This window comes from Aotus nancymaae, unplaced genomic scaffold (genome assembly GCF_030222135.1).
Source record: "Aotus nancymaae isolate 86718 unplaced genomic scaffold, 86718_ANA_hifiasm-v0.15.2.pri h1tg000028l, whole genome shotgun sequence".
NCBI classification, from domain to species: domain Eukaryota; kingdom Metazoa; phylum Chordata; class Mammalia; order Primates; family Aotidae; genus Aotus; species Aotus nancymaae.
Window position 1 is genome coordinate 17,755,348 of NW_026988441.1, and position 59,378 is coordinate 17,814,725.

At 53.5% G+C, this 59,378-nt stretch overlaps 3 protein-coding genes across 10 annotated transcripts; all 3 read right to left on the reverse strand.

The window, feature by feature from the left end:
* Nucleotides 1–925: 925 nt before the first annotated feature.
* Nucleotides 926–1,828, reverse strand: FFAR1 (free fatty acid receptor 1). The gene has a single exon (XM_012438959.2). It carries the CDS (start codon nt 1,826–1,828, stop codon nt 926–928), a length of 903 nt encoding a protein of 300 aa, XP_012294382.2.
* A 3,806-nt stretch (nt 1,829–5,634) lies between these two features.
* CD22 (CD22 molecule) lies at nt 5,635–25,729 on the reverse strand. Of its 7 annotated transcripts, none has more exons than XM_064381482.1 (14): nt 25,683–25,726; nt 21,514–21,569; nt 20,107–20,490; nt 16,432–16,737; nt 14,773–15,039; nt 14,361–14,624; nt 12,043–12,300; nt 11,575–11,838; nt 11,218–11,481; nt 8,315–8,411; nt 8,114–8,189; nt 7,522–7,640; nt 6,741–6,825; nt 5,635–6,429 (listed from the first exon to the last, which is right to left on the reverse strand). In XM_064381482.1, exons 2-14 carry the CDS (start codon nt 21,545–21,547, stop codon nt 6,298–6,300), a joined length of 2,550 nt encoding a protein of 849 aa, XP_064237552.1. In that variant the 5' UTR covers nt 21,548–21,569; nt 25,683–25,726; the 3' UTR covers nt 5,635–6,297. The 7 variants fall into 7 exon arrangements, with proteins under 7 accessions (XP_064237552.1, XP_064237551.1, XP_064237548.1 ...); XM_064381481.1 differs by lacking the exon at nt 25,683–25,726 and adding an exon at nt 25,232–25,675 and having other exon boundaries at nt 5,986–6,429; XM_064381478.1 differs by lacking the exons at nt 5,635–6,429; nt 6,741–6,825; nt 7,522–7,640; nt 8,114–8,189; nt 8,315–8,411 and having other exon boundaries at nt 8,418–11,481; nt 20,107–20,484; nt 25,683–25,729.
* A 9,127-nt stretch (nt 25,730–34,856) lies between these two features.
* On the reverse strand, nt 34,857–54,259 carry MAG (myelin associated glycoprotein). 2 transcript variants are annotated; one of them, XM_012438136.2, is made up of 12 exons: nt 54,196–54,238; nt 52,120–52,175; nt 50,963–51,031; nt 50,437–50,805; nt 48,255–48,551; nt 47,740–47,997; nt 45,568–45,828; nt 40,853–41,140; nt 40,422–40,518; nt 39,268–39,367; nt 38,949–38,993; nt 34,857–37,968 (listed from the first exon to the last, which is right to left on the reverse strand). In XM_012438136.2, the coding sequence occupies exons 3-11, from the start codon at nt 51,006–51,008 to the stop codon at nt 38,961–38,963; spliced, it is 1,749 nt and encodes a 582-aa protein (XP_012293559.1). In that variant the 5' UTR covers nt 51,009–51,031; nt 52,120–52,175; nt 54,196–54,238; the 3' UTR covers nt 34,857–37,968; nt 38,949–38,960. The 2 variants fall into 2 exon arrangements, with proteins under 2 accessions (XP_012293559.1, XP_012293552.1); XM_012438129.2 differs by lacking the exon at nt 38,949–38,993 and having other exon boundaries at nt 54,196–54,259.
* Between the last annotated feature and the right edge of the window lie 5,119 nt (nt 54,260–59,378).

The following is a 59,378-nucleotide window of genomic DNA, read 5'->3' on the forward strand; positions in this document are numbered from 1 at the left end:
CCTGAGTAGCTGGGACTACAGGCAGATACCACCACACCCAGCTAGATTATTTTTATTTTTATTATTTGTAGAGGTGGGGTTTCACTATGTCACCCAGGCTGGTCTTGAACTCCTGGATGCAAGCAGTCTTCCCCACCTCAGCCTCCCAAAGTACTGGGATTACAGGCGTAAGTCACTGTGCCTGGCCTCAAATATGTCTTACTCAATTGTTTATATACTGAGTAAAGCTTTCAGTCAACAGTAAACTATTAGTAGTTGAGTTTTGGGGGAGTCAAAGTCATGCACAGATTTTCCACTGCATGGGGTTTTGGCACCTCATCCCCACGTGGTTCAAGGGTCAACTGCATGGCCTTTGCCAATCACTGCGGGGCCTTGCCTTTTCCCTCCCCGACTGAAGCATCTTTTCCTGCCAGCCTCCGTTCCCAGCTCCAAGGCTGCCCCCTTGCGAGTTTCACGTGGCATAACAGTGTCATTATCCTGCCTCCTGCCCCCTCTCCTACTGGGACATCAAATGTTCTATCCTGGCAACTGATTTCAGAGTAGCAGCTCCTAAAGTGCATCACCAGAGTGACAGTTCTCGTGGGTCAGAAACAGACCTCCTCCTCCTCCTTCCAACAAATACAAGGCCTTTGCCCGCGGCTCACTGAAGACAGGCAGGTGAGGATGTGCAAAGGGGAGAGACGGGTGAGGAAGGGAGCCCACGTGTGCAGGGGCAAGCTTACCTCCCCCTGCCACCTTGTTCTGGCTCCATGCTCCTCTCCTGACCCAGGTGCAGCCCTCGGCAGGTGCAGCTCTCGGCTTGAGTGGCTCCAGGGAGGCCTCCGGGCCAGGCTGCCCTGCAGTTCCTCCGCAGTAGCCCCCCGCAGGGGCCAGGAGAAGCAGCCAGGCCCTCCTGCCCCATGTTCCTTCCCCCTAGTGGTGGCCACTACTTCTGGGACGTGACCCCTTGCGTTCTTGGCGCACACCCTGTCTTCAGGCCAGGAACCCTTCCCAAGTAACCGGTCACCAGCGGGTTGAGCACCACACTCCAGGCGCCCGTGATGAGCCCCAGCTTCCTCCAGGGGCCTCCCATGTCGGGGTTCAGGAAGCTGGCCACGTTGGAGGCGTTGTAGGGTCCCACGCAGAGCAGCAGCGTGAGCAGCACCCCTCCGGCCACCCATGCGGCCCTCAGCTTCCGCCTGTGCGTCAGGCCGGAGCGGGCCAGAGCCCGGAGGCAGCCCACGTAGCAGAAGGCTGTGATGGCCAAGGGCAGGAAAAAGAACAGGAGAGACAGGCTGAGGCGGGCTGGGGCGGCGGAGGCCGGGTCCCAGGCCTCCAGGCACACGGGAGAGCCATTGACCGGTCTGTAGATGCCCAGCGAGGTGTTGCTGCTGTACAGCCGGCCTCCCGGAGCCTCCAACCCAAGGACCAGGCCCAGGTGGCACAGGACGAGGGCCCAGATGGCCGCGCACACCCCCCAGGAGTAGCATGGCCTCCGGAAAGCTTGGTAGCCCAGGGGGAAGGCAGCTCCCAGGTAGCGGCCGGCGCTCAGGGCGGCCAGGAAGCCCGCGCCGGCGTAGAGCGGAGCGAAGTGGGCCACCGCGAAGACGGGGCACAGCGCGGCCGGCAGAGGCCAGGCCCCTGAGGCTAGCGCCTCCACCGCCTTCAGGGGCAGGGAGACCGTCAGCAGCAAGTCGGAGCAGCCCAGGTGCAGGGCGTAGACCAGGCTGGGGGTGAGCCGGAGCCGGGCGTGGGCCGTGGCTCCTCGGATGGCCAGTAAGTTGAGCGGGAAGCCCAGCGCGAAGGCGGCCACGTAGAGGGCGAAGGAGAGCTGCGGGGGCAGGTCCATGGGGCCGCCGTCCTGCCTGCACGGCTCCTGTGCGCAACAGGCTCCCTGTCCTCAGATCTTGAGGCCCCGGAAAGGAGGGGCTCCTGGGATCACTCGCGGGTCCGGCCCTGCCTGGAGGATTAGAATTCGCCTGGTGGGATCACCGAGGAAACAGAGGCCCACAGTGGGAGGCGGCAGCCAGGGAGCAGCGGAGCCTAGATGAGAAGCTGGGACCTGTGGCCCCCAGTCCTGAGCTTCCTCTCCACCATATCACCTCTTAAAACCAGAGGAGCACCCACAAGATCACAGGAGATAGGACATCGCGAGGGTTCCAGAGGAAGGGAGGCCTCTTGATTTCTGAGACTCTGTGGGGAGGAGGGTTGGAGAGAATTCAGAACAGGGCTGGGCCCACAGCCTGAGTCTTCCCTGGGAATGGGAGTTTGACTCCTGAGCCCCCTGCCCTCCCGGCTTCCCTGGCAAGGCAGGAGCTGCTCCCCCACAGTGGAAAGCTGGCAGGACAGCGGGAAGGAGAAGGGTGTGGATGAGGTGGGGGTTGTGGCCAGGGGCAGGAAAAGGGGTTCCCCCAGGGAAAGCCCAAGGGTCAGCTGGGTTCCAACCTGTCATGGTTGAGCTTGGCAATCCTCAGGGCCACCTGGACAGGGGGATCTGGGGGTTTGGGGAATAGTCAGGTGAAGAAAGGAGTCACAGAAGGAGAAACCCACCTCCTGGCGCTGCCAGATGTCTCTGAGGCTCAGCAGTCCCCTCAGCAGGCTGAGGGAGGATGCCTGGGATGGGCAGTGAGCCGGAAGGGGAGGAGGGCAGGTGGCAGGGCCATTAGCCTGAGCTTCTAGCAGCTTGGGTGAGCAGCTAATGGGGCATCCCGGCTGGAGCTGAGGCCGCACCGGAGGAGGTGAGGGGCTAGGAAGATGCAGGAACACAGAAGGGCCAGGGAGGAATCGGGGTCCTGTCTGAGTAGGAGCCGGGCGTGTAGCCAGTGCCTTGCAGGAGCAGGGCTGGGGCTCAGCCACAACCCAGCGCTATTCCCTCCCCAGCCCTCCTGCCTGTTTATGCCTGCACTGGGGCCAGGTCTCCCCACCCTCGATGCACCCCTGGGCAGGCCCCCGGCCTCATTGGCTCACCCCAACAACACAGGGTGCCCCGTGACCGCATCCACCAAACCATCTCCATGTGGCAGTGGGTGTGTGGGATAAGGCGTGATCACATTCCGGTGTGGCTCTACATAGGCTGTGGGCTTGTTTTAGTTTTTGTGAGGAGGGGTCCCCTGTGTTCTCCCTCCCCTTCCCCTCTAGCTCCGTGGTGGTGGCTTCCGACCTTTCTGGGGCTGGTGGAAGGAGAGGGAGGAGGAAGGCAGGGGACGGGTGCAGCCTCCGTTGGCCAGCACTGGAGGACCCAGGCTGTGGTCTGGGGGTGGCACAATATCCAAGCCGACTCCATCTGGGGTGTGTGGATGGGGACATTGGGGGGCACTCCCTGAGGCGCCGGAGATGTGACCCTGGCTGGCTGCATAGCTTTCTTCTCTCAGCCCTGGGAATCCTCCCAGCCCTTCATGTTTCCCACTGGGGTCACGTGAGCCTCCCAGGAGGCCTAAGGAAGATTTCTAAGGGCTCCAGACGCTCCCTCAGGTGTGCCCACGCCTGCCAGTGAGAAGCCAGCTTTGCTCTGTGAATCTGTCTCTGTCTCTCACTGTGCCTGTGTCTCTGTAGGTCTGTCTGTTTCCTGCCTCAGAATGACAACACAGACTCTCCACATCTGTTTTCTCAGGTGTGGGGGTCACCTGACCACTCTGCCCCGTCTGAGTTCCAGGTGCGCCATCGTAAGCCTCTCTCTGTGTGGCCTCCTGGCAGCTCCGGTCACCAGTCTTCAGGGGGGCAGTACGGGGGGCTCAGCCTATCACTAACTCCCTCAAAGACGCCATCTCACTTCTTTTCCTAACTTGGAGCCACTAAATTGGTCCACGCTCACCTTTTTCTTGAGACCCGCACGTGGGGTGCAGCACCCGCTGTGAGCACAGAACTTGCCTCCTACTGTTCAGTGTGGTGTTGGGAACCGAGAAACTGACAGAACGGAGGAAGAATCTGAAGCAGTGCCATTTCCCCTCCTACAGCAAGAGCAAAGCCCCAGGGAGCGGTTGGGTTTTTCCACCCACTGGCATCTGGCTCTTCGCCCAAGGTCACCCTCCTGCGAGGGCCTTCCCGGGTGCCTCAGCCACCCTGATCCCTCCTGTGAATCTCATTTTGCTGTGTTTCTTCAGAGCACCCATGACTGTGACATTGTCTTGGCTGGCTCCTGGGCTAGAATGCCGGCCTCCTGAGGGCAGAGGGTTTTGTCCGCTTTGTCTATTGCGTGTTGCACAGCAAGTGTGTGGGGAGCTAAATGCACGATCCACTGTCTGGGCCCTGGGAGGACGGTGAGAGCTGGGGTTGTGGAGGGTGGCCTGGGCCTGCGTCTGGAGTCCTGGCCCCCCCAGCTTCCTGGCCACCTGCTCTTCACGCCTCAGCAATGTCTATTGATGGCCACGTCTCACGGTCAATCAGCCATGTAGTAGGTTTATGTCAGCAACTGTGCTGAGGGACAGGGTGGGAAGGGGAAGACACTTGGTGGTTGCCAGGGAGCCTGAGCCAGGCCCTTCAGGCTTAGGACTGCCTTGGATCCCTCCAGGGGATCCCGCGCTAAAAACCTTTGGGACCCCTAGATTTAGAGATCCCTAAGGTTGGTCCTCTGCCTTATATTTTTGGTGTCCTAACAACTGGATCTGCACTGGTTGCATTTCCAGGTGCTCAATCACTGTGTGCTGAATGAATGAAGGAAGGGATGAATGACACCGAACCTCATTTTGGCCACAGACATCCCAACGCCCTCTCCGTCTCATTTAAACAGTTCTTAAAGTCTCATCTTCCTCCAGAAAAGTTAACGATGCTCACCAGAAATCAAACCAGGGACAAAGTGGATTGATGGGGAGATCAAGGCCTCCCTGCACCGTAATTCCTAGAGTCAGCATCCAGGTATTGAGCAGAGATGGGAAAGGAGGCTGGGAAAGGAAGTCAGCAGTTTGGGGACACCTGCCGTGTGTCAGGAGCTAGTCCCCTTGATGATCGGATAATCACACTCCTGCTGTCTAAGGAAAATTGGCTTTGGCCCCTTCGCAGAAGCAGGTGGATGGGTGGAGAGAGATCAAGTCTGAGAAGCAGAGAGGGAAGCAGGGGCACCTAACTGGAAAATCTGAATCAGTGAACAGAATTAGGGAACTGGTGCGGAGGACCGTGAACGGCAGAAAAGCTGTGAGCTTTCTCAGCGTGGCTGGTCTTCAAGACTTTCTCTGGCAGTTATGGGTTGTGCAAGAGCTGGGTAGCGTCACTTTTGAGAAGAGCTGTATTGAATTGGCTTCCCCTTTTCACATTCTTCGAGAAATGCAAATAAAGGATGGGCTTTGTTTCCTGGGGGACTTTTGGCTTCTGTGCTGGCTCCAGCCTGTATGACGATGCCTCACTTCCTATGGGGGGCCACCCGCATGGTGGGCAGTGGCCTCTCCCTCTCTACTTTACAGATGGAGAAACCAAGGCTCAGGCAAGCTGGCAAGCCCTGCCAAGATCACCTGGCTAGTTAAGTCAAAAAATCAAGATTCAAGCTCTCACGCTTGTCTGCCTGCAAAGCCAGTATGCTTTTCCTAACAAGACGCTGGACTCTCCAATCTGCTGATTTGATCACTAAGCTACTATGACTCCATTCCCTTCCCCACCAGGCCCCATGAAGCCTTTCCCCTCTCCTCTTCCCCACTCTGACTCCACAGACTGAAAAGAGTTCACCGGTTCTTTGAAGTAGCATCTGAGCCATTTTTATTGTGAGCTCTGTCTCCATTGCGTGTTTATCCACACCGGTGTGTCCATGTCAAACCCGGAGTTCCCGGAGGCGAGGGGCCGCTGTGGCATATGCTCCCCATGCAATGCCTCGCTTCCAGAGGAGAAGCCAGACCAGGACTGGGCCCCTTCCTACCTTATTTCTGTCCTTTTCTGGGCTTTCCCCCCAAGAGGCAGAAACTGGGAGTAAGATTCGTGAGTGGGGATGTCAGATCAGGGGTAGGAGTCCAAAGAGATGGAGGAGGGAAGGAAAAATGATGACGGGCAGATCCCAGAGGGACACAAGCAGCTGGGGTGGGGGTGGGGGTGGGGGTCAGGGGGGCAGGTGGCAGCCTGTGGGCGGGGGGCGGGGCATGGGAATGTGTGCATCTTGGGGCAGGTGTTTAGATGGGTTTCTGGGTAGCAAGGAGGGTGGAGGGTTGGGGTTACCCTCACCAGAAAGACTGGCTCTGAGCCAGGCACAAGGTTCTCTGCAGTGAGCATGTGTGAGTGTGTGCGGGTGTGAATGTGTGTGTGTATGCATGAAGGAGGAAGCCGTGTGGTGGTGTCTGGGGAAGCTCTGGGACTTCCCTGGCCCCTGCTGCTCCCAGCGCCTCTGCCGCAGCCCATCCGGCGTCAGTGCTTGAGGATCACATAGTCCACGTTTTCCGGTGCCTGAGGCCGCTCCCCGACCCCAAACCGAATCAGCTCCGAGTAATGAATCCCCTCATCCTCTGGAAAATCTGGAACCACGTTCTCATAGTCATCCTGAGAAAGCCGCGTGGTGGTCAGCCTGGCCCCGCTGCCGCCAGCCTCCCACCGCTGCTTTCCTCCGAATCCTCTCCTTCATTCCACCCAGAGGTCCAACAGCCCAGGCGGGCGTCCTGGTGTTTGGAAACTGGCTGTGGCCGGCATCCAGGACCTGGAGGTGCCTGCCTGGCTCTCACCAGCTCTTCCAGAGCAACTGTCTCCAACACTCAACCTCTGCCATCACGGGTGTCTACCTAAGTCCTTCCATGCGGGACCCGCTGCCGAGGCCAGGCCCCGTCCCCAGCCTTCCACAGCCCCACCCTCCTTACCACTTGCTGCTTCTGCAACACTGAATAAATGACTGAGTCACCGCGGTCTGGGGGAGGTCTCTGGATCTCTGAGGTCTCTGCATCTCTGAGAGAGAGGGCAGATAGACGACCACACATGAAGCATTTCTCATGAACTCTCCTTTCCCTCTCTCTCTCTTTTTTTTTGAGACGGAGTCTTGCTCTGTCACCCAGGCTGGAGTGCAATGGCGTGGTCACCGCAACCTCCGCCTCCTGGGTTCAAGTGATTCTCCTGCCTCAGCCTCCCGGGTAGCTGGGGTTACAGGCACCTGCCACCATGCCCAACTAATTTTTGTAGTTTTAGTAGAGACAGGGTTTCACCACTTTGGTCAGGCTGGTCTCGAACTCCTGACCTCCTGATCCGCCCACTTCAGCTTCCCAAAGTGTGGGATTACAGACGTGAGCCACTGCTCCCCCAACAGCACCCCAATGTCAGCCTCTTCTGTAAAACCTGCTGCCTCCCCAGTGCCCAAAGCTCACAGTAGGAGCTTTTGCAAATGTATGTGGAGGGAGTAGGCGTGAGTGTGTATCACGAGGTCTTGACCTCCGTGATAAGGATGGACTGGGCATGCGCGCTGCTGACTTGAAGGAGCAGGTCCACTTCCGGAGACTGGCTGTTACCCAGAGGCTTGTTATGGAGCGGGAATGAGGTGTGTATCGTGGTACCTGGCATGAGCTTGGCACAAAGAAGGCAGGCAGGACAAGAGCTTTCCTCTCACCTCCCCCCCAGGGTGCCGGGCCACCCTCCCGGTACCCTCAGTACCCAGTTCGTGGTGTATCCGTCTCAGGAAATTGCAGGGTGGCATAGCTAATGACATCTTCCATCATCGGGTTGTAGCATCCCAAGGAGTGGGGGCCTTCCGAGAGGGGGGCCCTTCTAACCTGGAAGGGAGGCATGGGTGAAGTGCCAACCACCTGTTCCCCCACCCTCATCCCCTTCCCTGTCCTCTGACAGCCCAGGTCTCCCCAGAGGACATTTTATTCCCTCTTTCACCTCATTTCCCCACTTTGCTTCACAGTCTGCCCTGCATCCACGTTTCTCCCATCCTACTTTTTTTTTTGAGGCAGAGTCTGGCTCTGTCGCCCAGGCTGGAGTGCAGTGGTGCAATCTCGGCTTACTGCAACCTCTGCCTCCCGGGTTCAAGCGATTCTCCTGCCTCATCCTCCCGAGTAGCTGGAATTACAAGCATGCACCACCACACCTGGCTAATTTTAAAAATATTTTTAGTAGAGACAGGGTTTCACCATGTTGACCATGCTGGTCTCGAACTCCCAACCTCAGGTGATTTGCCTGCCACAGCCTCCCAAAGTGCTGGGATTACAGGCGTGAGCCACTGCACCCAGCCCCATCCTACCTTTTTATTCCTCACAAAGAAGCTCTGGCCACTGGAATTCTCCTGAAGCCCCTGCTGGCTCTGTGTCCTCTCCCAGCTGAGAAATAAAGGCACATGTGTGAGGGTCAGGGACTCCACAGGCTGGAGGCTTTGAGATGGAGCAACTGGACACAGGCCTCTGCCAGGGGAGAGAGGAGGAGGTGGGCGGTGGCAGGAGCTCACCGTTGCTGGAGCTTGAACCCACAGATCACCAGGATGAGGATGGCCAGGCAGGACCCTAGAATCAGAGCCACCTGCCTGCCGATGGTCTCTGGGCTATCTGGGTGGAGAAAGAAAGGAGAGATCTTAATCAGCTGAGGAGCCAGTTCTGCCTGGCAGCCTTTGCCTGGAAGGCATCCTGGACTTCCCTCTGCAGCCGGCCCCGTCCTTCTCCCCTGCATGCATGCATGCAAGAGGGGTGCAGAGGAAGAGGGCGACACCGACCCCTGTCTGCTCTGGGCCTCCTGTTAAGAAGAAGGCACTAATTCTGAGGAGCTGCTTTTCCCACAGACGCGGCACGCCCAGAGCCTGTGACCCGCACCCCCACGAATGGGTGCAGCTCTTCACAGCAGTGTGGCTGTGTGATCAGCTCCAAAAATGCCCCTGTCTTCCACCCAGCATTTCCACGTGGGAATGCATCTTGCAGCTGTCCTTGCAGGCATGCCCAAAATAAGAAGCTGCAGACCTCGGCCCTTAAGAGAGCACTGGGAGGAAAACTTATGCAGCCTTCATACGAGAGGGCTCCATGGCCCTGGGAAAAAGAGGTGGGTCTCAGGCTGTCTGCAAAGGGGAGACCCAGGGAACAGTTTTTTATATGATGGGATGTGTCTGTGACATTTCCAGATAATATGTTCCAGATGTTTTCCTTTGGTCTTCGGCTGTGCTGGTGACGGTTCCCTACGTTGATTGATTGAGACAGACTCTCGCTCTGTTGCCCAGGCTGGAGTCCAGTGGCGTGATCTCGGCTCACTGCAAGCTCCACCTCGCGGGTTCAAGCGATTCTCCTGCCTCAGCCTCCCAAGTAGCTGGGATTACAGGTGCATGTCACCACACCCGGCTAACTTTTGTATCTTTAGTAGAGATGGGGTTTCGCCATGTTGGCCAGGCTGTTCTTGAGCTTCTGGCCTCAAGGGATCCACCCGCCTCGGCCTCCCATAGTGTTGGAATTACAGGCATTGAGCCACTGTGCCCAGCCAGGTTCCCTAAATTTAAGGCCATGTTTCCAATCATTAATCTGCAAAAGTACAATAAGTTAATCAAATATGTTCTCTATGCTTCCAGACTCTTCTTTTTGTTATTGTTTTATTTTTAATGTATATATATTTTGGTATATTTTGTAGAGACCAGGTCTTGCTATGAGGTATGGGCTATGTTGTCCAGGCTGGTCTCGAACTCCTGGGCTCAAGTGATCCTCCCACCTCCGCCCCTCAAAGTGTTGAGATTATAGGTGTGAGCCACCTTGTGCCGCCTGCAGACTTTAGGCACCCTGTGTATGCACAGATACAGAACAATGTCCAAGTGGTATTATTCCATGGAAAAACGCAAAGAAAAGTCCTGGGCAAAGTGTGAGCTCTGCCTGGTCTTTGTCACAAGGAATGATGTGTAGATACAGACCCCTGAATGTGAATTGTGCATGTGAAAAACACACCCGGGGAAGGTGGGGCGACTGTGTGCAGTGGGGACTTGTGGTGGGGATGAGTCCTCGGGGATCAAGAGTGAGCAGCATCTGTCTTTCCACTATTGACTCTTCCATGCTTACATTTTATATTTTTACCATGTGCTTATATGACCTGCTTAAAAATCTCCCAAGTCTACTACTCTGGAGGCCGAGGCAGGGGAAGCACTTGAGCCCAGGGGGTCAAGGCAGGAGCTGAGATTGTGTCACTGCACTACAGCCTGTGCAACAGAGTGAGGCCCTGCTTGGAAAAAAAAATCACTGACATCTTAAAGGATAAAAACAAGGAGCTGGGTGCAGTGGCTCACGCCTGTAATCCCAACACTTTGGGAAGCCAAGGCAGGCGGATCACAAGGTCAGGAGTTCGAGATCAGTGTGGTCAATATGGTGAAACCCCATCTCTACTAAAAGTACAAAAATTAGCTGGGTGTGGTGGCACATGCCTGCAATCCAGCTGCTCAGGAGGCTGAGGCAGGAGAATAGCTTGAACCCGGGAGGTGGAGGTTGCAGTGAGCCCAGATTGAGCCACTGTACTCCAGCCCGGGTGACAAGAGTGAGACTGTCTCGAAAAAAAAAAAAAAGAAGAAAGAAGGAGGAGGAGAAGAAGAAGAAAAAAGAAGAAGAGGAGGAGGAGAAGGAAGAAGAAGAAGAGGAAGAAGAAGAAAAAGAAGAGAAGAGGAAAGAAGACAGAAGAAAGAAGGAGGAGAAGTAGGAGGAGGAGGAAGAGAAGGAGGAGGAAGAGAAGGAGGAGGAGGAAGAGAAGGAGGAGGAGGAAGAGAAGGAGGAGGAGGAGGAGGAGAAGGAGAAGGAGAAGGAGGAGGAGGAGAAGGAGGAGGAGGAGGAGGAGGAGGAGGAGAAGGAGAAGGAGGAGGAGGAGGAGGTGGAGGAGGAGGAGGAGGTGGAGGAGGAGGAGGAGGAGAAGGAGGAGGAGGAGGAGAAGGAGGAGGAGGAGGAGGAGGAGGAGGAGGTGGAGGAGGAGGAGGAGGTGGAGGAGGAGGAGGAGGAGAAGGAGGAGGAGGAGGAGAAGGAGGAGGAGGAGGAGGAGGTGGAGGAGGAGGAGGAGGAGAAGGAGGAGGAGGAGGAGGTGGAGGAGGAGGAGGAGGAGGTGGAGGAGGAGAAGGAGGAGGAGGAGGAGGAGGAGGTGGAGGAGGAGAAGGAGGAGGAGAAGGAGGAGGAGGAGGAGAAGGAGAAGGAGAAGGAGGAGGAGGAGGAGGAGAAGGAGGAGGAGAAGGAGGAGGAGGAGGAGGAGGAGAAGGAGGAGGAGAAGGAGAAGGAGAAGGAGGAGGAGGAGGAGAAGGAGAAGGAGGAGGAGAAGGAGGAGAAGGAGGAGGAGGAGGAGGAGAAGGAGGGGCAGGGAGAAGAAGAAACAAGAACCACCACCACCAAGAACAAGAGCAGGAAGAGGCCTTACAGTAGACAGTGAGGGTGCTGAGGGGCGAGTGGCCCTCGCCCACACTGTTGGTCCCCTGGCACCAGTAAGCGCCCGAGTGCTCGACCTCCACTGGCTCCAATCTCAGCGTCTGGCCAGGGTAGTGGAAGGTTCGGTTATTCCGGTCAAACCAGGTGTAGTGGGAGACGGGAGGGTTGGCATCGCTCTCACAGGTCAGGGCTGCCCTCCTCCCCTCCATCACTCGGTTCCCTGGGCTCATGGACACACGCAGCCTCCGGGGTGCATCTGCACAGTGAATGGGGGGAAAGGGGGAGGTCACCACCAGGCAGGTCGCCGGCCCCCGCTCTGCTCCACTCCCAACCTCCGGCCCCCACTCACACAGCACTCGGAGCGTCCAGGGCTCTGACACTGTCTGTCCTATGGAGTTCTTCACCCAGCAGCTATAACTCCCGGCGTCTTCTGGGGAGATGGAGTCAAAGTTCAGCTCACTTTCTTCCCCCAGAAGGTTGTTATTTTTCTTCCAGAAGAACTGAACTTCTTTGGGGTGGCTGCTTGTGAAGCCACATTGGAGGCTGACTGAGTTCCCAGAGTAAATCTCGGAAAGGGGCTTGATTTTCCGGACCCACACGCCTCGGGGGGCATCTGGAGGGCAAGGGTCCCAAGCTGACCTCACCGTTCCCTGTCTCTCTTGCTGTCCCCAGCCTCCCCTCCCCTTGGCCCCGAGACCAGGCTCCTACCCCTTAATCTTGTCGAAGACACTGGCCCAGGCTCCAGCCTCGTCACCTTCCATCCCCATGTCCCAGCCAGGCTACCTCCCAGATCCCCCTGCCCAGCCCGGGGACTCACGCTGGACATTCAGGGTGACCTGGGAGGCCCACGAGCACCAGTGGTTACAAGCTGCGCAGCTGACGACGTTGTTGTTCCAGGCAATGTTGTGGATCTTCAGCACCCCAGACGATGACTCCTCCTGGGCGCTACCGGTTCTCCATTTGTACCAGGTAACGCCAGGGTTACTGGAATTGTAGTTACAGGAAAGGGTCACCGTGTCTCCTTCTCGAATCGCCGTGGGGTTTTGAATCACTGTGGTCACCTCCTTGGGAGGATCTGGAAGGAAACCGGAGAGGTCCAGAGCACAGCACCTGAGCCAGATGGCTGCTGAGAGGCGCACCGGCATGAGCTGCAGGTCTCAGTTTACACATCTGTCAAATGGGGTCCTGAGGCCGGGCGTGGTGGATCACGCCTGGAATCCCAGCACTTTGGGAGGCCGAGGCGGGTGGATCACCCGAGGTCAGGAGTTCGAGACCAGCCTGACCAACACAGCAAAACCTGTCTCTACTAAAAACTTTAAATATCAGCTATGCATAGTGGTGCATGTCCGTAGTCCTCAGTACTCAGGAGGCTGAGGCAGGAGAATGCTTGAACCTGGGAGGCAGAGGTTGCAGTGAGCCAAGATTGCGCCACTGCACTCCAGCCTGAGCAACAGAGCTAGACTCTATCTCAAAAACAAAAGGCAGCAGGGGTTGGGTGGCGGGAGTGGGGTGTCCTGAGAGTTCGGGGGGGGTTCCTGAGAGTTCGGGGGGGGGTCCAGAGAGTTCCTAACCTCCTGGAATTGTTCCAAGGAGGAAATGAGATGGTGCCCTTAGAGGAGAGTGTGGTGTGGTGCGGCAAACGTTGCACAAATACCACTGCGGCTGCTGTGGTCATGCATCCAGCTGTCTGAGATGCTCAGGATTTGGGCACCCCTGTCCCGTCAGCACATATGACATCTCAGGGTCAAGGATCAAATCTATGCATTCTCTTTGTCCTGTGCTCTACTCAGTGATGAGATTCACTGTGTTAACCAGGGTCTCACAATGGAGGCGTAATGAGGCACGTTGCCCCAGTTCTCATCAAAAATTTCAAGGCCTCTTTTGAGACACAGCCGCTGCCTAGGGACACTAAGTCTCTGTGTCCCTCATGGAGTCCTGGTATCTTGCAGTTAATCATTCTTTTTTTTTTTTTTTAGAGACAGAGTCTTACTCTTCTGTCCCCCAGGCTGGAGTGCAGTGGCACCATCTCGGCTCACTGCAAATTCTGCCTCCCGGGTTCAGGTGATTTTCCTGCCTTAGCCTCCCAAGTACCTGGGATTACAGGTGCCCACAACCACATCCAGCTAATGTTTTGATTTTTAGTAGAGACAAGGTTTTGCCACATTGGCCAGGCTGGTCTCAAACTCCTGACCTCAGGTGATCCACCCACCTCAGCCTCCCAAAGTGCTGTGATTACAGGCATGAGCCACTATAACTAGCCAATTCATTCTTTTTTTTGAGACAGTCTCACTCAGTCACCAGGCTGGAGTGCAGCGATGTGATCACTGGCTCACTGCAGCCTTGACTGCCCCACCTCAGATGATCCTCCCACCTTACCCTCCTGGGTAGCTGAGACTACAGGCATGCATAACCATGAGAGGCTAATTTTTTTGTAGAGATGAGGTTTTACCATGTTACCCAGGCTGGACTCAAACTCCTGGCCTCAAGTGATCCGCCTGCCTCAGCCTCCCAAAGTGCTGGGATTGCAGGTGCAAGCCACCATGCCTGGCCCACACCTGTAATCCCAGCCTCAGCGATTTCTTTTCTTTTCTTTTCTTTTTTTTTTTTTTTTTGAGACCCGGGTCTTGCTCTGTCACCCAGACTGGAGTGCAGTAGCAGGAACATAGCTTACTGCAGCCTCACCCTCCTGGGCTCAAGCGATTCTCCCACCTTGGCGCCCCCGGTAGCTGGGACCACAGGCATGCACCACCACGCCCAGCTAATTTTTGCATTTTTTGTAGAGATGGTATCTCACTGTGTGTGACTCAGGCTGGTCTCAAACTCCTGGGCTCAAGCAACCCTCCTGCCTTCGCCTCCCAAAGAGCTGGGATTGCAGGTGTGAGCCACCGTGCCTGGCCTCATTCATTCAATAAGCATCTACTAAGCACCTTCCGTGAGCCGGGCCCTATGCTAGGAACTGGGAACGCAGCTGTGAGCAGCAACAAAGCCCCTACCCTAAGAAGCTGACATGTCAGGAGACCCTGGCTGCTCCTTGCTCTTGACTCTAGGACCCGGGAATGCCCTGCACCCCATCTGCCTTCCCCCTCCCTACGTCCATCGTCTCTCCCTGGAACCAGAGGCTGCATGGCTACTCACACTGGACGTCCAGCTCAGCTCCCGGGCCCCTCTGTCCAGTACCAAGAATGTTTTCTGCCACGCAGGAATAAGTCCCAGTATGCCAGGGGAGGGCCGTGGGAATGTGGAATGTCCCCTCTGTCCTTCCCTGAATTTCTTTCCCATTGTGGTACCACGTGTAATTTGTTGGAGGAGGATTGGCCTGTGATGTGCAAAGAAACTTGACTTCATTTCCCTCCACAGCCGGTGACGAGAAGATCTGAACGCCGGAAGGTTCTGGGGCATCTGGAAGAGGGGGCAGAGGCGAGTGGGGAGGTGAGGAGAGCACCCCCTCAACCTGAGCACATGGCCCCGAGAGCCCCTAAGGCTCCCCTCTCCGGGTCCTCCCCTGCCAACTCCCTGCCTGGCCCGCCCCCCGCTCCAAGGGGCTCACACTGCACTTGCAGGACCACTGGGCCTGACGTTCCTTTGCCCACGTCATTGGAGGCCTGACAGCAGTATGTCCCACTCTGGTGCTTGGTCACTTCCGGAAGCAGTAGCGTGAGTGTGTTCTGTCGCTCCAGCGGGGCCCCATCCTTGACCCAGGATACGGTGCTGTAGTCCGGGTTGCTGCTGCTGACCTCGCAGGTCATGGTCACAGAGTCCCCCTCCCTCACCGTGGGTTCACTGGGAGTGACCTTGATCTTCAATTGTGGGGTGTCTGGAGGAGCAGAGGGGCAGTCGGGGAGGGGGTGGGGAATTCTCAGAGGGTGGAAGGTGGGGAAAGGGCTTTTATTCTGACAGAGCAGTGACCCAGGTGACCGGTCACGGCCTGGTCATGGCCTCCTAACGTGGCTTTCAGCTTCCCCCTCCCACTTCCTCTGCCTGCTGGTCTCACCAGCAGCATGCGGGGTTCCTCACACCATCCACCAGACCTCGACAACCCTGTGGGAAACCACAAGTGGGTTCCACGCGTTGCATAGAATCCCAAACCCTCCCCGCAACCCTTGGGATCCGGAGTCCCGCTCCATCTCCTGCCTCCCGTCCTGCCATGTGGCCCTCAGCCTCTGAGATCCCCCCACTCCAGCTCCTGCCTCAAGCCTTTGAACATGCTCTTCTCTTCCCCTGAAATCCTCCTCTCGCAAATATTCGCTGGCCTCAGCCCCTCCCTCTGTTCCAATCAGCTTAAGTGCTCACCTTCTTAAAGAGATCTCTCTCCATCACCCCCTCTCCTGGCCTTATTTTTTTCCTAATACACACATCTACCTACAATGTGTTGTATATTTCTTTGTTAACATTGCCTTGTTCCATATTCTAATGTCTTGGCTCATGCTCTGTATTTCTTTGTTAATCCATTTGTTGTCCGTCTCTTTCACTGCAGTGCTGGCTCCGTGTGGGGCAAGAGCTTTGCTCACTGCTGCAGCCTGCTCCCTGCCCCGTGCCCACCCTCCCAGCTGGCAGCCTGGAACCTAGTAGGTTTGTGATACATATTTATTGAATGAATGAGGCACAAAATAAAAAATCCCCCCCAAGAGGGAAACAGAGCTAATCAGATAATCCCCAAATCATGTTGCTGCTTGAGGATGGACCGTTGTTTTTTTTTTTTTTGAGATGGAGTCTGGCTCTGTCGCCCAGGCTGGAGTGCAGTGAGTGCAAGATCTCGGGTCACTGCAACCTCTGCCTCCTGGGTTCAAGTGATTCTCCTGCCTCAGCCTCCCAAGTAGCTGAGACTACAGGCACACGCCAGCACGCCTTGCTAATTTTTTGCATTTTTAGTAGAGATGGGGTTTCACTCTGTTAGCCAGGATGGTCTTGATCTCCTGACCTCATGATCCACCTGCCTCTGCCTCCCAAAGTGCTGGGATTACAGGTGTGAGCCACCACTCCTGGCCAAGGATGGACCATTTTATCCTGTTAGGCTAAATTGAATCGATTTCCCAAAACCCCAGGGCTGACAAGGTGGGTGGTGCCAGAGGGAACTCAGTGTGACTGGGGCTCGAGGACACCACTTTCTGTGCAGGCTTCCTGGTGCCCTGGGTGCATGCCCCCTGCAGGGCTGGGGAGAAGGTGACAAAGACCTTGCCCTTCCCATAGGAGCATCAGGGAGACTCACGCTTCACATTCAGCTGCACTGTGTCTTTGGAGAGGACCTTCCCTTCCGCATCTTGAAGCTGGCAGGTCACGTTCTTCCCGTGGTGACTCCACTGCGTCCTGAACTTGAGCTCACTCCGGGTGAAGACAGACTCAGGGACCAAGGTGGTCAGGGTGACAACAGCCTGTGTCATTGATTCCCCTCCCAGGAACCACTGCAATTGGGTCTGATATTCATGGCAGGAGAAATTCAGCAAGCAGGTCAGAGTGATTTCCTGGGATTCTTGAATTTCTGGAGGGAGCTGGATATGAGGTGGAAAAGGCCTTTCTGCAAAAGAACAGAGCCCATGCTGGAGCCTGGGGAACTAAGGACGTGAGTGTACACCTGGCTTTAGATGTCCTGTCCCAGATCACCCCTCAGGAACCCCTTGCCACTTCATTCCACCTCTCTCCAGTCCTGCTTTGTTTTGTTTTTTTGGGGGGGTAGAGGATGGAATCTCCCTCTGTCACCCAGGCTGGAGTGCAGTGGTGGGATCTCAGCTTGCTGCAACCTCCGCGTCCCCAATTCAAGTGATCCCCCTGCCTCAGCCTCCCAAGTAGCTGGGATTACAGGTGCCTACCACCATGCCCAGCTAATTTTTTGTATTTTTAGTAGAGACAGGATTTCACCATGTTGGCCAGGCTCATCTTGAACTCCTGACCTCAAGTGATCCTTCTGCCTTGGCCTCCCAAAGCCCTGGGATTACAGGTGTAAGCCACCACGCTGGGCCTCTTTTTTTCTTTAGAGACAGGGTCTTGCTCTGTCACCCAGGCTGGAGTGCAGTGGCACAATCCTAGCTCACTGCAGCCTCGACCTCCTGGGCTCAAGCAATCCTCTCACCTCAGTCCCCTGAGTAACTGGGACTACAGGCATGTGCCACCACACCTAGCTAGTTTTTAAAATTTTTTGTAGAGACAGGGTCTTGCCACGTTACCCAGGCTGGTCTCAAACTCCTGGGCTCAAGTGATCCTCCGACCTCAGCCTCCCAAAGTGCTGGGGTTACAGGCAGGAACTACTGCACCCAGCCCAGTCCTGCTTTTCTCCACTTTGAATCACTTTTGCTCACCTGAAATCCTCTCGGAAAGGCCTTGACCACACTAAACATCCTTGGGAATTGTAATCTATACTTTTCATTCTCATTGCCGGATGTGTGCTTTCTGAATGACGCAAGGTTGTACTCCACCGCCTCTGAGTGTATTTTACCCGTTTAGATCATGTGCTTTTCGGCTTTGACGAGTTCGTGTTGGTTTCCTGGCTTCATTCAGTATTGGAGCCATCCAAGCATGGTATTCCTTTAGTGGGGTGGGTCTGTGTGCAGCCGGCCTCAGCTTTCCCACAGGCTGGACCACCCACTTCAGACGGCGGGGTCTGAAGCTGCATCACTCACCCCAAATTTAAGGCTGCTCAGAACTACCCATCCAGGAAACAGGATGTGGAACGGAGTAAGCACACTCCTAGGGCAGAGACCCCACACCTGTGTTTGATGGGTCAAATCCGCCCCTACGTGTGCAGTGCTATAACTGAGCCTGTGTTATAAAAAATTGAAGATGTTCATTTTACTTATTTTCTTTTCTCTTTGTCCTTTCCTTCCTCCATGCATGGTTAGTTGCATTTAGTCATTTCAGTAGCAGGTAACCACTAATTCACTAATAATTGATTAACTTATATCCTCACCTCCTGGGGGCGGTCTGCAAGATAAATGAACTTGTCTTTCTTTCAAAGAACAATGATCCTTAGGTCTCACAGACCTCCTTGATGACATGCAGAAATTTAATAAGCCGAGGCCAGGTGCGGTGGCTCACGCCTGTAATCTCAGCACTGTGGGAGGCCAAGGCAGACAGATCATGAGGTTAGGACTTTGAGACCAACCTGGCCAATATGGTGAAACCCCTTCTCTACTAAAAATACAAAAATTAGCTGGGCATGGTGGCGGGTGCCTGTAATCCCAGCTACTCGGGAGGCTGAGGCAGAAGAATCGCTTGAACCTGGGAGGCGAAGGTTTCGGTGAGCTGAGATCACGCCACTGCACTCCAGCCTGGGCGACAAGAGCAGGACTCAGAAAAGAGTCTCAAAAAAAAAAAAAAACAGAAAAAATAAACCTGATGAGCTGAGGGGCACAACGCGTTTGATGATCAGGATATCACACCTGCACACCTACTTTACTCATAAAAGCCCCCAGTAATGCTCAAAGTCAGGTCAGATTTGAGAGTTTCCCTCTTCCCTCCCCTCGCTTTGGCTAAATTAAAGAATCCTTTCTCAGCTTCTAAGCACTGATGTGTCGGTGTTTGGCTGACTACGCATCGGGAGCTGGAAACTGGCCTTTGGGGTTTGACGGCAGTGTCATCTAGCCTTGAAGAGCTCATGGGAACTTGCCGTGAACATTAACACGTGGAGAGATCTCATTGGAAAATCTAGATTTCCATCATCTCTTGAAAAATCAGAAGATCTGGCCGGGTGCAGTGGCTCACACCTGTAATCCCAATGCTTTAGGAGGCTGAAGCAGGAGGATTGCTTGAGGCCTGGAGTTCGAGACCAGCCTGGGCAACATAGCAAGACCCATTTCTACAACAAATTAAAAAGTTAGCCAGGCATGGCGGCATGCACCTGTGATCTCAGCTGCTCTGGAGGCTGAGGTGGGAGGATCGCTTGAGCCCAGGAGATCAAGGCTACAATGAGCTGAGATCGCACCACTGCACTCCAGCCTGGGCGACGACAGAGCAAGACCCTCATAAAAAGGGAAGGGAGACCAGGCACGGTGGCTCATGCCTGTAATCCCAGCACTTTGGGAGGCCGAGGAGGGTGGATTGCCTGAGGTTGGGACTTTGAGACCAGACTGACCAACATGGAGAAACCCTGTCTCTACTAAAAATACAAAGTTAGCTGGGCGTGGTAGGGTATGCCTGTAATCCCAGCTACTTGGGAGGCTAAGGCAGGAGAATCGCTTAAACCAGGTAGGTGGAGGTTGCAGTGAGTTGAGATCACGCCATTGAACTCCAGCCTGGGCAACAAGAGTGAAACTCGATCTCAAAAAAAAAAAAAAAAAAGGAAGGGAAGGTGGAGGGGAAAAGAAGAGAAAAAAAGTAAAATGAGCATCTTGTGATTTTTCTAAGGTAGGCTCAGTTATGGGATTGCACGCGTAGGGGTGGATTTGACCCATCACACAGGTCTGGAGCTGAGGGAGCGTGGTCACTCATTTTCACACTAGGTTTCCTTGGTGGGCATCTCTGAGCAGCCCTATGTCTGGGGTGAGCGACGCAGCTTCAGACCCCGCTGTCTGAAGAGGGTGGTCCAGCCTGGGGAAGAACCGAGCTGGCTGCACACAGACCCCACCCCACTAAAGGAATGCGGTGCTTGGATGACTCCAACACTAAGGCCAAACACAAGTTTGTCACAAAAGCTGAAAACTACATGGTGAGAAAGAAAGAGAGAAAGATCGGAAGATCCAACAACCTTAGAGTCCAGGTCCCAGAAGCGCAGGAGCTGTGGGCGAGGTGGGACGCCTGAGGTCCCTGCCACCTCACCATCGCCACCCGCCAGCGTCCCCTGCCTGAGCCCTGCAGGCAGCTCCGTTTGTGAGCTCTGGGCCAAGAGTCAGGTATTTCCTGCCTCCAGCTCACCCCTACCCAGAGCAGAGGACCCACTCCCCGAAGGCCTTACCAGAGACTCTGAGGTATGTTTTTCCCATCCATTTACTGTTTTTTTTGGATTCCATCCTCAGCCCCAGCAGACCACTGTCATTGACGTATACTGGGTTGATTTTCACTGTGCAGTTGTTCCTTTCGGGCCCCAGGAATTGCACCCTTTGCTCAGAAGGAAACGTTCCGTCCACTTTGTTTTCATAGAGTCTGGTCCCCTCGAAGCTCTTGGTTTTATCATTATACTTAGGATCGTGGAACAGGATGAATCTTTTCAGAGCATCATCGGAATCTGGGATCCTGTAGATGCAGGGGACCCAGACGCAGGCCCCCTCCCAGGCGTAGAGGGCTTTAGGGTGCTTAAGGTTCCAATCACTTGAGGCAGAGAAAGCCAAGTATTCTGCAACTCACCACAGTGATCAGAAAGCATTATTGAGGGGGCATGAAAGCCTTCTTTTAAAAACTATTCTTTATTTTTAAATTTGTTTAATTTTTTATTCTTTTTAGAGACGGGAGGGTCTTGCTATGTTGCCCAGGCTGGTCTTGAACTCCTGACCTCAAGTGATCCTCCCACCTCAGCCTCACAAAGTGCTGGGGTCACAGGCATGAGCCACTGTACCCAGCCGAGACCTTTCAAAAGACTAAGGAATTCCCTCTGAAGATAGTGGGAGAGATACAGAGAGTCACAAAGACAGCAGGATGCAAAGAGAGAAGCGTATGTATATATGGGAAACATACATATTTGTATGTATTTTTGTCTGTGTATTTGTGTGTATATTTGTATGTATATTTGTGTGTATATTTGTATGTATATTTGTGTGTATATTCATGTGTATATTCGTATGTATATTCGTATGTATATTTGTGTGTATATTTGTATGTATATTTGTGTGTATATTTGTGTGTATATTCGTGTGTATATTCATGTGTATATTCGTATGTATATTTGTATGTATATTTGTGTGTATATTTGTATGTATATTTGTGTGTATATTCGTGTGTATATTCATGTGTATATTCGTATGTATATTTGTATGTATATTTGTGTGTATATTTGTGTGTATATTTGTATATTTGTGTGTATATTTGTATGTATATTTGTGTGTATATTCGTGTGTATATTCATGTGTATATTCGTATGTATATTTGTATGTATATTTGTGTGTATATTTGTATGTATATTTGTGTGTATATTCGTGTGTATATTCGTATGTATATTTGTATGCATATTTGTGTGTATATTTGTGTGTATATTTGTATGTATATTTGTGTGTATATTTGTATGTATATTTGTATGGACATTTACCTATACACATTGGCCACCCCTACCCTACCCTATGTTGACACCTCTCAGCCCAGGTCTTTCCTCCTCCTCCAGTGCCCACTGACATCCCAGAACCCCAGTACCAGCCCAGGCCACAGTCCTTACCCAGGAGCAGGAGCCAGGGGCCGAGGAGATGCATGGTGTCGTGTCTGGGCGGAAGCCTGAGCAGGGGAGAGTTTGTCTTAGAGCCATCTGGTGGCTTACTTCTTCCACATGGCTTTTCTTGCTCACCCACTGAGCTCTGACCCTTCCCCTGGATCCAAGAGGACTGGGTCTGTATGGCATTTGGGATCCTCACGGAGTTCTTTCATTTTTGGTTTTTTTTTTTTTTTTTTTGAGACAGAGTCTCGCTCTGTTACCCAGGCTGGAGTGCAGTGGTGCGATCTCAGCTCACTGCAACCTCTGCTTCCCAGGCTCAAGTGTTTCTCTGGCCTCAGCCCCCGAAGTAGCTGGGTAAAGGCAGGTGCCACCACACCCAACTTTTGTATTTTTAGTAGAGATGGGGTTTCACCATGTTGGCCAGGCTGGTCTTGAACTCCTGACCTCGTGAACCACCCGCCTCGGCCTCCCAAAGTGCTGGGATTACAGGCGTGAGCCACTGCTCCCAGCCCAGAGTTTTTTCTCCTTCAACCTGAGAGCTCCATGGGGGCAGTCTCTCTCTCTTTTCAGAACTCCTTCCTTTCTTCCTTCATTCCTCCCTTGCTTCCTTTTTTCCATCCATTCATTTACCCATCTCTAATTTTATAAGCTTCCTACCCAGTCTCAGGCTTTGAGTGGCACCAGGTCACTGAGTGCCTCAAATGTCAGGCCCTGGATAACATGGAGCTCTCCCTGGTGCTACTCATCAAGGATTATACTCAGGGACAGACATGGTCAAAATTTGGTTTGAAAGATCAGGTAAAAGAGAATTCTAAAACCAGTAACAATGTATAGGTTAGCCGGGCACAGTGGCTCATGCCTGTAATCCCAATACTTTGGGAGGCCGAGGCAGGCATATCACTTGGGGTTGGGACTTCAGGAGCAGCCTGGCCAACATGGTGAATCACCATCTTTTTTTTTTTTGTTTGAGACCGAGTTTCACTCTTGTTGCCCGGGCTGGAGTGCAATGGTGCGATCTCAGCTCACCCCAACCTCCGCCTTCAGGGTTCAAATGACTCTCCTGCCTCAGCCTCCTGAGTAGCTGGGATTACAGGCATGCACCACCACGCCTGGCTAATTTTGTGTTTTTAGTAGAAATAGGGTTTCTCCATGTTTGTCAGGCTGGTCTTGAACTCCCAACCTCAGGTGGTCCACCCGCTTCGGCCTCCCAGAGTGCTGGGATTACAGGTGTGAACTACCGCACCCAGCCCCAAACCCCATCTTTACTAAAAATACAAAAAAAAAAAAAAAAATCAGCTGGGCGTGGTGGCACACACCTGTAATCTCAGCTACCCAGGAGGCTGAGGCAGGAGAATCGCTTGAACCCAGGAGGTGGAGGTTGCGGCGAGCCGAGATCGCGCCACTGCACTCCAGCCTGGGTGACAGGGCAAGACCCTGTCTCAAAAACAGCAACAACAACAACAAACCCCAAAACAGAAAAAAACAAAGTATGATGCCAGAAGAGCATTTTGAGGGGTCTGGAAGGTCTCAGGAGAATGTGGTCCAAAGGTCCCCCTCAGATGCCCCACAGGCCAGGTAGGAAACATAGATCAACCAGGTGGTGACAAAAGTTGTGCCTCCTCTAAAGGTGGTGGCTGTCTCAGTTCCAGCCAGTCATTGCCAGACAGAACCTGACTGAGCTCACACTGTCTGATCTTCCACTGTTTTAAGAGAAGAAGCCAAGCTTCTACGTGGAATGTCCTACTTCAGAAGGAAAAATAGACCAGGAGAGGTGGCCAAGGTGGGAGGATTACTTGAGGTCAGGAGTTTGAGACCAGCCTGGGCAACACAGCAAGACCTCGTGTCTACAAAAAAATTAAAAAACTAGCCAGGCATGGTGGCACACACCTGCAGTCACAGCTAATCAAGAGGCTGAGGTGGGAGGGTCATTTGAGCCCAGGAAGTCAAGCCTGTGGTGATCTCCCCACTGCACTCCAGCCTGGGCAACAGAGCAAGACCACATCTCAAAAAAAAATAAAAATAAATAAACTAAAAATATACAGAGCTGGTCCAACAAAACCTGTCTGTGGACTAGGTTTTGCAACTGCTGCCCATCTCTCTCTTCCTCTATGCAATAAACTTGTCCTCTACCATCCCTGACCTCTGCACACAGTTATATTTACACAGAGTTAAATTTAAGTCCCAATTTACATGATCGTGGCCCTCTGTGCTGGCCCCTGGGGACCCCGAAGGATGTGACAGCAGAGTGTGTCTCCGGTCTCAGCACCAACCCAAGCCCCTCCCACTCACCCGCCAACGTTTCCCAGGCATCAGTGTTCCCCTTTCTGTCTATCTCCTCTGGCCACATGGCTCATGCCGAGGGCTGCTGGGTGTCCGGTCATGGGTGTGGGGAATGCTAAGCTGCTTGCTGACAGCAGGAAGGGGGTCTGGCCTGACCTGAGCATGAATTTGGGATGCAGGGTCTGAAGCTGAGGCAGATTCCCCAGGCAGAGCTGACATCAGCCCTGAAGGTGCTCATAATGTCACACACAAAAAGCGTCTTCAAAGTCACATCCACTTGAGAAAAGCAGGGTTAAAGAGTTAAGTAAGATTTTTTTTTTTTGAGAGTCTCATTCTGTTACCCAGGCTGGAGTGCAGTGGCATGATCTCAGCTCACTGCAACCTCTGCCGGGTTCAAGTGATTCTCCTGCCTCAGCCTCCTGAGTAGCTGGGACTACAGGCATGTGCCACCACTCCCATCTGATTTTTTGTCTGTTTGTTTGTTTTACTAGAGATGGGGTTTCACCATGTTGGCCAGGCTGGTTTCAAACTCCTGACCTCAGGTGATTCGCCCAACTTGGCCTCCCAAAGTGTTGGGATTACAGGCGTGAGCTGCTGCGCCTGGCTTAAGTTAGATTCCTTACTGCAGGACTTTAAAAACCTTTTAGTAAACTCTATCTACACCATTAATCTCTAGACATGGGGATTAGAGTATAATAGATTGTCCACACTTCTTTAGCCATGGGATCTATTTTATATGTTGCATAAAAAAATTGGCAGGGTTGCGGGGCTAGTGCTCTTTGAAATCCCCTTAAGGTTCCCTAAGGGGTAACAAGGGCTGTGGCAAGGACTAGACTCCATTCCATGCAGCTGAGACTTGCCTCCAGGAGCCGGGCCATTGTGCCTGCTCTGCCAGCACCCTCTAACCACACCCTCCTCTGGGCTGGGCTGGAGTATCCCAGCACGAGTGGGAGATGGGTGCTTCCAGAGCAGGACTGTGTGCTGCCTCAAGGCGCTCCAGGAGTCTCTGGAGCACAGGAGTAGGGCCCCAGGCCCAGGAATTGGAAGGCTGAGTATTGAGAGCAAATTCTGACGCGTGTGATATATCATATTGTTTGCTGAGGGCAGTGGCAAGGAAAACCTAGTCAGCTCCCTAAAGCAGAAAACTGCTTAAGACGTTCTAAAACAGTGACCGATATGAATATGTCCCACACCAGATGAATTAGTTCTTTGAACACAGGATATGTGACTCTTTCCTTTGTTCCCTCGTAAAGAGTGCTTTCTAGTTTATCTTTAACCTATAGTGAACATACACTAGCTGCCTGGTTAGTTTATCTTTAACCTATGAAAGAGCAAAGAGCATCCGCTTGTCAAACTTGTCACTGGAATGTAAAGAATAAATACGTGGGTCAGAGTCTGCTCTGGGCTCTCAGCTGGGAATGCTGTAAGTCCCCTGATGTCTCACCTTTGCTTTCTATCTCTGTGTGTCTGTTTCTTAATTCCTGCAGCACCACCTGGGTTGGGGTCTCCACAGCCAAGCTGGTCTCGGCAGCTGAGGGTGGGGTGGAGGTTAGGGAGAGCAGTCATTATGCACAGAGGCTCAGGACAGGGCCATGCTGTCCAGACCTTCTTAGCCCGGTCTTGTTGAGGGCCTTGCAGAATCTTGGGGCCGGCCTCCCTGGCTCCATTCTTCCCTCCTGGGCATCCAATAACTTACCCTACTCTTGGAAAACTCACCAGGCCTGGCAAGGTGGATACTCAGGACGGGGGTCTGTCTACAACCTGTTGTAACACAGGTAAGAGAGAGCCAGGGACGTCCCCACTGTGTTCCCAGCTCTGGGAGGTATGCCTGGCCCATCTGCTGTTCCATAATAACTTGCTTGTCAAATGCAAAATAAAAGCAAAATGGTTTTTACCTGTTTCCGCGTGTCTTCGCTCTTCAGGGACCCTGGCAGCATCTGAGAGTGAAAGAAGAAGTACAGTAAAGTCTCTGGTCGGAGAGGTTTACCTTCCATGGCCACACCCCCTGCTTCTCTGCGGCTCTGCGGGGGACCGAGCAGCATCGTGACCTGGGGAGTGGGGAAGAGACGATGGAGGGGATGCGGGCTTGGAGTCAGATTGGAAGACTAGAATATCTACAGCAGTTATTCCTTTCCGTGCATGGGTTTGCAATATCAGATCAGAACGGGCTCCTCTGCAACTCCCCCTTTACCCGCTCTCAGGAAATGTGAATGACTCAAGCCAAGCAGGAGGACCGCCAGCTCGCTGAAAAAGGCACAGGCCCACCTGAAAGTATTTGTAGTTTAGTGACACCGTCCAGTTCCTACCACTTCCACCACTTTCCATCACAGGCATGAATGATGGGGAATCTGACCACCTGCACTGAAGCTTCAGCAGCCCCCAAGGGCTGAGGGAGGAGCACACAGATATCGAGAAGGAAAAAGATATCTTGGTCAGGTGCAGTGGCTCACGCCTGTAATCCCAGCACTTTGGGAGGCCGAGGTGGGTGGATCACATGAGGTCAGGAGTTTGAGACCCTCCTGGCCAATATGGCAAAACCCCGTCTCTACTAAAAATATAAAACATGAGCTGGGTGTAGTGATGTACACCTGTAATCCCAGCTACTCTGGAGGCTGAAGCAGGAGAATCGCTTGAACCTGGGAGTCAGAGGTTGCAGTAAGCCGAGATCACGCCACTGCACTCCAGCCTGGCGACAGAAGGAGGCTCTGTCTTAAAAAAAAAAAAAAAAAAAAAAAAATTATTTGATGATAAAAAGGAATGAGGTACTGATAGGTGCTATAACATGGATGAAGTTTTTCTTTATTTTTTGAGATAGAGTTTCACTCTTGTTGCCCAGGCTGGAGTGCAGTAGCATGATCTTGGCTCACTGCAACCTCTGCCCCCGGGTTCAAGCGATTCTCCTGCCTCAACCTCCTGAGTAACTGGGATTACAGCTGCACACCACCACATTCAGCTAATTTTTCTTATTGTTAGTAGAGACAGGGTTTTACCATGTTGGCCAGGCTGGTCCTGAACTCCTGACCTCAGGGGATCCACCCACCTTGGCCTCCCAAAGTGCTGGGATTACAGGTATGAGCCACCGCACCCAGCAACGGATAAACTTTGAAAACATTAAGTGAAAGAAGCCAGTCACAGAATGTTACGTATTGTGTGATTCCATTCATATGAAATATTCAGAAAAGGCAAATCTGTAGAGACAGAAGTAGATTTAGTGGTTGCATAGGGCTGGGGTGGGTGGGGAATGCGAGAGGAAATGAGGAGTGACTGCTCATGGGCACGAGATTATTCTGGGGGTGATGAAATGTTCTAAAACTGGTTGTGGTGATGGTTGTAAAACTCAGTGAATAGACTCAAGACCATTCAACTGGACATTCCACATGGGTGTGTTTTGTGGCATGTGAATTATATCTCAGCAAAGCTGTTATATATGTAGTATATATGTAATATATGACAGCTTTACATTACATAGTGTGTGTGTGTATATGTGTGTGGTGTATGTATATCATGTGTATATAGTAAAAACCAGGCTGGGCGCGATGGCTCACACCTGTAATCCAGCATTTTGGGAGACTGAGGCAGGCGGATCACCGAGGTCGGGAGTTCGAGACCAGCCTGGCCAACATGGCGAAACCCTATCTCTACTCAAAATACAAAAATTAGCAGGGCGTGGTGGTGTGTGCCTATAATCCCAGCTTTTCAGGAAGCTGAGACAGGAGAGTCACCTGAGCCTAGGGGGCGGAGGTTTCAGTGAGCCTCGATCCAGCTACACTCCAGCCTGGGTGACAGATGGAGATTCTGTCTCTAAATAAATAAAAACCAGTTCAATTAGAAAATAGGCAAAAGACATGAAGACACATATTCCTGAAGAAGGTACACAGAAGGCAAATAAGCACATGAAAAGATGTCCCACATCACCAGCCACTAGTGAAATGCAAATTGAAACCCATGACAAGATATCACTTTAGAACAGCTAAAATTAAAAAACCAATGATGACAACGCCTAAGGCTGGTGAGGATGCCGTGAACTTGAATCATTCACACGGGGTCGGTGGGAATGCAAAATGATCCGGCTACTCTGGAAAAGAGTTTGTCAGTTTCCTGAAAAACTAAACAAAATATACCTACCAGATGACAGCAATTGCACTCCTGGGCATTTTATCCTCAAGAAATGAAAACGTATGGCCACACAAAAACCTGCTCACAATTATTCATAGCAGCTTTATTTGTAATAGCCGAAAACTAGAAACAGCCGGGCGCGGTGGCTCACGCCTGTAATCCCAGCACTTTGGGAGGCCAAGGCAGGCGATCACCTGAGGTCAAGAGTTCAAGACCAGCCTGGCCAAGATGGTAAAACCCCATCTCTACTAAAAATACAAAATTATCTGGGTGTGGTGGCGCATGCCTGTAATCCCAGCTACTCGGGAGGCTGAGGCAGGAGAACTGCTTGAACTTGGGAGGCAGAGGTTGCAGTGAGCTGAGATTGCACCACTGCATTCTAGCCTGGGCAACAAGAGTGAGACCCCGTCTCAAAAAGAAACAAAACAAAACTGGAAACATCCAATGCCTCCTTCCACAGGTGAGTTGCTTAACAGATTATGATACGTCCATGCCATGGAGTACTACGCAGCAGTAGAAAGGAGTGAGCTGTGAATAGGATACGGGCGACAACTTGGATAATTCTGAAGAGCGGTACAGAAAGTGAAGAAAAACCAGTCTCCAAGGATCACATGTGTCGTAACATTCTTTTTGTTTGTTTTTTGAGACGGAGTTTCACCCTGTTGCTCAGGCTGGAGTGCAGTTGCAGGATCTCAACTCGCTGCAACCTCTGCCTCCCAGGTTCAAATGATTCTCCTGCTTCAGCTTCTTAATAGCTGGGATTACAGGCACCTGCCACCACCAGGCCTGGCTAATTTTTGTATTTTAGTAGAGACAGGGTTTCACCATGTTGGCCAGGCTGGTCTCGAACTCCTGACCTCAAGTGATCCACCTGCTCTCTGGGATTACAGGTGTAAGCCACCGTGCCTGGTCGTAACATTTTTGAAATAACAAAATGATAGAGGTGGAGAAGATGAAAAGTTGCCAGGGATGGTGGGAAAAGTGTATGACTCTGAAGGGCGTAGCATGAGGGAGGTCTTTGTAGTAACAGAATAATTCTGTATCTGGATTGCAGTGGTGGTTATATTCATCTAGATGTGATAAAATGTCATAGAGCTGTACACACACATTATATCAATGTCAAATTCCTGGTTTTGATATTGACCTGAATGATTTAAAAAGTAACCATCAGGGCACGCTGGGTGAAGAGCGCACCAGACTTCTCTGTTCTATCTTTGCAACTTTCTGTGAATCTATACTTATTTCAAAATAAAATAAAAACAAATTTTTTTTTTTGCAGCCTTGAACTGGAGGTGGGCTCAAGCGATCCTCAGACACTCGAGTAACTAGAACTACAGGTGCCACCCAGCTAATTTATTTTTTATTTTTTGTTGAGTTGGGGATTCTCTACATTGCCCATTCTGGTCTCGAACTCCTGGCTTCAAGCGATCCGCTGCCTCAGGCTTCCAAGATGCTAGAATTACAGGCACAAGTCACTGCACCTGGCCATAATTTTTTTTTTTTAATCCCAGCAATCTCAATGCGGGACTCCAGGCCAGGTGACCAGGCCCCAGAGGTATCAGGCAGGGGACCCTTTGGGACTTGAATCCCTGCTCCTCACCTAGGAGGAGAAGTTGCGGTTTCTGCAGGCCACAGCGCCAGGCGTGGCTCATAGTCTTGTAACAGGAGGAGATGGGACCACGGGCTTGTGGATGTGTCTTGATTTCAGAGGCCAAGGGCTGCATGGAGAAGGCAAGGGAGGAGGAGCGGGACCCCTGAGAACGCAGTCTCTGCGCTTTCCCTTCTCCTTCCCCCTTTTCTCCAAACAGGTCACTGGTCTTTTTTGGTGACTTGACTGTCAGCCCCTTGCCAGGGAAGCAGTGAAACCAGGCAACTAACAGAGTCCCTGTGAGCCCTGGGTGGCCGCACCCAGCCTGGCTGTGTCCCCCTCGCCCCTGACCCCTGCCCAGGACAGTAATAAGACGAGAACAATGATAGTGGCTTCCTCACAGGGCTAGCGACAGACAGCACACATGCGACACACTCAGCAGCCCGCACATCCCAGGACAAGCATGCAGTAAAGCGACCTGGGTTCCAGTCCCAGTTCTGCCATGAATCCGCTGTGACATTGCCTCAGTTTCCCCTCCCAGAGTGGTAATCAGATTGCTGCTACGACTTCAGGGCTATGCTGTGACAGGTCCCCAGCCCCTACAGCACTTTGCACGGTGGCTACTGTGGAGCGGGCTCTCCGTAAAAGTGAGCTGTCATTATTCCAGACATTGTCACGTGCCCTGCTGACCCAGCACTCCCTGGAGACATTCATTCACGCACCTCTGGCTACTCAGCCCCAGCCTGAGCTTCACAGCGAGGCCCTTTGGGACTAAACTGTCATTTCCTCCCCGCTCCCCAGGCAGGCGGAGCTCTAGGGTGGGAAGGGGTGTTCAGCTCAGCTGCTGCCAGACTTCTCTGTTCTATCTTTGCAACTTCCTGTGATAATTATTTCAAAATTAAGACATTTTTTTTAAATTTGTGAGGTGTGGTTGTCACCTCCTGTTTAAGGAGCAGCCTGGAGTTGAGAGCAAGAGTGGAGAAAGAAAGAGGCTTGGCTATTTCCCTCTCCTTTTTTTCTTTTTCTTCTCTTATTTGTTTATTTATTTATTTGAAATGGAGTCTGGCTCTGTTGCCCAGGCTGGAGTGTAATGGTGCCATCTCAGCTCACTGCAACCTCCGCCTCCTGAGTTCAAGTGATTCTCCTGCCTCAGCCTTCCAAGTAGCTGGGACTACAGGTGTGCATCACCACACCTGGCTAATTTTTGTATTTTTAGTAGAGATGAGGTTTTGCCATGTTGGTCAAGCTGGTCTCGAGCTCCTGACCTCAGGTGATCTGCCCGCCTAGGCCTCCCAAAGTGCTGGGATTACAGACATGAGACACTGCACTCAGCCTTTTTTTTTCTTTTTTAGCAACTGAGTCTTACTCTGTTTCCCAGGCTGGAGTACAATCACAGCTCACTGCAGACTCAAACTCCTGGGCTCAAGCCATCATCCTGCCTCAGCCTCCCAGGCAGGTGGGACTACAGCATGCACCACTGTGGGAAGTAGGAAAGATCCTCTTTAAAGTTTTCTTTCTTGTTAAAGAATAAACCATAAGTGTGCTAATAACTCTTTGTTAAGCCCTATCCTACGTAGCTGACAGATATGCCATGCTTACAGCCACGTAGTACATTCTATGTCCTTGTACTTTAACCAAGGTATCTGTGCTGAACGTGCTCACAGGCATGTCCCAGCTTGCCATTGCTTTTACCTGGTTAGAAAAGCTGTAAGTTATTAGCCAACTGGGTTTTAGTTTAAATTGTGAGGTCTGACTCCAGCAAACCGAGATCAGACACAGCAGTAAGGACGGCCCCAAAGGCGTTAGGGATAAATATGTCTGCTTTTCCTTTGTTCGTTATACTCTCATGGCAAGATGGCTAGCGAGGGTACCCTTCCTGCCAGACAGGAAGTAAAAAAGTAAAAATTGCTTAGCTGAGAGATCCTTTGTCTCAGTGCTGATTTTTCTTTGCGGCACCCAGCATCTGTTTCCAACAGCCACTGTGCTCGGCTTATTTTTAAACATTTTTTTCCTGCATACAACGTCTTGCTCTGTTGCCTGGTTTTGAACTCCTAGAAAGCACTTCTCAGCAGTGCAGTGTGTCTCCACCCCTGGCCTGTCGCAAGAGCCGGGCCGTGCATCATGAGCCACCCGGGGAGGAGGCTCTGGAGTGGCCAGTGCTGGGTGGAAGCTCTTTCATCAAGTAGGATAATGGAGCCGCCTGCCCCAGGCACCGTCCCAGGGACAGGGTGGGAGGCGGGCCAGGGACAGATGGGTCATCTCCATCAGGAGTGACTCAGGAGGTTGGCAGACGGGGAGGGACAAAGAGGCCCATGTCATGACCATGGCCTGGTGCCTGGGTGTCCTCCCTCCCGCACATGGTGGCCCAGCCCTCCTGGCACGTGAGGCCGTGAGACCTTCTTACCTCCCTTCCTGCCTTGGCAGACATCATCTCAGCATCTGCCCCCATCTCTCTGAGTCAGCAGCGAGTGGTTCACACCTGTAATCCTAGAACTTTGGGAGGCCGAGGCTGGCAGATCACTTGAGGTCAGGAGTTTGAGACCAGCCTGGCCAACATGGTGAAACCCTGGCTCTACTAAAATACAAAAGTTAGCTGGGCGTGGTGGTGCACATCTGTAATCCCAGCTACTTGGGAGGCTGAGGCATGAGAATCGCTTGAACCCAGGAGGCAGAGGTTGCAGTGAGCTGAGATCTCGCCACTAGATGCTAGCCTGGGCGACAGAGTGAGACTCCTTCTCAAAAAAGAAAAAAAAAAAATACTAGGATTAAACTGTGTTATGGGCTTTGACTTTTCCTTGGCTTGGCCTCCCCAGGCCTGAACTTGGCCAGAGTAGATCACTCTTGCTTTCTCCACCGAACCGGCCCCTCCCACTTTCTTTGACCTCTTAACAAAGTGGCTGGAGTCACATTTGACTCCTCAGATGAGTCCTGTCAGTTCCTCCTCCAAAATGGGTCCTGAGCCCACCCCTCTCCCCATCTCCACTTCCTCTCTTGGACAATGGCCAGGGCCTCCCAAGCCCAGTCCGTGTCTCCACTGACGGCCTGTGCTCACCGTCCACACAGCTGCCAGCTGGCCTCTGAAGCCTGAAGCCCCCCATCACACCCCTCCGAGCTCACTCTGTCAGCGGTTTCTCAATGCGCTCTTTGAAAGTCCAAATCCCAGCTGGGCAAGGTGGTTCACGCCTGTAATCCCAGCACTTTGGCAGGTGAGGCTGGCAGATCACTTGAGCTCAGGAGTTCGAGACCAGCCTGGCCAACATGGTGAATTCCTGTCTCTACTAAAATACAAAAATTAGCTGGGCGTGGTGGTGGCAGGCGCCTATAATCCCAGCTACTTGAGAGGCGGAGGCAGGAGAATCGCTTGAACCCAGGAGGCGGAGGTTGTGGTGAGCTGAGATAGTGCCACTGGACTCTAGCCTGAGTGACAGACAGAGCAAGTCTCCGTCTCAAAAAATAATAAAAAATAAAATACTAGGATTAAATTCCATTGCTGGGCAGGGTGGCTCACACCTGTAATCCCAGCACTTTGGGAGGCTGAGGCAGGTGGATCACCTCAGGTCAGGAGTTCAAGACCAGCCTGGCCAACATGGAGAAACCCCATCTCTACTAAAATTACAAAAATTAGCCAGGGTGGTGATGCGTGCTTGAACCGCTTGAACCCGGGAGGCAGAGGCTGAACCCGGGAGGCGGAGGCTGCAGTGAGCTGAGACTGTGCAACTGCACTCCAGCCTGGGCCACAGAGCGAGACTCTGTCTCAAAACAAACAAACAAACAAAAAGGTCCAGTCCTGCCTGTGGCCTACAAGGCCGTCCACACTCGAGCTTCCCTGGGCAACTACTCCGGCTCCATCACTCACTCAAACATGCTTCTTTCCTTCTTGTTCCATGAACGTAACAAGTACATTCTCTCTAGAGGCCTTTACGCTTGATTTTGGTCTCCCTGGACCCACATTCCCCAGGAACCCACAGAGCTCCCTCCCTTACTTCCTTCCATTCTTAGCTCAAGGGACTTCTCTTTCTGAAATGGCAGCCTGATCCAGCACTGCCTGACCTCGCATTCGCTGCGGTTCCTTCACTATCTGATCTGCGGTCACGTGTTTGCTCGCCTTTCTGATCGCTGTCTATCTCTTCCGCAGAATGCCAGCTCTGGGAGGTCAGAGGGTGATTTTTTTTGGGCACTGCTGTGTCTCTGGGGCCCAGCAAAGGCCTGGCACACAGAGGTGCTCTGTGAGCCTGCGTTGAATTCTGGTGGGTCCAGGAGCTGGGTGGGGAAAGTCTGAGTGAACCTGAGTTCAGGTCCTTGTTGTTGTTGTCTTGAGACGGGGTCTCACTTTGTCGCCCAGGATGGAGTGCAATGGTGCAATCTCAGCTCACTGCAAACTCCACCTCCTGGGCTCAAACTATCCTGCCACCTCAGCCTCCGGAGCAGATGGGACTACAGGCGCATGCCATCATGTCTGCCTAATTTTTGTATTTTTTGTAGAGACTGGGTCTCGCTGTGTTGCTGAGGCTGATCTCGAACTCGTGGGCTGAAGCCATCCGCCAGCCTCAGCCTCCCAAAGTGCTGAGATTACAGGCAGGAGGCACCGCCCCCGCCCCTCGGTCCCACACATTCTCCATGGTTGAGCGCCAGTCTCTCCTAAGGACGGTCTTTGTGTCAAATTCCCTCATCACTTCCCAAACTTTAGAGGTTTGCCAACCACCTTCAGGACTTTTGTCCTATCAGTCACAGGCAACATGTTTATTTAATACATTTTAAAAATCAATTCAGTTGATTGATTTTATTTGTTTATTCATTTTGATTTAGCCTCATCCGAAGCCGGTTTGGCATTCTGGTTTCCTGATGCTCTGGCGCGTACTAAATGAAGCATGTATAGTAGCGTCAGAGTAGCTCCACACGCCCGGGGTGTCCAGGCTGCACTTTGGGCAGCGCGGGGTTACTCCCCCATCCCTGGTTATTGACAATGTTCTGTGCCTCTGGGCGAAGTCCTGCCAGGCCAGACCTGCTGGAGCCAGGGTCTGTCGTCAGGGGACAGGTGTGTTGGGGCAGGGCGGGTGACCTGGAAGAGGCTTCCCTCCTGGCTGCTGAGAGGCCCCTGTATATCCCCAGCCCCATCTCCTGCCTCTCTGGCTTTGCTTCAGCTCCTGGAATTTTGCTAAACATCGTCTCCCTTGGGGCCTTCACACAGGTGTGAGTTTCCTTCATAGGTAATCCCCCCTGTGCCCCCGAGACCCTAAATCACACTTAGATTCTATGCTGTCAAACAGGGGTCCCCAACCTTTTTGGCACCAGGGAGCGGTTTCATGGAAGACAATTTTTCCATGGACCTGGGAGCAGGGAGGGAGTTGGGGATAATTCAATCACATTACGTGTATTGCGCACTTTATTTCTATTATTATTACATTGTGATATATAATGAAATCAGTATACAACTCACCATCATGTAGAATCAGTGGGAGCCCTGAGCTTGTTTCCCTGCAACTAGATGGTCCCATCCGGGGGTGATGGGAGACAGTGGCCGATCATCAGGTGTGATCAGTGAGCGCACAGCCTAGATCCCTCGCGTGCACAGTTCGCGATAGGCATCGTGCTGCTATGAGGACGAATGCCGCTGCTGAGCTGACAGGAGGCGGAGCTCAGGCAGTCGTGTGCTCGCTGGCGCTCACCTGCTGCGCAGCCCACTCCCTAACAGGCTACAGACCAGGATCAGTCCAGGGGCCTGTGCTGCGGACCCCTGCTGTAAAGACCCTGAGCTTCTCCTTGGGAGCAGGTGTCACAGTTGCAATTTGATATTGTGCCTGAGATTCTTTCATGTCCTTCTTCCTGTAAGACTGTGAGCCCCATGAGGAAAGGGCATGCACCCCCTGGCTTGGACAGGCCCCACGGAGGCCCCCGCACGCCTCCTTTCCTCCTGCATGTGGACCTCCTGTTCAGCCAAGCAGCCCCACGTCACCTCCCCTCCTGACCTGGTTTGTTTATTCCTGCCTCTAGGCCTTTATTTTGGTCTCTGTGCTGTGTCCTCTGCCTTCTTCAAAACCCAGGGAGAGGCCAGGTGTGGTGGCTCACACCTTAATCACAGCACTTTCAGCCAAGGCGGGTGGATCACTTGAGGTCAGGAGTTCCAGACTGGCCTGGCCAACATAGTGAAACCCCATCTACTAAAAATACAAAAATTAGCTAGGCGTGGTGGCATGTGCCTGTAGTCCCAGCTACTCGGGAGGCTGAGGCAGGAGAATCTCTTGAACCTGGGAGGTGGAGGTTGCAGTGAGCCGGGATTGTGCCACTGCACTCCAGACTGGGTGACAGAGTGAGACTCCATCTCAAAAAACAAACAAACAAACACACAAGGAGAGCTGTCACCTAGGAAACCCTGCCCTCACTGCCCACAGCCCACAGCTTAATTTTACTGCTCCTCCAGCACCCGGGCTCTGGGAGCTCCTGCTGGTTCTCACCAAGATGGCCGTGTAGCACAGCATCAGAGCGTGGCCTCTGGAGGCAGAGGTTGGGGCTCAAATCTGGGCTCCACTGCTAATAGCTGGGGACTGTGGGAGAAATGTAACTTCTCTGTGCTACAGCCGCTTGTTCACAAACGTCCACATGCATCAGAATCCACCAAGGACTTCTCAAAACAAATTCCTGGGCCCCACCCCAGGGTTTTTGATTTCTGAAGTCTGGGGCAGAATCTGAAAATTTGCCTTTCTAGCAAGTTCCCGGGTGCTGCTGATGCTGCTGCCTAGGGACCACACTTTGAGAACCATGGTCATCATCGTTAGGGAAGGTAAATGAGGTTAATGGAGATGAATTAATATAAACTAGGTAGAATCATACAAAGCATTCAACAACTGTTAGTTACTAATCTCTTTACAGCAGACACTCTGGCCCTTTCTAACTTCCTGACAGATACTATACAAAAAGTACATTTCATACAAAAATTAGCCAGGCATGGTGGCAGGTGCCTGTGATCCAGCTACTCAGGAGTCTGAGGCAGGAGAATGGCTTGAACCTGGGAGGTGGAGGTTACAGTGAGCCGAGATTGCACCACTGCACTCCAGCCTGGGTGACAGAGTGAGACTCCATCAAAAAGAAGAAAGGAAAGGAAAGGAAGGAAAGGGAAGGGGAGGGGAGGGGAAGGGAGGGAAGGGGAGGGAAGGGGAGAGAAATGGAAAGGTAAAGGGAAAGGGAAACGGAAAGGGAAAGGGAAGGGGAAAGGGAGGGGGAGGGGAAGGGGAAAGGGAAGGAAGGAAGGAAAGGGTGCATTTGAATCAGAAGAATCTAGCCCAGGGCCTGGCTACGCCATTTCCGAGCTCTGGGACCCGGGGAAAATCACCTAACTTCTCTAAGTCTCAGCGTTCTCATCGTCACAGATTTGTCCTAGGAGTCCCTTCTCAGGATAGCCTGAGCCTCTGGAAAGTGCTCAGTACACAGCTGGCGCTTAATGTTTCTTGAACTGAATGTAGTGATGTGTAAAGGCTGATGCTGCAAATTGCAGCATGAATGTGAGAGATGGCAGTGAAACCGACACGGGCTGGAGAGACCTAGATCTGTGGCTCGCACTCCAAGCTGCAGGGACCAGGAGGTAATGTCAGTGAGGGAAGCTGGCCAGGTGTGGAACAATAGGGAGTGGTGGGGACTGCGGCCAATGCATAGGACCCTCCCTTTCAGCAAGTCATGGCCACAAGCGAGTGCAAGCCCAGTGGTGGCAGCTGATCTGACTGTGGCAGAAATCAGCATAAAGATTTTTATGTGAAATCACCCAGAAGTCAACCCAGACCCAGTCCAAAGCTACCAGCTCAGAGTGGGAGCAACTGAACGGCCATTGGTCCTGGGTTCAAGGCTAAAATCCCCGGGTCCTTGTCTGCACGCAGGGCTCAGCCGAGGGCAAGGAGAAACTCTGTGATGGTTTGGGAGACGGTGGGATGGCAGGCTGCCCAAAGACGGGTCAGAGAGCATCAGGATCTAGACTGGCATTCGGCTTTGGGGCATTTATTTCATGTCCCTTTTGTACAGGCCCCGGGCCAGGTGTGGGGGCAGGAGACCGGGCAGGAAGTAGCAATAAATAACACGGACAGACAGAGCTCCTCTCCAGACAGATGAGGGTAAAGGAGGCTAGAGAGGAGCCATAATGAGGGCATGGGTGTGTTGGCAGGGAGGGGCAGCTGGGAAGGAGGGGGAGGTCAGGACCTCACTGTCACCTGCCTCATTCCCCTCCCGCCCAAGCCCCTGATACTTTTGGGAGGAAGGGAGCCCGCAGCCAGTGGGGGCCAGCGAGGGTCCTGAGGGGGGGTCAGCCACGCGGGCTGCCCCCAGCTCCTTCACTTGACCCGGATTTCAGCATACTCAGCCAGCTCCTCCGTCAGCGTGTAGCTGTCCTTGGTGGGCCGTTTCCCCAGGTCCGAGTGGGAATAGCTCAGGTCCAGCTCTGGGGGTTCACCCCGAAGGCCCAGCAGCCTCCTCTCAGATCCCAGGCGCCTCTCGCTCTAGGAGGGGAAACCACCCATTAGCAGGGTCCTGCTCCCTGCCTTTTCGGGACACAGAGCCCAGAGTGTTTGCACCCTCAGAGCTCCTGATTTCAGTCCCAAATAAATCCCTGCGTGAACCTCCTTCCTCAAGGATCACAGGTCCAGTGAGGCCCCGGATCACTGGGTCCCACTCTGGAGCTTCTGCCAGTGTTAATCATTGCTGAGCTTGAAATCTGCCTACAAATTCAGTTTCTCCAGGAAGCTTTCTTCTTTCTTTTTTTCTTTTCTTCCTTTCTTTTTTTGAGACCCAGGCTGTCTTGCAATGGCGTGACCTCGGCTCACTGCAACCTCCACCTCCTGAGTTCGAGCAATTCTCCTGTCTCAGCCTCCCGAGTAGCTGGGATTATGGGTGCCTGCCACCACGCCTGGCTAATTTTTTGTATTTTTGGTAGAGATGGAGTTTCACCATGTTGGTCAGGCTGGTCTCAAACTCCTGACCTCAAGAGATCTGGCCTTGGCCTCCTAAAGTTCTGGGATTACAGGCGTGAGCCACTGCACCCGGCCAGGAAGCTTTCAACATAAGAGTTTGAGGGGCACACAATTTAACCCCTAACGCTTTCCCAGGTGAAAGCCACCTAGCTGGGACCCCACTTTTCCATATTTCTGGAAATACCTGGTTCGGTACATGCTCCCCCATGTTTGGACCTGGCATGGGGACCCCCCTCAATCTGGGAGGTCCTGCAGGTGACATTTGGGTTCCCCTCATGCTTCCCACCCCTCCCTCCAACCCCCAGCCACAGGAATTTGGACACACAGGATGGTGGCCACAGACAGACAGGAGCTGCAACAGGACAGACTAGACAGGCCAGCACTGCCGGGTAGGCCGGGATTTCACGACAGACCACCTTGACGCCTGATGGGGACACACGCACATGCACGCCGACCCCGGGGCCCAAGGAGGGCCCAGAGGAGGGCACACTGAGGCCCCCGGAACCTACCTCCTGGGGCGCTCAGTGAGATTCCAGGATAGAGACCTCTTTGGACTATTGGAGAAGGAAATGCAGTCATAGACACAGGCAGAGAGGGAGGGTGAGGGGGCCCTTGGGCCCCACGCCCCATCGCCCCCTACACAGCTTTAGCCTGGGCACCTCCTCCCCAGCCTCCAGGTCCAACCTAGCCCTGGAATTTCCTCCTCTCCTCCTCTGAGAGGCTGCCCCACTCCCCTGCCACTTGGCCTCACAGGCCCTTCCCAGGCCCTTGGTGTCCCTGGCATCCAGGTTCCCAGGCTGCCTGGAGCCGCACGGCTCTGGTCCTTACCTCATACTTCTCCGGTGCCCCAGAGATTCGGAAGTCGCTGCTGAACAGGACCGGAGGATTGTCCCCAGCCGAGAAGCTGGGGCTCTCTGTCACATTCTTTCTGCAGGGCAGGATTCGTCAGATCTCCCTCTGCCCTCCCTTTCTGCACCCCACGTGTTTTAGGAGTTTGGCTCAGGGGACCTCAGAATTGCTCCTACCCATCTCTAAGGTGTGGCAAGCAGCACTTTCAGAACCACCGGCCTCTCCTGCCCACACGGCCCGCCCTCCCCACCTCGGTGGCCCCTGCCCGGCTGGGGGCCAGCCACCTGGCCCCTGGGCTCTGCCATTTTTCAGGACCCCCGCCTGGATTCTCTCTATGAGGTTCCCCTCATAGGCTCTGTGTGTCTGCCCCTCTTGCCGCCAGGAGGTGGAGCAGAGAGGTTAATTCATTTCTCAGGACAGCTGATGGGTGTGGGACACAGCTCAGTTGGGTCAGGTGGGTGTAGTTTGGGGCTAGAGAAGCTTTCTGTTCGTTTGTTTTTAGAGACAGGGTCTCTCTCTGTCACCTAGGCTGGAGTACAGTGGTGAAATCGTAGCTCACTGCAGCCTCAACCTCATGGTCTCAAGCGATCCTCCCTCCTCAGCCTCCCGAGTAGCTGGGACCACAGGCATGTGCCACTATGCCTAGCTGATTTTTTCATTTTTTTGTAGACGGGGGTCTCCCAATGTTTCCCAGGCTGGCCTCTAACTTCTGAGCTCGAGCGATCTTTCGAGGCATATTTTTGTTGCCACAGATGTGTGTAATCTTTGGGGCTTCTGGCGTCAAGTGGGCCTGCTGCTGTGGCTGCAGGGGTACCTGGGCTTTCCCCACCACACTGGAGGGTGTAGCGGAGAGTCCCTGGAGACAGGGAAGCCGTCAAAATAGAATGTGAAGAAACAGGGCTCAAATGATGTGTGTAAAGGGCTCAGCCCAGGCCCTGGTGTGCCCCTGAGCAGCAGGGGCTGGGACTAGCGAGAACCCTCTCTCCTCTGTCTGGAGATCCTTCCCAGAGCAGAATCTGCCTTCTCAATACCTATGGCGCTGCCTTCCCACGCCCACTCTGGGCCTCCTGACCCCGCCCCAGGTCCCCTTTTTGGAGACTCCCATCCCCACATCAGCTCCGGCTGGCACTCACTTCCTGCGTGTCTGGGTAATGTAGCAGACGATGGCAATCAGGATGGCAAAGGTGACCACGGCGCCCACGGGCCCAATCTTGGCCCACATCAGTCGATCTGAGGACAGAGAAGAGCCAGGCACCCTCAGGGTTGTGGGCGGTGACGGCGACACCTGAGAACTCTGGAGACGTGCTGGGGTGACAGTGAACATATTCACACAAGCGGGACATCCTTGCCCTCATTGACTGGCACGGAGGCTCCCGGTGCCAGGGCAATCCCTTTCGTGCTGGAGGGCCCCGGGGAGGGGCTCGTAACTCAAAGGTCTGAGCAAACTCAGGACTGCTTCTCCGCTCCAACCGTGCTCTCAAGAAGTTCGTCAGCCTTGGGAATTTGGATCCAAGAGGAGCCCGCCCCCCTCCTGTGGCTCCCACCCCAAGGCCACGCCACTCACGGGCTCCTTGGAAGGGCAGCTCCAGGCTCTTGGCGCCATAGAGGTTCCTCGCGGTGCAGATGACGCGGGGCGGGGCCTGGGCCTGCCCGCGCAGCGTGAGGATGCTGGTGAGCACGAGGCCGCTGCGCTCCGAGTACACAAACTCCCGCTCGCTCTCATTCACGGTCACGTTGCGCGACGGCAGCTCGAAGGCCACGGACGGCTCCGGGTTGGACTTCACCACGCACAGGCACTGCACCGTGTCTCGGGCTGCCGCGCAGTGTGACTCCAGGAGGAGCACAGGGGCGACTGCAGGGGTAAAATCAGGACTGAGGGTGGCCCGGAGCCTACACGAGGCCCAGCCCGGGAGACTGCTTGGCTCAGGGCAAGGCCAGCGTGGCCAAGGATGGGGGCGGTAGCTTCATGGATGGCCCTCCAATTTCCCCTCCTTTTTCCTCTGTCCTGACGGAGAGTGCCTTGACCTTGTTATGACCCGCCAGCTGTCTGTTTTCCCTGCAAGCTTCACTAACCACGCCCCGGGGCCTTGAGCATTCCCAGGCACTGATAAAGGTGTCTAAGTTGTTGCTCAAAACACTGAAAGAGGCTGGGCACGGTGGCTTATGCCAGTAATCCTAGCACTTTGGGAGGCCAAGGCGTGGGCGGATCACTTGAGGTCAAGAGTTCGAGACCAGCCTGGCCAACGTGGTAAAACACTGTCTCTACCAAAAATATAAAATTAGCCAGGTGTGGTGGTATACGCCCGTGGTCCCAGCTACTCGGGAGGCTGAGGCAGGAGAATCATTTGAGCCTGGGAGGCAGAGGTTGCAGTGAGCCAAGATCAGGCCACTGCACTCCAGCCTGGGTAACAGAGTGAAACTCTGTCTCAAAAAAAAAAAAAAAAAAACCACAAACAACAAAAATGAAAGAATGAAAGAGAAACCAGCCCCAGCCCTGGGCCAAATTCCTTAAACTCTAGTGTAAACCCATACCCTGACCCTCAGGGACATGTCTGGGTAGAACCTCCCTTTCTCTCGCTGTAGCACGGTGCAAGTTCCCCTCCTAAATGCTTTGGACTGATGTGCACCTGGTGTTTAGGCCTCTCTCTTTGGAATCCCTAGTGGCCTCATTTTAGGGTGGCTTGGGGCACTCTCTTGGGGCAATTCTTCCGGTGCCGCTTTTGGGGGGACTGTAGCCTCAGGTTTGGCCTGGACGGACCACTGCATCACGGGGATGGGCTGTGTTTGTCCTGCACCCTGCCTCTTTCACTCTCTCTGACCTCTTTCACCTTGATATACATAAATCAGATCACGGCACTCCCTGCTCAAAACCCTCCTTCTGTTGCTCCATGGGTCACCTAACATACAAATCTTCTATTTATTTATGTTTTTGAGATGGAGTCTTACTCTGTTGCCAGACTGGAGTGCAGGGGCACGATCTCGGCTTACTGCAACCTCCTCACCCCCCACCCCCCCATTCAAGCGATTCTCCTGTCTCAGCCTCCTGAGTAGCTGGGACTACAGATGTGCGCCACCAGGTCCAGCTAATTTTTTTGTATTTTCAGTGGAGACGGGGTTTCGCCGAGTTGGCCAGGATGGTCTCGATCTCTTGACCTCGTGATCTGCCCACCTCGGCCTCAGGCGTGAGCCACTGTGCCCAGCCCAATCCTTTATTTTTTTGTCGTTTAGAGACAGGGTCTGGCTCTGCCACCCAGGCTGAAGTGCAGTGACACTACTATAGCTCACTTGAACTCCTGGTCTCTAGAGATCCTCCCACCTCAGTCTCCCAAATTGCTGGGATTACAGGTGTGAGCCACTGCGCCCAGCCACATTTGACCATTTTTGACATGCAGAAAAAATTTCACATGGCTCAATGTAATATATAGAGCAAAAAATATGGCTATTCACCCTAAATGAAATCAGTATAGATCATGTTCTTTAGGTCAGATTTTGCTGTCAAATCAGGGTCATGCCAAATTTGCAAAAACCCTTTTGATTTTAAAGCTTTATGTTTAGAATTGCAGAAGACAGTAAATCTGTCATACTCATGACAGTTACTGGAGGGTTTTTGTTTGTTTTTGTAGAGACAGGGTTCTGCTATGTTGCCCAGGCTGGTCTTGAACTCCTGAGCTCAAGCAATCCTCCTGCCTTGGCCTCCCAAAGTGCTGGGATTATAAGGCGCAAGCCACTGTGCCTGGCCCAAAATACAAACCCTTGCATCTTACAAGGCCGCTCAGGCTCTGCCTGACCACACTCTCTCCCCTTCTCTATGTTCTCTTTCTTGGCAGGAGAGTCCAGCACCCTCCTCAGCTCGCTCTAGACTGAGCACTGGTTAACCAAACCCCACTTACACACAGCCAAGAGACCCCTGGCTCACCCACCCTACTGATTTTCAACTTCCAGCAAAAAGAATGTGCCGTTAATGGTGGTGGACCTGGAGTCACATGGGCACACGGACTCAGGGGAAGGACTGGAACCTCTGTGCGTACGTCTCTAAGTCTACTGAATAAAAAGTCCTGTTCGGGCAGAGATGCATTATGCTTGCTATAGCATTAACCAGCTAACACACCACAGAGTAAATTAATAACAGCAAACCTGAATGGACAGACATTAAACTTTTCAAAAGCACTTTTACTCAAGACAGCACCTCTGGTGCTCTGGTGACAAAGCATCTGCCCTGGATGCTGGCGGAACCCCGACACCCTGCCTGTGCACGTGATCTTTGCAAGCAACCTGTGAAGCTGCGGAAACCCTTATGGGACGCTAGACAAATCCTGAAGACAAAGGTACAAAGAATGAGGAGCTTGCAGTGAGATGGATTTGGCTTGAATCCTAGCTCTGCCATCTACTGGCTAGGTGAGGCCACTCAGCCTCCTGGGCCTCCAGGATGGAGTTCTCATCTGTGCAAACCGGGGGGTTAAAGTCAGTAGCTCACAGCGGGCTGCGGAACTCTGAAGACAGGAGCACGAATGTGTTGTAAACACTTCACATCCCAGCTGGGCGCGATGGCTCACACCTGTCATCCCAGCACTTTGGGAGGCCAAAGCAGGAGGATTGCTTGAGCCCAGGAGTTTGGGACCAGCCTGGGCAACAGAGCAAGACCCCATCTCTACAAAAAAAAAATTAAAACATTAACTGGACATGATGATGCATGCCTGTAGTCCCAGCTACTCAAGAGGCTGAAGTGTGAGAATCAGGTGAGACCAGGAGGTCAAAGCTGCAGTGAGTGATAATCAAACCACTGCACTCCAGCCTGGGCAACAGGGCAAGACTCTGTCTCAAAACAAACAAACCAAAACAAAAACAAAAACAAAACAACACTTAGCATCCCACCCAAGTACTCATGGGTAGATGGAACCATTCCAGCACAGGGGTCACAACCTCCGCAGCAGAATGCACCAAACATTTAACCTGGAGTCCAAAGAAAAATCAGTGAGAAAGGATGATGACATCCAATATCCGCAGAGTACGTAGCGCATGCTGGGCACTGGGAACACTCAGTGTTATCCTCTTAGTTCTTCTTTTATTGGGGGCGGGGTGGGGTGGGGTGGGACAGAGTCTTGCTCTGTCATCCAGGCTGGAGTGCCTGGAAACAGGAAGGCGACATTCCAGAGGGAGTTGCTTGAGGAAGGGGAGTCAAACTGACTTGGCTGCTACAAGCTGGAGTGATGGTTGTGGGGGTAGGGGTGGTGGGAGATAGGGGCACGGCCCACGGAGAGGAGATGAGAGGCACTGCCGGGCGGTGCAATGGTGAGTTTCATTTCCAAGACAGTCACTTTTTATGTGCATCTATGTTGTCTCTCCAGCTATCCTGTACCTGTTCGTAAGTGTGGTGTCCTCTCAGCCCCATCCTCCACCGCTCACAGAGTCGCACAGCCCTCTGTGTATAGCAACTGCCCCATCAATATATTCTGATGTCATTAACATAGGATGAGGTCAGCATTGGGCAGGGAAGAAGAATGGAACCAGACTGGCTGGATTCGAACCTCAAATTCTGCCATTTCCTGGCTGTGTGAACTTAGGCAAGGGGCGTAAGCTCTCTGGGCCTCAGTTTCCTTCTCTTTAAACAGGAGGACAGTAATAGAACCTCCCTCATAAGGATATCATGAGGATGAAGTGAGTGGGTTGCTGCACAGCACTTCCAACAGTGCCTGGTACATAGTGACACTCTACACGGGTTAGAGATCATGGTCATTGTTTTAGTTAATGCAGAGGGGCAGTGGCCACAGGACCCAGAAATTTCCTCGGTCAAAAGCCCACCCCAGGCTGGGTGTGGTGGCTCACGTCTGTAATTCTAGCACTTTGGGAGGCCAAGGGGGGCAGATCATTTGAGGTCAGGGGTTTGGGACCAGCCTGGCCAACATGGTGAAACCCCGTCTCTACTAAAAATACAAAAATGAGCCGGGCGTGGTGGCACACATTTGTAATCCCAGCTTCTCAGGAGGCTAGGCAGGAGAATCGCTTGAACCCAGGAAGCAGTGACTGCAGTGAGCTGAGATTAAGCCACTGCACTCCAGCCTGGGTGACAGAGCAAGACTCTGCCTCAAAATAAAAAAAAAAAGAAAGAAAAAAAAACCCACCCCAGGATGTGGGAACACAGTATTCTCAGATGGGGTTTTATTTTCCTCCTGTGAATTCAGCTTCCCTGCCCTCCCTTCCTCGTCTCTGCGGAGGACAGGCAAGCTGACACTGATTGGGATGCATGCATGCCCACAGTAAGCGGCGTGGGAAGGTACTCACACTCCACAGACAGGTTGAAGGCAGTGGCCCTCTGGCCATACTGGTTCTCAGCCACACACCAGTACTCTCCATCATCCTCAGGCGACACGGCCGGCAGCTCCAGCTGCAGCTCACTCTCGTAGATGACCGTGGCCAGGATCTGCTTCTCCTTGAAGATGGTGAGAATAGGGTCGGGGTTGCTCTGTGTGGAGCACAAGATGGAGACTGTCTCACCCTCCACGGCCACCATTGTCCCGTTCACCGTCGGCTTCCAGGGTGCATCTGCGGGGCGGGACGGCACTGATGGTTAGAACCCAGGAGGTGCTTCTTCTGCCAGCCAACTCTCACCCCCAGATGGAACCCCCAATCCCACCCCAAACCTAACACACTATTTCAGGATGGCTCAGGTGACCCCAGTCCTGGCTATCTCGTTTCCAAGAACAGCAGCTGTGTAGCCAGAGTGCTTGTCTTCAGATCCTAGCTCTACCCCTGCCCAGTTGTGTGTGGACCCACATCTTAACCTCTCTGGGCCTCATTTTTCCAATCTGGAAAATGGGCTTCATAATAGTTCCAGCCTCATAGGGGTGATCATCCAACATTCACTGAGAACCTACTGAGTGACAGGCACTGCTCTAGCTTGAACAAGGCCCATGTGGGGAGAGCCGATGTAATTAAATATATACTTTGTAAGATGGGGAGAAGTGTGTAGAGAAAAATAAAGGGGCTGAGTGTATGGGAAATCAGGGGATAGGATGATGGGGGGAGACTTCAGCGAGCCTAGGAAGTGGGCAGAGCCAGCTGTGGGAATACTGGGAGGATGAGTACATGTCAAAAGCACTCAGGAGGCTGGGCGCGATGGCTCACACCTGTAATCCCAGCACTTTAGGGGCCGAGGTGGGTGGATTGCCCGAGGTCAGGAGATTGAGACCAGCCTGACCAACATGGTGGAGCACCATCTCTACTAAAAATACAAAAATTAGCCAGGCATGGTGGCGCATGCCTGTAATCCCAGCTATTCAGGAGGCTGAGGCAGGAGAATTGCTTGAACCTAGAGGCAGAGGTTGCAGTGAGCCAAAATCATGTCATTGCCCTCCAGCCTGGGCGACAGAGCGAGACTCCATCTCAAAAAAAAAAAAAGAAAGAAAAAGAAAAGCACAGAGAAGCTGTGGAGTAAACGTTGGCTGGGGCTGTCATTATTAAATCTCCAACACTGGGCACTTTGCCTCAATACACATTTGCGAATGAATGAATGAAAGAATGAATGAATGAATGGTCTCTCCCTGGTTCTCAGCTAAAAATCCTCTTCTGAGCAGCTCTCTTCTTGTGGGCCCAATAATATAAATGTGCATACAAGGGGCTGGACGAGGCCTGAAGTTCCCTCAACCCTCTCATTAGAATTACAATGGAATTAATTTTAAAATGCAGATTCCTGGCCAGGCACAGTGGCTCACGCCTGTAATCCCAGCACTTTGGGAGGCTGAGGTGGGAGGATCACTTGAGCCCAGAAGTTCAAGACCAGCCCAGAGAACATATCGATTCTCTGTTTCTACAAAAAAAAAATAGAAAAATTGGCTGGGTGTGGTGGCGCCTGCCTGTAGTCCCAGCAGCTCAGGAGGCTCAGGTGGGAGGCTTGCTTGAGCCCAAGAGTTTGGGACTAGCCTGTGCAACATAGCAAGATTCCACCTTTACAAACAAATTTTAAAATTAGCCTGGCGTGTGGTGGTGCACACCTGTAGGCCCAGTTGCACAGGAGGCTGGGGTGGGAGGCTTGCTTGAGCCCAGGAGTTTGAGGGCAAGTGGTGTTATGATGGTGCCACTGCACTCCAGACTGGGCAACAGAGCAAGACCCTGTCTCCAAAAAAGTTTTATAAAGTAATTCCTGGGGCCAGGCCCACATCAAGTCCCAGACTAGCCAGAGCTGCCCCCAGGAAGCGGCAGTTAACAGGATTCCCTAGGAGGCAGGCCTGGCTCTTGTCCTGGGAAGGAGGGTGAGGCAGAGCAGGTGTTCCCTGGATTCTTGCGGAAAGAATGAAGGGACACTTTGACCTGCAACCCTCCTGTCCACCTTGGCCTCGATCGTGTTTATGGCCAGTCCCCGGCGGGGCCCAGCCCGTGCTTGCCCTGGATGAGGCCCCTTTCCCTTTCTCTGTCTGCTGCAGATCGGCGTGTGGGCGCACAGCGCAGGCCACTCACACATGACGCTGAGCTCCACGGTGCGGTTGTCCTGGCCGTAGGCGTTCTCGGCCAGGCAAGCATAGACGCCATCCTCGGCGGGGGTCACCTCCTCCAGCTCAAGGAGCAGGCTCTCGGCCACGGCCTCCCGGAGCACGGTCCCGTCCCGCATCCAGGTCAGCAGCGGCGGCGGGTTGCTGTCAGCGCCACAGAGCAGGCTTACGTGGGAGCCCTCGATGGCCTCCACCGAGGAGTTCATCTCCACAATCACCGGAGGGTCTGAGGCCGACGACACAGCGAGGTTAGCAAGCAGGTGCGGGGCGACCCGGCCCAGGGTCCACTCCTAGCCCTGCCCGACCCCGCCCCCAACACTGCCAGGCCCCGCCCTCCTCCTTGGCCCCGCCCCAGGACTGCCTGGTTCCGCCCCCGCCCCACCCCGCCCTCGGCCCTGGCTGGCCCTGGCCCCGCCCCCAGCAGGTCCAGCCCCGCCTCCTGCCCCAGGCCCCAGGCCCCGCCCGGCCCGCACCCAGGCTCACACTTGACGTCCAGGCTGGCGTAGCCCTCGAACTGCAGGGTGGTGTTGGGGAAGGAGGCCTGGCAGCCCAGCCGGTGGCCATTGGCCTCCCTCGTGGGCACGAAGTGCAGCAGCGACACCTGCACCCAGGTGCCCTCGTCCTCCCGCAGCCGGCCCAGCACAGCGGGCTCCCCCAGCCCCTCGTGGCCCAGCCAGCTCAGCTCAGGGCGCAGCTCTGGGCAGTTGTCCGGCACCATGCAGCTGACCTCCACTTCCGTGCCTGCCACCACCTCTGGGGGCACCACGATGTTGGGGGTGTCTGCATGAGGTGGGGAAAGAGAGGGCTGAGGAAGCAGCGCTGGGCTCCCCACCCTCGCCCCACCTTGTCCACCTCCATTGCTGGCAATGGTACTCCTCAATAGTACCCCCTCTACTCCCTGCCTCCGGATTCAGAATTCCCTTCACCCTTCCTCTTCTTGGTCACCCCGGAGCCCTCCACGGAGCCACCAGGGCGCCATCATGATGAAAATCACAGTGTCGTGGCTAGAGCACTTGACAGCTTTTAACTTGCCAGTCTCTCCCGCCAAGCGACAGGGTGAGTGCTGTAATTTTGCTCATTTTGCATATGAGGAAACTGAGGCTGCAGCTGGCACCACACAACACTGGCTGCAAACCCCGTGGCTCTGGCGTCAGCGTGGGCTCCCCACACCACATCACCTTCCCAAGCGGCTCTCCTCTCTCATCCCTGCTTGGTTGACCCTCTGCCTGGGATGTGAGTGTGTGTGTGTAAGTGTGCAGTGTGTGGTATGTGTAGGTGTGTGTGTGGGGTGTGGGTGTGTGGTGGATGTGTGTAGTGTGATATGTGTGTGTGGTCTGTGTAGTGTGGTGTGTGTGTTTGTGATATGTGTGTAGTAAGTCTGTGGTGTGTGGTCTGTGTCGTGTGTGGTGTGTGTGTAGTGTATGATGTGTGGTAGTATGTGTGCAGCATGTGTGGGGTATTGTGTATGTGTGCTTTGTGTGTGTGGTGCATGGTTTGGGTCATGTGTGTGGTATGTGGTTTGTATAGTGTGTGGTGTGTGTGTGGTATGGTTTGTGTGGTGTGAGTGTAGTATGTGGTGTGTGTGTGTGCTGTGTGGTTTGTATCATGTATGGTGTGTGTGTGGTGTGTGGGTAGTGCATGTATGTGTACAGTGTGTGTAGGGTGCAGCGTGTATGTGGTTGGTGTAGCATGCAATGTGTGTGTAGTGTGTGGTATGTGTTTGGTGAAGGGGTAGTGTGTGCAATGTTTGTGTGGTTTGTGTAGTATGTGATGTGTGTGTGCAGTGTGTGGTAGGTATAGTGTGTGGTTTGTGTAGTGTGGGGGGTGTGTGATGTGTGAGTAGTGTGTAGGTAGAGTGTGTGGTGTGTGATTTCTGTAGTGTGGTGTGTGTGTGTACTGCACGTGTGCAGTCTCTTTCTGCACCAGGGTGAACCCGGTTCCTCATATGGACTCAGTGCTGATGGGGCTTAGGGCTCCAAGCAGCAGCGTGGCTCAGAAATGAGGCAGGGGTTCCCTGGAATCAGGCAGTGTGCCCTATTCTGATTGCCATATCTGGCCATAGCTGTATTCTATTTGGCTTAAAGGATGTTTTAAACATATCTGAATCAGCAGCCAAAATTTCAGAACTAGGAGATTACACCAAAGAATCCCAAATTCCGGTTTCTCTTGAAAATTCAGAACGCCAGACAGCCACGGCCCTGCTTTCTGTTGGCCAGAGCTGGGGGCCACGTGCCAGGAGCTGCTCTGAGCATCTGACAGCTTTTCACTCATTGCCGTAAGTGCTGTTCTTATACCCATTTTACAGAAGAGAAAACCAAGGCCCAAGGAAATTAAGTCACTTGCCCAAGGTCACCACACTAAAGCAAGGACCCAGCAGCCTTGCCCCTAACCCCGGACCCCACTGCCTTTCTCGAGGTGTTTCCAGAAGAGTAGGAGCACCTGTTTTCCTCTGAGGGCAAGAAGACTATTTTGGGGCCCTGCTTTGTTCATTTCTGTCATCTGCATGGTCCGCGTGGGCCTTGAGGTTTGTACCCCCAGCCAAATCAGCACTCTCAGATCTGCCTTCCAGGCCTGCTGGGGAAGGCGTGGGGAAGCCTTCCGGCCACACTTCTTCCCGCCCCGCCCCCCAGCCCGGTGCCTGCACTGCACTGCCGCTGGGACTCACTGATGATGTCCAGGACGCTGTGCTCTGAGAAGGTGTACTGGTTGTAGCCGCCCAGGTCCCCACGGAAGTAGTACTTCCCGCCTAGCTCGGGGCTCAGGCTGCTGAGCAGGAGGGTGCAGTTGCGCAGGCCCAGGTCCCCAAGGAGGCGGCTGCGGCCCTGGAAACTCTCGTGAACGACTTGGGTGCGCGACTTGAAGACCACCGGGGGGTAGTTCTTGGGGTAGGGGCTGTTGAAGTACCAGACGCCATGCACCACGGCTGGCCGCAGCTCATCCGGGAAGTCGAAGCGGCAGGGGATGGAGACGCACGTGCCCTCGAAGGCTGAGATAGATGAGGGCATCCAGGCACCCCAGTGACCCCCTCGGGAGGCTGCAGGCAAGCAGGAGAGCTGAGGCTGAGGGACACATCCTACCCGATCACCACCTCCGGCTCCCATCCCCGACAACATGCCTGGGGCTGCAGGGACCCACCTCCAACCTGCTCAGGGGCCAAGGCCCTTGGGTACCCAGCACCTGTCAGCCATTACCTGAAATCATAATCCAGAACAGAGGCAGTGCCGTGAGGAATATCATTCTGCACAGCGAGCGAGTGATCGCTGGAGAGGGAGAGGAGAGGGTTAAAGGCTGGGGGAAGTGAGAGGGGGTGTTCCATCTGGGCTTTAGGAAGCGGCCCATTCACATATTAGCTGCTGCTGCTATCATTTATTTATGCATTTATTTACTTATTTTTCTGAGATAGGGTCTCGTTGTGCCACCCAGCCTGGAATGCAGTGGTGCAATCACAGCTAGCTATAGCCTTGAAATCCTGGGCTCATGTCATCCTCCTGTCTCAGCTTCTGGTATTCTCCACCACACCCAGCTAACTTTTTCTTTTTTGTAGAAAGACGGTGGGGATGGGGGTTTCACTATGTTGCCCCGGCTGGTCTTGAACTCCTGGCCTCCAGCAATATTCCTGCCTTGGCTTCCCAAAGGATTGCAGGTATAAATCACCACGCCTGGCCTGCTGATATTTTTTAATTTTTTACTTTTTGAGATGGGGTCTCAGTTCTGTTGCCCAGGCTGGAATGCAATGGTGGAATCATGGCTCACTCACTGCAGCTTCAGTCTCCCAGGCGTAATCGATCCTCCCCCCTCAGCCTCCCGAGTAGCAGGGGCCACGGTGCACACCACCACACCTGGCTAATTTTGTTTTATTTATTTTGTTTTTTTTTTTAAGAGATGGGAGTCTTGCCATGTTCCATGTTGCCCAGGCTGGTCTTAAACTCCTTGGCTCAATCGATCCTCCTGCCTCAGCCTCCTAAAGTGCTGGGATTACAGGTGTGAGCCACCTCACCCGGCCTGCTGCTGTTACTTATCACAAACCCTTCTATGGCATCAGCCATGCACCAGCCCTCATTACCTTATTCTGCTGTCTTAACTCATTTGATCTCTTTGAGGAAGATACAATTATCATCCTCATTTTATAGCTGAAGTCCAGAGAGATTAATTGACTCTCCCAAGGCCACACAGTTGGTCTGCCATCTTAGCCACCTGTCCTGTCTCTGTGCAGTGATGGCGTGTTGATCATTATCTTTGTCACCAGGATGCCCCTGGAGATCTCCAGAAAGTAAGAACCAGAGAGCCCAGGCAGGGCCAGCATTGCAAAGCCGAAGCAAAGGAAAAAAGTTGGTTCCCTGCCCCTTACCTGAGTCTCCCTGAGTTGGGGACGTCTTCTGGGTCCACCTGAAGCTGCCAGACAACCTGCAACAAGAGTCACTCAGGTGCGGGGCCGGGGGGGGATCGGGGTGCGCAACCCGCCCCCACTCCAGCATCTCCTGCGTGGGTTGCGGCTTGTTGTCAGGCTGCCCTTGTGGCCTCCCATCGTGCCTGAGACCTTCCCACACAGCCTCAAAGTCACTCTCTGGCAACAACTCCCCGCAAGCTGGGGTGTGGGAGAACTGTAGGGAGAGAAGGGGGAACAACCACATCGGGGTACGGGGGTGAGTCAGAGGGGCGTGGCGAGCGGAGTGAGGGAGCAGATGTCCCACGGCCGGCCTTGGGGTGGCGGGCAGGGACCCAGCACCATCAATGACTGGGTTTCACAGCATCAGCATTCCCAACGTGCCGCGTGAATTCCTGCCGCCCTCTCCCACCCCACAGACGGCCCCTGGTGTCCTCGCCCTCACCAGAAGTGGGTCCTGGTACAAAAGAGTCCTGTTCCCTCGGGCAGAGCATGCTTTAGCCTGAGGGGGGCTTTCAGGGTAGGTGGAGAGTGAGAAAGGGGTCAGGCCCTCCTGGCCGGGCTTTGAGTGGGGCCAGGAAGGCCCAGGGTGGGGGCTAGCGAGGCCCTGGCACCCTGCTGCTCTGTGGGTTGCCTCGGGGTTGGAGCCAAGGTTTCCAAGCAATTGCCTTTCCCAGCCTTCACCACTCTTCCCACGGATACAGACGCATGCACAGTCAGACACATTCAATCACCGGGATGAAATGTGACAGATGTAGTCCCAGCCAGATGGGGCAGGCGCACACAGCAGGGACTCGTGCAGACACCCAGACAGGACCCTGAGCACACAGACAGGGACGGGGACCTCTGTGCCCACAGAGATGGGCCGGCACTCACACAGTCCCCAAGGCATGCATGCACTGTCCCTGCTGCTCTCCGCACACACCTGGACAGACACAGGTGGCATTCATTCAACACACACAGACACACACACAGCCCTGCATGCATGCCAGGCTCACTAAGATGCAAGGACCTGAACACACACACTGAGGCTTGCTATAGACGGATCCACTCAGACACCAATGGATACCTGGCGGACGCTGCCCTTGCACCTGTGACAGGAAGGCACAGGAGAGAGACGCAGGTAAGGATGAGCACGCGTGCAGGCAGACACGAAACCAGCAGGTAGAGCAGGCATTCTTAACAGGGGTGAAAACCGGTTCTCGGGATGTGGCCAAATCAACCTCAGCTATTACAATGTGCGTGGTCACAGCGCGTAAACCTATGTACAGCAGATCTGTTGGGTTAAAATGCTAAGGGAAGGATGGGATGAGGACAAATGCACGTAAAATGTTTCCTTAGCTGGGGCCAGGCGCAGTGGCTCATGCCTGTAATCCCAGCACTTTAGAAGGCCAAGTTGGGAGAATCTCTTGTGCCCAGAAGTTTGAGTTTGAGATCAGCCTGGGCAACATAGTGAGAGTCACGTCTCCAAAAAATATAATAGTAATAAAAAATAAAAAGTTTCCTTAGTGGGGATTAATGAGGAAAAGTTGACTGAGGCTCACAGAGGAAGGTGCATGGGCGGCCATGTATGTGCACACACAGGCATACACACATGCGCATGCGTATACACACACACACACACACACACCTGTTGTGTGCCCAGGTGCTAGAATGTGCTCACTCACAGCCTACTGCCCCCATTCACCTCCCAGATTGCAGACTGCAGGTGCCCGATCACCTGGACATCCTTCCGTTCTTCACCCAGATGCAGACCTCCTCCACCCCATCTGTCCCGCACTCGGGAGCCCCAAGGAAACCTCTCCTGCAAAACCTCCATCCCGCTTTCTCTGTGGTTTCTTCCCAGCGCCCCACTGCTGCCCCAGTGATGGTCCCAGGCCATTCCCAAAGCAGCCCCGAGCCACACCCTCCTGCATCCTAAATCGGTGGCGGTACACAGCGACGCTCCCTCGCCCGGAGCACCTGACCCTGCCCACATCTGGGTGCCAACGCCGCGGTGCCCTGCTCCTTATGCCCTGGCCTCCCTGCCACCGTACTCACTTGGACACGGTTGCTTCTGCACCTCTGCTCCGCTGGCCCAGCTTGCAGTCCCCTGCCTCCCAGGGTCTAGGCCCCCACTTGCCAGCCCCTCCCCTCCCCCTGGGTGCCAGGGGCCGCCTGCCTCCAGGGCCCAGCTCCTCCCTGCCCCCGGGGGAGGGGGGCACAAAGGGGCCCTTGTCACCACGGGGCTCGGACTGGGCAGCCTGACGCCTGGGTTCTCCTAACTCCTTCCTGGAGGGGTTGGGGGTGGCTGCCTTGCTCACTCCTTTTCCTCCATCCATGTACACCCTGATTCTGGGTCCTGGGGGGGTGGTCTAATCTCTTTGGAAGTCCCAGGCTGAGGGACAGAGGCACTGTCCTCAGGGAATCTTGGTGGCAACATTAGGTGGGCAGCAGGAGGAGACAGGTCCTTTCCACCCTCAGCATCAGTGTCACCTCCTCTTGCCATTTGTAATGACCTTCCGTGTTCACCGACACCTTTCGAGAGAACATGACCTCCATGCGACCAGAGGCTTTGTCTTGGATATTCTCAATCCATCCCTGCTCGTAGACCAGCTCCTGGCACGCAGTGGAGCTTAATGAACAGCGTGGGTGGTTGAACGTGTTCCTCCGAGCCCCGGGGCACCTTCAGACTCAGGGCCTGAGCACCTGCTCCTCCTCCTTCCTGGAGAGCAGTCCCCACCCCATAGCGCTCCCCCCTCTAGAACTGGCTGCAGTTCACCCATCCTGTAGGCTCAGCAGCCCAGGGCCGCTTCCCTGGGAAGCTTTCCCATCTTGCCCCATCAGCCAGGCCCCTCCATTGCAATGCTGTCCTTTTCCTTCTATAGCCTTGGGAGGCTGGCCCACGTGTACCCTAGGTGTGCCCACCTCTGCCTCCCACTAGCCCAGAAACTCTCAGAGGCAGTGGCTCACCAGAAACCTGTCTGTCTCTCTGTCATGTGCACCCTTCTGTCCCCTGGAGCAGTGCTTGGAGCACAGAGGGCTGTGCTGACCGAGTTGGATGAGGCCCTGCTGAGCACAAATTCCACCCCTTGGTCACGGCTGTTGCAAGGTGGGAGGTAGGGGCTGGAGCAGCTGGAGGTGGTGTGACGAAGCACACCATGATTTCACCATGAGCTATTCTGCCGCACTGGGACATCGCCTGTCACCCTTCAGGCCAGAGCAGTGGGGAGGGAGGGTCCTCGCTCTCAAGGGAGAACCCAGGGGGTGAGGGGCGGGGAATCCCTCAGACCAGGGAGAGAGGCGTTGTGGGGCTGGGGGGGAGTTGGAAGGGGAGGGGGAGTCCCACCCCCACCCCAGGCTTCATGATGTCAGACTCTGCCCGTGCCTTCCCCAGTCCGGGACAAAGGCCCATTGAGAGTCGGGTGGGGCTTGAGTGCCTGGGTCCTGGAGAAGAGAGGGGCTTGGTGCCTGGGCTTTGGTGGTGGTGGTGGGGGGGTGACAAGGAGATCCTGGGGGCATTGGCATGTCACAGCCTTCAGCATCAACACTAACCTCGTTGGCATTGGAGTCGTGTGCTGGTGCAGTGTGGGGCTCCATCTCCTCTCTGGGTGTCAACCGAAGGCTGTCGTTGGGTAGAGGTCAGTGTCCCACAGGAGCACTGGCCATAGTCACTGACATCTGCAACTTGGGTCTCCAGGAGACCTGCGGGAGTGAGGCGCTGGAGCCAGTGAGAGGAAGGGGCTGGTGAGAGGGCCTGCGACTGGCGGGCAGGTGCTCTCAGCGGGCAGGCGACCTGCAGCTCCAGTGGCCGGCGATGCCGCATCAGCTGATCTCTTATGCGAAAGCGGGTATCTCAGTTTTCTAGGGCTGTTACAACAAAGTTTCACAAACTGGGTGGCTTAAAAACCAGAATTGAGGCTGGGCTCGGTGGCTCATGCCTATAATCCCAACGCTTTGGGAGGCTGAGGTGGGTGGATCACCTGAGGTCAGGAGTTTGAGACCAGCCTGGTCAACACGGTGAAACCCTGTCTCTACTAAAAATACAAAAATCAGCTGTGTGTGGTGGCAGGTGCCTGTAATCTCAGCTACTCAGGAGACTGAGGCAGGAGAATCTCTTGAACCCAGGAGGTGGAGGTTGCAGTGAGTTGAGATCGTGGCACTGCACTCTAGTCTGGGCGACAGAGTAAGAATCTGACTCAAAAACAAACAAACAAACAAAAACAGAACTGAGCTTGAATTCCAAGATCAAGGTGTTGGCAGCCTTGGTTCCTTCTGAGGGCTCTGAGGATCTTTTCCGGGACTCTCTCTGCATGGCCTCTTCATCTTCACATGCTCTTCCCCCTGTATTCATCCCTGCCCAGATTTCCCATTTTTATGTACGTATGTATGTATGCATGTTAGAGACATAGCCTTGCTTTGTCGTTCGGGCTGGAGCACAGTGGCGCAATCATAGCTCACTGCCACCTCGACCCCCCAGATTCAAGTGATCCTCCTGCTTCAGCCTCTCTAGTAGCTGGGACTACTGGCGGGTTTTTTTTATTTTTGTTTTTTGTCTTGGTAGAGACAGTGTCTCACTATATTGCTCAAGTGATCTTCCTACGTTGGCCTCCCAAAGTGCTGGGATTATAGGCATGAGCCACCACACCCTGTCAGATTTATCATTTTTTTGTTTTTTGTGTTTTGAGACAGTTTCACTCTTGTTGCCCAGGCTGGAGTGCAATGGCACGATCTCGGCTCACCGCAACCTCCGCCTCCTGGCTTCAAGCGATTCTCCTGCCTCAGCCTCTTGAGTAGCTGGGATTACAGGCATATGCCACCACGTCCAGCTAATTTTGTATTTTTAGTAGAGACGAGGTTTCTCCATGTTGGTCAGGCTGGTCTCAAACTCTCAACCTCAGGTGATCCGCCTGCCTCGGCATCCCAAAATGCTGGGATTACAGGTGTGAGCCACCGTGCCCAGCCTTCCTGTTTTTATAAGGATACCAGTTATATTGGATTAGGATCCACCCATCTTATTTTAAGTCGATTACTTCTGTGAAGACCTTACCTCCAACTCAGGTCACATTCTGAGCTACTGGGGGTTAGAACTTCGGTGTGACTGGGGAGAACACAGTTCAACATCTAGCAGCAGGAATTCAGAATCAAGCTCTCGGCTGTGGGGAGCTCTCCCTTAAAGCGTAAAGCTCTCATCGATGGGGGCTGAGGCTGAATCCATCCAAGGGCCCTTGCTGCCCTCGGTCAGTGCTGGCAGCTGCACAACCAGCCCCCAAAGGACTGCAGCTTGCTCAAAATGCAAGTTCCAAGCCCCACCTTGCACCTGTGAAATCAGAAATTCTGGAGGCCCAGCTATCTGCATTTTGTCTGTCTATTTGTTTTACAGACAGTCTCACTGTGTCACCCAGGTTGGAGTGCAGTGGTGCCATCATAGGTCACTGCAGCCACGAATTCCTGGCCTCAAGTAATCCTCCCACCTCAGCCTCCTAAAGTGCTGGGATTATAGGCATGCACCACCACGTCCAGCCTTATCTGCATTTTATTTTTATTTATTTAATTTTTTTTTTGAGACAGATCTCATTCTGTCACCCAGGCTAGAATGCAGTGGCAAGGTCTCGGCTCACTTCAGCCTCTGCCTCCCAGGTTCAAGCAATTCTCGTGCCTCAGCCTCCTGAGTAGCTGGGACTACACATGTGTGCCACCACGCCCAGCTAATTTTTGTATTTTTAGTAGAGATGGGCTTTCACCGTGTTGGCCAGGCTGGTCTTGAACTCCTGGCCTCAAGTGATCCTCCAGCCTCAGCTTGCTGAAGTGCTGAGATTACAGGCTGGAGCCACTGCACCTGGCCCCATCTGCATTCTCACAGGCCCTCCAGGAGCTTTTGAGCACGCTAAAGTGTGAGTATCTCTGCTTTGCATGTTCTCCCATCTCTCTAGGGCCACCCCAGAGAACTGCTTGCTAAGGAGAGAAGAGCACCCCATGTCATTGTCATTCCTGATTTCAGGTTTCCCACCTGCCAGGAGGGAGGCCTCCACCCTTCCCTGTCAATATGAATCCTTTATATTGATGAGGCATCGGACAGTTTCCAAAACAATTTCACACTCATCTAGAGCCAGATAAGCCAAGTCCTGTAGAGACACTTCTGGTTATTTTGTTTTTTGTTTTGAGACGCAGTCTTGTTCTGTTGCCCAGTCTGCTGTGCAGTGGAATGATCTTGGCTCACTGCAGCCTCTGCCTCCTGGGTTCAAACGATTCTTCTGAGCCTCCTGAGTAGCTGAGATTATGAGTGTGCGCCACCACACCTGGATAATTTTTGTATTTTTAATACAGACAGGGGTTTCACTATGTTGGCCAGGCTGGTCTCGAACTCATGACCTAAGGTGATCCACCCGCCTTGACCTCCCAAAGTGCTGGGATTACAGGCATGAGCCACTGCACCCAGTGCTTCTGTTCTTTTAAAGGTAAGGAGAAGCCAGGCATAGTGGCTCACACCTGTAGTCCCAGCATTTTGGAAGGCTGGAGTGGGAGGATCATTTGAGGCTGTGAGTTCGAGACCAGCCTGGGCAACACAGCCAGACCCACGTCTCTACACAAAATACAAAAATTTAGTGGGGCGTGGTGGTAGGCACCTGCTCCTCAGGAGGCTGAGGTGGGAGGATTGCTTGAGCCCCGGAGGTCAAGGCTGCAGTGAGCCATGATCACGCCACTGCACTCCAGCCTGGGCTATGGAGCAAGACCCAGACTAAAAAAATAAAATAAAAAATACAGATGAGGAGGTGGAGCTCCAGATATGAAGAAGATGCATGCAAGATGTTGAAGCTAACAAGATGCCAAGCTCACCACAACTTCCCTCTCCCTACGCCTTCAGTCTTCATTCAGGAAACCTCCCCTCCCAGAAGACAAGCCTCCGTGGCTTCCAAAGCTAAGGCAGACGTTGGTGGTGCGCTGGGCCAGTCTGGCTCCCAGCTGGGCTTAGTTTGGCTCACAGAATGTTGATGTAAAAAGACAAATTCCTTTGCTCAGTTGCCAATACTGTAAAAGCAAGAAATCTCATATAAAAATAGGAATTCCCACCTTCTCTTGACAAAATCAGAAGCTCTAGCCAGGTTTGCCTGCCTTGGGTGTGGCGGCCGTGTCTTGGAGCCCTCTCCAGCTAAGCCTGGGCCTTCCCACTCCCTGTCCACACCCAATGTCAAAGCCGAATGACCAATGCCCTTTACCATCAAGTGAGAGCTGTTGCTTCCAAG

Excerpts from the sequence above, each read along its gene's own strand:
- FFAR1 (XM_012438959.2), bottom strand. The coding sequence starts at position 1,828 with ATGGACCTGCCCCCGCAGCTCTCCTTCGCCCTCTACGTGGCCGCCTTC.
- CD22 (XM_064381475.1), bottom strand. The coding sequence starts at position 25,353 with ATGACTGCTCTCCCTAACCTCCACCCCACCCTCAGCTGCCGAGACCAG. Across the intron at positions 16,738-20,106 it reads AACATACCTCAGAGTCTCTG|AAAGGCCTTTTCCACCTCAT; the intron begins GTAAGGCCTTCG and ends GTTCTTTTGCAG. Across the intron at positions 14,625-14,772 it reads AGTGGTCCTGCAAGTGCAGT|ATGCCCCAGAACCTTCCGGC; the intron begins GTGAGCCCCTTG and ends CCCCTCTTCCAG.
- MAG (XM_012438129.2), bottom strand. The coding sequence starts at position 51,008 with ATGATATTCCTCACGGCACTGCCTCTGTTCTGGATTATGATTTCAG. Across the intron at positions 40,519-40,852 it reads GCTGCCCTTCCAAGGAGCCC|ATCGACTGATGTGGGCCAAG; the intron begins GTGAGTGGCGTG and ends CTCTGTCCTCAG. Across the intron at positions 37,969-39,267 it reads GGGCACCGGAGAAGTATGAG|AGCGAGAGGCGCCTGGGATC; the intron begins GTAAGGACCAGA and ends TTCCCCTCCTAG.